We start from the raw sequence: 56,061 nt of genomic DNA on the forward strand, positions 1-56,061 counted from the left end.
TTTGTTGTTGTTGTTGTTTGCTTGCCTGCTTGCTTGTTTTCGGGTGTATGTGTGATCGTGTGTTCGGACGCAGGGAACCGGGGTAGGTGGTGGAGGGGGTAGAAGCGAGGGGACGCGGGGACAAGTTGCAATCGAGGTATCTCGGCTCCGGCTTCCTCTTTTGCCCCGCGACCCCCTCCCCCCACGGGAGGAGCCGAGAGGGGAGGGGAAAGCAGGATTTTAACCAAATTAGCATTCACATTCCTCAGAGGATGCAGCCCTCGCCTGGACCCCGGTGATAGAAGCTTTTCTCTCTGTTTTTATTTTTGGGGAGGAGCGCCTTGTAATTGTCTTGAACACATGCTTCTCTTCCCCCCCACCTCCCTTCTTCCTCCAGCCACCCGCAGAAGAGAGAGTCCCCCCTTTTTTGCATTTATCTTTTCCTTCCCCTTTCTTTATTAAAGGGCCGGGAGTGGCGGCGGCCAATCAGCGCGCGGCTTCCATTTTGTGAGTGCAACTCCGAGGCTCCCGGGCTTGGCGAGGGCGCCTTTGCAGCCCCCTCGGCTTCTCCTCTCGGGCGTCCGAGGCGCCGGAGCCGCCCGGCTGGGGCGTCGTGGTGCTGTATTTCATATTGGGGCTCTTTTCGGGGTTTGTAATTTGGCCGTGGGTAGGTAATTGGCTGGAGTAGGGCGGCAGGGCGCGACAGCCAATCAGCGCGCGGCTTCTATGGGGCTTGAGTTATTAGACGCTGATCTCAAAACATCCTTCATCAGACACCAAGGAGAGGCCAACAGATGAGGGGAGCCATTTTTCTGCAATGGAATTAAATGGCCAAGTGGGTTTTTCCTTTATTGCAAATGGGGAATGTTTTTCCTTTGACTCCACCATCCAGTTCAGGACGTCTCAGTGTGTTTAGCATTTGTCAACAGGCTAAAGGATTCAAAATTGGAAGAATGAAGAAGACTTTTTAAAAAGAGCTGGATTTTTCCTTATGACTTGGAATCCATCTTTGTCTTGTATAACTAGGTCATAGCACACCATTAATGTCAGCAGTTAACAATTTTGAATTCCAAAAAACCTAAGTAAACGACATATTTAATTCTTTTTTCCTTTTTTTTTCTTGGGAGGGGGTGGGAGGGAGCTTGGAGCTGTCTTAATCTGTATTCTCTTGACTGAACAATAAATTTTTAAATATAGTTTCCTCTATTAAACACTTAAACCTGGCCATCTTATTAACTCCTTCTGCTCTTTTTTAACAAGGTAATGTTTTAAATGTATAGTTCTAGGATTAGCTAAATGGCAGCAACAAAAGATTGTAAGCATTTGTTACTCTTTCTTAAGTCGTTAAAAACCTTTTACATTGTAAGTACCCAAGCCAGTCTGTCCTTAGGAGTGCAAGTTTTCATGTTAATGTTGCTGCGCTGTCCTTAATTTTTCGAACCTTCCTCTGCATGCATGTCTTTGTCTCTTGTCTGATAGCAGCCAGTTAAAATGCTCTTAGACGATTTTGCTTTTATAAAGCTAAGGGTTCTTTTTTTTTGCTTTTTGCCTTAAGCTTTGTAAAATGTTTTTAGCAGTAAGTGCTAGCCAGCCTTCTTCCCAGTAACGTACACTTTCTTTGAAAATCGATCTATTTGAAGAGAAACAGCTCTGTCTTTCTCATGGTGGGGTGGGGGTGGGGAGAGAACCTTCTCTCTCTTTGTGTAGAGAGACTAGAGCCGTCACAGAAAACTAGATTAAAACTGGGGAACAAGTCCGAGCTGGCTCGAGCCAAGCACGACGTTTGCTCGGGTGTTTCTATGGCGGTTGGGATGGCCGGTGCGTCTTTTGCCTTTGTTTGATCTTGACTCTGTTTTCGCCTTTTGTCTCTTAATGACGGTCACACCATTGCTATATCCAGAACAGTAAACAGTCCTCAGCGAAGCCGCCTCTTGCCAACCCAACCCTGGAAAGTTTGCCGAAGTGGAAGGAGCAGAAATTGCCATGAGAGTGTAACTTACAAAAAAGGTAACAGCAACAAAAGACACCACCATTCGCCCCCAAGTATTCCCACCTAAACAATCCCCCCTCAAAGAGGTTCTGCTTGGTTTTTTGTTTTTTTGGGGGGGGGTTTTACAAAAACACTTCCAAAACCTCCGCCCAGCTTGATCCTCCGGACTCCAATGGCTCCGGGCTGAGCGGGTAAGTAAATCGTATCGATAATAAGAGTAAAGCGAAGCGCCTTTTGGCCCCTTCGAGGAAATCCGCAGGCCCAGGGCCGCGAAGGTCGGGGAGCCGCGGGAAGGCGGCGGTTTCTGGAGCTTTTCACTTTGGGCAGCCGGGTGGGGTCGGGGGTCGCGGTGGGCGCCGGGGCCCCTCTGCGCGGGAGGCGAGCGGGGGTCCCCCGCGCCCCCGCGGTCCTGCGCGCCGCCCGCGCCCTGCCCTGTCGCCCTCCCGGGTGCGCGCCTGCTGGGGGGTGGGGGGCGTGGAAGGGCTCGGGGTGGGCGCGGGGCTCGGGAGCTGGGGCAGGTCAGGGGCTGCGCCCGGCCGGCCCGGGACCCGTTTCCCCGTCGGTTTCGTGGGCGCCCCTCGGCTCTCCGGGGCTCCGCGGCCGCCGGCGCTCGCCGCGCCCCAGGACAAAGGCCGGCGTCCATGTTGGCAGCATGACGCAGCAGCCCGGCCGCCGGCCCCGCCGGGCCTCCCTCCCGCGCCCGTTGATCCTCGGGTTCAGAGTCGCGTTTCCCGCCCCGGGCCTCGTTGGCGGCCCCGGGGCGGGGGGGCGGGGGGCGGCGGACGGACGGACTGACTGACTGCCTGACTGACTGACTGACTGACTGCCTGACGAGGCTGCCTGACGAGGCTGCCTGACTGACTGCCTGCCTGCCTGACGAGGCTGCCTGACGAGGCTGCCTGCCTGACTGACTGACGAGACTGACTGCCTGCCTGCCTGACGAGGCTGCCTGACTTACTTGGGCGGCCGGACTGGCACACGGAGGCGGCCCGGCTGCCTGACATGGCGGCCCGGCTGACCGGCTGACCGAACCGGCTGCCCGGCCGCGGCGGCCCGGCTCGCTGACTGACTGACGGGCGAGGCGGCCTGACGGGCGCCATTTCGCGCGGCGTCCGCGGCTGGGGCGGCGGCGGGGAGAGGAGAGCCGGCGGGAGCCCCAGCCCCGGGCCCCAACCCCGGGTCGGCCTCGGCCCCCCCGCCGGGAGCCCCTTTGGCCCCCCCCGCGGAGGCCGCCAACGCCCGGGCGCCCCGCGGGTGGGGGGAGGGGCGGCCCGTCCGGTCTGTCCCGTCGGTGACCCCCGGCGCCGCGGGCCGGCCTGGCCGCTGTCCCCCGCCAAGGTAGGTGCCGGCCCGAGGAGACGGGGGGCGGGGGCCGAACCCGCCGGGCCGGTTCCGCGGCCCCGCCCCCGCGCCGCGTGCCAGCTGTGCCCGCCGTGGGGCCGGGCGCGGGCCGGCCGAGCCCCCCAGGCCGAGTCACGCGCGGCCGACGGGCGACACGGCGCGCTTTGTCCGCAGGCGCCGCCCCTCGGGGCGCCCGGGAAGCCTCCCCCCCAGGCGGTGACCTTTGGCCCCTGACCCCCGCCGCGGCTTCCAGAACCCCGCGGGGGCGCCGCCCGCCCTCCCCCCCTCCCCCCCGTTGGCGGCTTCGGAGCCTCCGGGAAGGCGGGTGACCTTGGGCGGGTCCCCGCGAGGCCCCGGGAGGGCGGCAGGGCGGGGCGTGGCCAGGGGCGGCCGCGGGCGTGGCCGCGGGCGATGGCCGGCTCCTCCCGGGCCCTCCCGAGCACGTGGCCGCCGCGGGTCCCCCGGCCCTGCGTGACGCGGCCGGCTCCCGCGTCGGTTTTCTGTTCTCCGGAGCTTTGAGTCTGGAGGCAGGACCTGCCCGGCGGCCTGTTTGGGGCCAGGGGTGCCGGGTGGGGCCGTGGTTTGGGGGTCACCCGTCCTCGGCCCCGAAAGCGACTCAGCCAAGGTCACAAGGCCCCGGCCCCCAGGACGGGATTCCAGGTGTCTTGCCTGCAGCCCGGCCGTGGCACCCGGCGGCCCAGCTGTCTGGGCTATTTTGGGCTCCCTCCCGTGCCAGCTGTCTGCTGGCCGCAGCGGGCAGCGCTCCCGGCCGGCTGGACTTGCCACATGACCCTGGGCGCAGAGGGGCTCCAGTCCCGCCTCGCTGGGTGGGTTCATCTTGGCCCTGGTGGGGGGGGCACCCTGATCCACCTCCCGGAGGTAAGGGAGTGGGGGGATGTAGCTGAGGTGTCGCTGTTTCCCTCCCCTGGGACCCTCTGCCCCCAAGGGCCCCCTGTCCCCCTGGGTGAGTCTCTCCCCGGAGGCCCCGGCCGAGGTGGTTAATTGATTCGAGCCTCCCCTCCCTGCCCCAGCCCAGCCCGTTCCTCCACTCCTGCCCCAGCCAATTAGGGAGCAATTAGGCGCTAAAGTGTGGTCTGGGCGTGATTCTTGGAAGGCCCAGAGGAGAGGTGACCTGGAAAGATCTGGAAGGATGGTGTCCCTTCCCTGCTTCCTTTCCTCACTTGCCTCCCTCTGCTGGCTTTGTCACCGGGCCGGGACAGGAGGGGCGTGGCCGCTGCCCCTCCGCCAGAGGAGCCCTGGGCCGGCTCCTGCTGTGCTGGCGCCAGGCCCTGGCCAGCCTGGAGAGGGCCACGCCAGCGGAAGGGCAGCTGGGCCGCTCCACTACTGGGTGCCCAGCGCCCCGCCCCCTCCCTCCCGCCCGCCTGCGTGTGACCTTTTGGACCCTCTGTTGGAGAGGCCCCCAGGCATGTTTGCAGCCAGTGACCTTGGCACTTGGCCACGCTGGGCTGGGCTGGGCTGGGTCTCCTCTCCTGTGGCCCCAGAGGAAGACGGGGCGTAGCCAGCGGGGCAGGAGTGGAGAGGGTGGGCAGTGTGGGGCCTCCCTGCACCCCAACCACCTGATGGCTGAGAGCCTTGGGCACGCCCACAGATGCCCCCCCGCCGGCTGTCCCGACAGCTGTGACAAGAACCAGCCTGCAGTCCTGGTCCTCCCCACTCTCCAGGAATCCCTGGTGTCAGGAGGACAGAGCCTGGCTTCCGGCGCGGCTGGCTTGCAGGTAAGAGCAGGCTCGGGGCAGTCCTCCAGGAGGTGCAGGGCAACTGGCCTGGCTCCCGGGTATTTTTAGCCACAAATCCAGCCCCCGCATCAGCCCTGGAGCCCGGTCCAGCTCTGACACTGCCCGGCTGCCACAGCTGTTCCCCCAGGCTGGGTGCGGGGGCTCCCGCCCCCCCCTCGCCGCCGCCGCTCATCCCAAGTTCAGCCCCATTTCTCCGATGGAGAAAGTGGGACTGAGGCCTGAGGATTTTGAGGCAAGTTGGAAGCCGGGGGCTGGCTGTGCAAAGGTGAGTGGGCCTCTCCTCCCTGTGTCCCCTGTGGGCCTTGTGCCCGGGAGAGCCTTGCTCGGGCGACTCCGAGACCCAGCCCACGGGAGCCGCAGGCTGTCCCAGAAGAGGCCACAGAGAAGACCTGGGCTGCTCCTGGACTGGAGCCGCCCGCCAGGCCCTTTGTGCTCGAGCCCCGTTCCCCGCCACCTGGTGGCCCTGACCCCCGGGGCTGGCCGTGGGCATCTGCCCAGCGTGGGTGTGCCCCGGCCCCTCCCGCGCGCGCCCCTCCCCAGACCTTGTAGACTGCAGCTGGCTCTGAATAAACCCGTGTTGCCGAAAAGGAATGAATGAGTCCGCGTAACTTTGTCTGGGCCCCACCCAGCCCGGGCCAGCCCTTCCGCTCCCCGTAGCCCCCACGGCGGCCGCTGCTGCCCCCTGGTGGTCACACCCTGCCCTGCCACGGGCGAACCTGGCCAGGGAGCACTGCCAGGCTGGCCGTGGCATCTCGTCCCCCAGGAACTCCCCGATCTTCGCAGAGAGCGTGGGCGTGGGGATGGGGCGGGGACGCTGCCAGCCTCTCGGCCGGCCAGGGCCGCCTGGTTCCCTCCCCAGCCCTGGCCACTGCCTTGAGTGAGAGCACAGGAGCAAGGGGCTCGGGGGGCCAGTGGTACCTGCCCCTAGCAACTGCTCGGGTTTGGGGCGGGGGTGGAACCCCGCCTTGCGTGGTCCCCACACCAGGTGCCCTCAGGACCGCGACTGGTGCTGGGGGTCCCCACTGGCCCCCCGGAGTCACCCCTGAGCACGGCGAGGGTTCCTGCTCCTCCCGCGCGGGGCTCTCCCCCGGGGACGGCTCCCAACGCTCGCGGGCGGCCCAGCAGGGGGCGCGAGGCGTCCACCCTGCAGCCCCGAGCAGGTGGGGGCGCGGGGCCAGGGCCGCGCCGTGCCGGCCGGGCCGCTCCCCCACGCGGGCGCCGAAGCGCCTGGAACCCGGGGGCGTGGGGGCCGCCAATCCAAAGAGCCCCCGACCGGCGGGGGCGGCCGAGCCGGCCAATCAGAGGTCCCTGCTGGAGCCGAGCTGCCAATCAGGGGCACCTGCTCCGGACGGGGGAAGCCGGAGCCCTGGACGCGTGGGGCCGGACGGAAGCGCGCGTCCCCCGGCGGCGGCGGCAGTGTCTGGGACCCGGACCGGGCGCGGAGGTGGCCCGGGCGGCTGCCTGGCGGAGGCGGCGCCGGCGGGCGGGGCGGGGCGGCCGCGACCCCGCCCCCGGCGCGGGCACCCCGCTCGCAGTGCCCCGCGCCCTGTCGCTGCGAGCCAGAGCAGCGGGCTCGGGGCCATGGACGCCCCCGCCGGCCCGGGCCCGGGCCCGGCCCGCAAGGAGCTCAAGATCGTGATCGTGGGCGACGGCGGCTGCGGCAAGACGTCCCTGCTCATGGTCTACTGCCAGGGCTCCTTCCCCGAGGTGAGGCCCGCGGGCGGGGGGGGGGGCGCGAGGGTTCCTGCCCCTCCCGGTGGACCCCAGCCTCACCGCCCCCTCCCGCCCCGGCAGCACTACGCGCCCTCCGTGTTCGAGAAGTACACGGCCAGCGTGATGGTGGGCAACCAGGAGGTGACCCTCAACCTGTACGACACGGCGGGTGAGTCTCCAGGGCTCGCTCTGGCCAGCGCCTCCCCCCGTGTGCCTAGCAGGGTTCGGGTGCGAGGAGACCCCAGCCTCAGCCGGGCCTCCGCTCCCCACTGCTAGGGTTCCCCCCTCCCCGCGTGCTGTGGATGCCCTGGAGCCCTGCGCTGGGCCCAGACCGCGTTTCTGGGGGCTCCCTCAGGCTCCGGGCCTACGCTGGGTTGTGTGGGGTGGGGTGGGGTGCATGGCTGTGGCTCTGGGGGGTCTTGGGCTTGGCTTAGCCTTCCCGATTTCCTGGGGAGAGCCTCGGCTCTGCCACCTGCAGCTAGGGCGCCCCCGGGTGCAGCTACTTTGAAGTCTATCCCACCAGGGAGCAGAGGGCAGAGTCCCCACCTCTCTGAGTCACTGTTTAGTGACCTGTGTGGAGCCTTGTCATCGGCTGGCTTCCCCTCCCTTCCCCTACCCAAGACGTTCCCACCCCCCCACCCCCGTCTCCCCCTCCCCCCACCTCCTGGAGAACCAGCCTGCCCCCTCCTGCCCCCTTTCTGCTCTGACTTGGCCCACCTGTGTCCCCTGGGTGTGTCTGCCTCTTGCCTGGGGAGGGGCCTGCAGGCTGCCCTGGAATCGGGTCACGGCCAGACCTTGCTGGGGAGTCCCCGGCGTCCCTGGGCGAGGCTGCTGTGGCCACTTTTAGTTTCTGTCTGCTGACCCCACCCGGGCGCAGGTTCACGGGGCAGGGGCTGCCTCTCTAACCACCCCCCGCCCCACGCGTCCGGCGGAGACCCCTCTGGGGCCTGCTTGCTGCAGGCAGGGGCAGACTGAGAGGGCAACGCTGCAGACGGACAGATGGACACCACTGCAGCATAGACTGACATCACTGCCAGACAGACGGACACCACTGCGGGACAGATGCCACTGCTGGCAGGGCCATCCCTGCCGGCCTCCCTCCACAGCAGCCTTGCTCGGAACGCTGAAAGACATTAGGAATCTTATCTGGTTTGGGGGATCGCTCCTGACTCATTGTTGGGCGGAAAGTATGCAGGATCAGGGGTCAACCCCGGCCCTAGCGTGCAGTCGTGCTCAGCCTGGTGGGCTGCGGGGAGTGAGGTGTTAGAGGGCAGGGTGTGGGATGGGGGGTTAGCGGGAGACCTGCGGCTGGGGCTGGTGGCTGCGGGGCGGGGCGGGGGAGGTGTGACCCTGTGGACCCTATGGCAGCGGCCTGCCTTCGTGTCAGACCTGAGCTTTGCTCTCACGGAGGGGGCTGCTGCCTCACATTCCTCCTCTGGAATCCGGACCCCAGAGGGCCTGTGGCGGCCTGGACGGCTCAAGGAGGGGGAAGAGGCGGTTCCCCACTGCGGTGCCGCTCGCAGGGACCCGAGATGGCTAACAGGTCTACCCACGTGCTCGCAGCGGATGCTTTGGGGACAGAGCAGGAAGGGACCGCGAGTGAGCGGCTAGAGTGAGATTGAGGCTGAATGGGGCCAACCTGTGGTAGAAGGTTTTGGGACCTGAGGGCTAGCGCCATGGTGAGAAACGAGGGCGTTTTTCCAACTCCACGTGGTTCCCCAGAGTAGGGGGTGCCTTGGGCTGATTCGGGGTCTGTCTGCGCCCCACCCCCGGCCCCGGCCCGGGCAGCTGCTCGAAGGTGAGGGGTGGGGCTGTGGGTACCCCAACAGACAGGAGGGCAGGAAGCTGTGGTGAGGAGGAGTTTCCTGAGCAGGGGGGCAGGGCAGGATGGGCGGCCAGGCTTGGGGCGCACAGGAGGGTGTGGGGTTCTGGTGGTGGGGACGTCGCATCCCTTCCCAGTCGGAGTGGAGTTTCGGGGTAGGGGGTCATGAGGGCTGCCGTCCCGCTGGCACCGGGGCCCTGCCTGACCTGCGGCCTGGTCTTCACGGTCTGGCAGATTTGGGGACCTGGGGACCGCTGTGGCCCCATGACCATGTGGCCTCAAGGCAGCTCAGGCCTTAGGGACCCCACCCCCTGGAAAGCTGATGGCCACAGCCAATCTGTGCACAAAGCACAGGCCTCGTGGGCACCCCAGCTGGCAATACAGGGTGATGGGACACTTGTCCCCTGCCCTGTCCCTCCCTGACTTCCCTGCTGGTCCGTGGGCCCTGGGTGCGAGCCTGGTACTTCTGTGGGCAGAGCAGAGGGGTTCTGACACTCAGGCCCTCAGAACACATGGGCCTGGGGCTGGAAGGAACTTTCCCAGGCCCTTGGGAGTTTCTGTGGCCACTGTCCAGCGTGACTCAGCCTTATCACCCCCTTTACCAGATAAGAAAACTGAGACCTAGAGAGGCCCCATTCCAAGGTAGAGAAAGGGGTGTCTGCGAGGAGCCTGTTGTCCACCCCACTCCTGAGGTCAGCAGTGTTGAGAAGTCCATCTCCTGCAGCCAGGGCCCCACACTGTATCCTTAAGGGAAACTGACGTAGCACAGTTAAGTCTGGAAGGCGGCCTGGAGGAGGCACCAGGGTCTGACTGGATTGTATATCTCTTTCCAGGGCCTCTTAATTACTTTTTGGTTTGGGGGTAAACCCTGCAGTGCTCAGGGGCCTCTCCGGCTTTATACTTGGGTCAGGGGCCACTCCAGCTGGGGCTTGGGCACCCGAGTGTTACGAGAGCTCAGACCCAGAGCTCCTGGGCTGGAGGGATAGGACTGAGGGGAGGACGCTTGCTGGGCACACAGTCACCCCAGGCTTGATCCCTGGTACTGCACATGGTCCCCTGAGCACCAGCAGGAGTGAGCCCCGAGCCAGGAGTAAGCCCTGCACAGTACCGGATTTGGCTCTGAAGTCAACAACCAACCAAACACAACAGGCCTTGTTCACACCAAGTGTGTGCCTAGCCTGTGCCCACCCCATGCCCACCCCTCCAGCTCTCGCTCTGCAGCCCCTTTTCCTGAGATGTCTGTGTCGGTGGCCTATTTCCCGTCTGGTCAGAGTCGGAGCATGCAGGGAGCACAGCATGTGGAGGGCCCCCTCTCCCCTGAACTCTCTCCAGCCCCACAGGGCCTGGGACAAGGGTGCTAGTACAGTGGGCCCCGCCACACTGCAGCCAACCCAAGGTATAGTGGAGTGGTAGGGGACCTACCTTGCACGTGACCAGTCTGGGCTCGACCCCATACGGTCCCCGAGCCCCCCAGGAGTGGTCCTTGAGCAGAGGCAGGAATCAGCTCTCTGAGCACCACTGGGTGCGGCCCCAAAATACACACAAAAATCTATGTATAATAATTTGACATGAAGGAAAATACGTTCAAAAGCAGTTATCCTGTCTTTCCAACTGAAAATATTAAATGTTTGTTGCTGATTCTCTTGCATCTCTTAACTTCTGAGTCCAGTCGCTGTCACTGCTAAACTCTAGTTCCCTGTCTCTGTCACTGCAGACTCCAAAGCCTCATAGCCACATTTGCTAGAGATGAGTATAAAATAATGTCTTTTCAGTGAAAGCCCAGATCATTTATTTACCCACAAAATCATAAAAATTATAGTGTTTAAAATCAATGGGCTGGGGCCCGAGCGATAGTACAGCGGGGAGGACATTTGCCTTGCACGTGGCAGGCAACCCAGGTTCCATCCCATAGGATCCCCCGAGCACTGCCAGGAGTAATTCCAGAGTGCAGAGCCAGAGTAACCAAGAGCATTGTAGGTGTGACCCAGAAACAAAGAAAAACAAAAACCAGCCCATTGGTTTGTTTTGGCTTTTTGGGTCACACCTGGCTGTGCTGCTCAGGGTTCACTCCTGGCTCTGACTCAGGGATCACTCCTGGTGGGGCTCAGGGGACTATATGGGGTGCCAGGGATCGAACCCAGGTCAGTCACATGCAAGGTAGGCGCCCCGCCACTCTGCTATACCATGACCCCGAGTTTCCCTCCCTCTTAGAAGGGTCCCTCCCCCCTTCCCCAATACTGGGGGGCTGATGCAGGTTAGTGTGACAGACCAGCTCTGCTGGGCCTGGGTTGGAGGGGGCAGGGATGTCATCAGTGGAGGCCATTGTCCCAAGGGCCCGTCGGCGGGAACGAGGGCAGGCGGGTGCTGCCGGCACCCACACGGCTGGCACCGGGGCCTCTGTGCTCTGTGCAAGTGACCTTGCTTTCTGCAGAGGTGACGGGCGGGAGGTGGGGGAGTTTGCAGAACTGGCGGCCAGATAACAGCAGCGCCCGCGGCACGCTAAGCTGGGTCACTGGCTGCCTGGCCGCCATGTTGCTTTCCCTGCAGATACTTGTCCCCTAGAAGGGGACAGGGTATTCATGTCCTTAGGGAGCGGAGAACAGTGGAGTCACGGTGCAGGAGGCTTCAAGTTCTCCACTGTCGCCTGTTTTGCTCTAGAACTGTGCCCGGTGTGGTGCTGGGGAGTCCACAGATACCGGGTGTGTGTGTGTGGGGGGGTGTCCAGGGCTTCCCCTGCAAGCCGGCACTTTGCAGTTGGCACCCAGCACTGTTTGCCCGAAACTCCCAAGGAAGTGCTGCCAGCCGCGGGACACAGCCTTTCCCCAGCGGCTATGCGGAGGATGAGCCCTCTCCCCCACCAGATGGCCACTGTGTCCCTGTGGGCCCGGACCCGCCCTGCCCCGAGGGGGGCTCGGGGGACAGCCGCTGAGCTCCTGTGCGGGGTCACTGGGAAGCTGGGCCCCCCTGAGCCCCTGCCGCTCTGACCACAGGGCAGGAGGACTATGACCGCCTGCGGCCCCTGTCCTACCAGAACACGCAGCTGGTGCTCATCTGCTACGATGTCATGAACCCCACCAGCTACGACAACGTGCTCATCAAGGTGAGGCCCCCACCCCGCACAGCCCCCACCGCCTAACGCGCCCTGTCCAGCCCCGTCCAACTCTGTCCATCCCCCTCTGTCCACAGTGGTTCCCTGAGGTCACGCATTTCTGCCGGGGAACCCCCATGGTGCTCATCGGGTGCAAGACTGACCTGCGGAAGGACAAGGAGATGCTGCGGCGGCTGCGGGCGGCACAGCTGGAGCCCATCACCTACATGCAGGTGAGGCCGGGCCAGGAGGGGTGGGGGGAGTGTCCCAGGGCCCATCACCTACACGCAGGCGAGGCCTTGAGGCCCGAGGGGCTGGTGCTCAAAGGGAAGGAGCGCCAGCTTTGCATGCCGGGCCCGGCTTGGACCTCTGTGGTCTGGGCCCCCCGCCATCTCCAAGAAAAACAGAATCATGTTGGGGCCAGAGATGGCTGATCCAGGTGTGACCCCTAGCGCCCCAAAAGGTCCCCGGCGAGCCAGGAGTATGCCCTGAGCAATGCCGGGTGTGGCCCCAACCCCTCCCCCCTCCAAGAAAGGGGCAAAAATAACCAGTTTACGTGTTCCTGTGGAAAGCCTATCTGAGCCCCTCCGGAGTCAGCACAGTGACTCCTCAGCTCTGCCGCGGGGACTAGGGGAAACGGGGTCCCAGAGGCGAAGTGCTGGCCGGGCAGAGTGGGTGTGCCAGCCCCTCCCCCCACAGCATGGCCCAGCCCAGGGCTCGCCGGGACTTTCTGGGTGAGGCAAAGGAGAAGGAAGAATAAAAGGAACCAAAAGGGAAACTAGTAACATTTAATAAAGAGAAATAAGCATAAATAAAGGTGAATTTGCTTTAGAAACAAAGATAGCCCAGGACCTGCGAGACAGTACTGCAGAGCCAGGATTAACCCCTGAGCATCGTGGGGTGGCCCAGGGGTACCTCAGCCTCGCCTCAGGGCAGTGCAGGGCTGCAGAGACCCCAGAGGAGGCCCCAGCCCCGGGCCAAGGCCCTGACAGTCCCTCTCACCAGGGCAAGACCGCCTGCGAGCAGATCCGGGCCGCCCGCTACCTGGAGTGCTCGGCCAAGCTCCGTGAGAACGTGGAGAGCATCTTCCGGGAGGCGGCCAAGGTGGGCCTCAGCGCGCTGAAGAAGGCAAAGCGGAAGCAGCACCAGCGGTGCCTCCTGCTCTGACCCCGGCTGCACCCCAACAAACTGCCCTGACCCCGACTTCCCGACAGCACCCGGCCATGTGTGGCGTTTGTGTGTGTGGAGGTGTGGCTCGACCCGTGGAACATTCTGGAACTCTCTTCCGGGCAGGGACTAAGACCACAGACTGACACTGAAGGTGCTGACCCCTCTGTGCCCGGACCAGCGCTGCCCCCAGCGGGATACCCTCTGAGCTGTGCCTGGAGGCGGCCTTGGGTCACGGTCACTGTGGACTGGCACTGTGCCACCTGCCTCCCTGGGCTGCTGAGATAGGCACCCAGAGCCCCCCGCTTCTGGCTTCCTTCCCCCGCGAACTCGGGGCCATCACGAGCCAGGGCTATCAGGAGGACGCAGGCCCCCGCCCCGGACACGGGGCCCCTTGGGCCTCGGCTCAGACTCTGGCCATTTTCCCAGAGCTGGGCAGATGCCAAGGAGGAGAAAGTGTCCCCGAGAAGCGTGCCCAGACCCCCCACCCGATCCCTGCCTCCGCCTCTGCTCCATGGCCGGAAACTAGAGATGACGAGACGTCAGGTGTCCCCACCCGCCGACACCCAGCCACAGCCCTCGACAGGGAGGAATGTTCAGGAGCCGGAGCACCCCCCTGACAGAACCCGCTGCCCCCGCTGGGGGCTCGGGCCCAGATTTGGATATGAATGTACGAAGGGGACCCACCTCAACAAGGCTCCCCGGGGAATGCCACAGGGCTGGGTGAAGGCTGGGGGTGACGGAGCTGCTGCTGTAAATAAAGGCCCTGGCCCCCGCCTGTGCGCCATCTCTCTGTGGGTGGGTACTGCTTCCCAACTGGGGCGAACCACACTGGCTGAGGGGCCAGAAACAGTAGAGTTGGGTGGGAACAGCACCCCCACCGCCCTGCCTGGGGAGGCAAGTTTATGCATCTTTACATGAAATCTCAGGCCAGGTTCTCACTGATTTTTTTTTTAAAGTCACACTGGGCAGTGCTCAGGGGTTGCTCCCAGTTCTGTGCTCAAGGGTCACTCCCAGTGCCCTTAGAGGGTCCTGGGGAGACGGAAGTGTGACTCACTGGGCTGGAACGAGGATGCAATGGGGAAGGCGCGTGCCCTGCAGCTGGCCAGCTCGGTTGCGGTCCCCAGCACACCCCCAGAAGTGACCCTTGAGCACAGCCAGGTGTGGCCTGCAGACCAAAAACAACAGCAGCAAAAGGAACTCATTGCTCAGAGAGAAGGCGCCTCCCCTTAGTGGGCAGGACCGGGGCCACAGGGGGGAGAGCCAGGCAGGAAGGGCAGCTGCCCCTCACTCGCCCCTACAGCCCACCAGCAGGACAGCTCACCCCACCCCCAGCCCGGGCCCCTGACTTCCAGGTGGCCCTGGCCCCGGGGTGCTCAGGCTGAGAATCAGGGAAGCTGGCAGGGGCACTCAGAGGCTGTGTGGGCGCAGCGCCCCCTGGTGGTGGCCACAGCAGCGCCCGCCCAGTCCGGATGGGCGTGCAAAGCAGGCGCTCGCTCAGGCAGCGTCAGTGGTTCTCTGAGAACTTAAACAACCCCGTGGATGGGGGGCGCAGGAGCACGGGCTAGGCCAGGCCGGCCCCCCTCGCGCCCACCCGCACCCGAGGGCTCGCGGGCAGGAGCAGGGCACGGGGTGGGGGGCTCCCTGAGGCTTCCGGCCTCTCCCCCAGGAAGACGGCCCGGCCCCAGCTGAGGCCGAGAGGGGCGGGGGAGGCCGCGGGGCAGAGGCAGGGGGTAGGGATGGGGGGGCATCATAAATAGAGGGGCTGGGGTCCACGCAGCCACAGTCCTGAGGAAGCCCGCGGCCCCAGGGCCGGCTCAGGGCTTCTTGGCTTTGCTTTTGTTCTTCTGGAGCTTGGCATGCACCACTCTGAGCGTGGTGAGGAAGTTTCCGAGGAAGAGGACGAGGAAGGTGAGCGCCAGCATGAACACCTGTGGCCAGAGGGGCAGAGAAGGGACAGGGGGCGACAAGGGCTGAGCAGGGGACCCCACAGGGCAGGGCTTAGGGTCAGACAGGCCTTTGGGGGCTCCTCCCTCAGCTTCCTGTACAAGCTCAGCGCCCTGTGGGGGGGGTCCCTGTTCCCACAAATACCCTCCCACCATCTCCCAGGCTCTAGGAGCAAACTCTAGTTTTCCCCCTGGATCTTCAACACATTACACTCATCTCACTACACGCGCATCACGTACAAATTCATCACCTATCAATCACACACTTACATATCACACTACATATGTGAATACATCTCTCCCATACCACTCATCTAAGATACACATCACAACACATTCGCGCCTACCTGCCACTCTTTGCATTCCTCATGGCTGGAAAGTTCAAACAATGTGACGGCATTGTAGAGCTGCCAAAACTGAGGGGGAGAGAGGCTCGGTCACCCTGTTCCCCTGGCACCCCGCGGGAAAGCCCAGGGACCCAGCCCAGTCAGCTGGCTGCTGGGACGAACCACCCTTAGACACTGATACCCCCAGACCCCCGGTGGCCCGGCCTGAACATGCAGGTGTGGGGTCAGGCGCTCGGCCTGCAGGGGACTCACATGGCCGCAGAAGAGGAACGGGAGGAGGAAGGTGAGGCCTCGCCACATCCACGACTGGAACCCCTCTGTGCGGAGGAAGGGGGCAAAGGGCTGTGTGAGGGGTCCGGCTGCACCCACCAGCCCCCCAAGCAGGATGGAGGGGCGGCTCCCAACCCACAAACAGCCAGAGCAGCAGAATCCAGAGGGCGCACGGCCCCCCCAGCCACTGCGGCAGCCGCCCCTCAACAAGCCCTTTGTTTCCGTAGTTGTTTGGGGCCACACCCTGCGGTGCTCAGGGCTTACTCCTGACTCTGTGCTCCGAGATCACTCCTGGTGCTCCTTGGGGGCCAGATGGGGTTTTGGGGATCAGACCTGGGTCGGCTGTGTGCAAGGGAAGTGCCCTACCCCCTGTTCTATCTCTCTGACTCTTTTCTTTTTTGGGCTTCAGGCCGGAAGACAGGTGCTCTACCATGAACTCACTCCTGGCCCTTGAGAGACAGATGTGAGCTGGAGAGATAGCAGAGATTAATTATATTTTTTCTTTTTTGGGTCACACATGGAGATGATCAGGGGTTAGTCCTGGCTCTGCACTTGGGAGTCACTCCTGGTGGTGCTCAGAGGACCATATGGGTTGCCGGGAATTAAACCCTGGTAGGCCGCATGCAAGGCAAATGCCCTACCCGTTGTGCTATCGCTCCAGCCGGAGATTCATTTTTAAACTACTGAAATAGTACAGGGATTCATGCACTTGACTAGCAGGCAGATGCTTTAGCCAACCCTGGTTCAAATCCCCAGCACAGCCCCCCCGAGCATGGCCAGGGATCACTCCCGAGCACTGTTAGGTGTGGCCCAAATAGCCCGCCCATCTCAAGAAAGATACAGATGTTTAGAGGTAAAGTCTGTGGAGATGACATGACCCAGACGACCCTGATTCTGGGCCTGGGGGGCGGCTCCATGGCAGAGAATTTGCCCCACACGGATGAGGCCCTGGGCACTGCAAAACAAAACAAAAAAACTTTTCTGATTTTTCCTGATTCGAAAAGTTTAATGGAGCTGGAGAGATAGTCCAGGGGGAGGGAGCCAACCCGGGCTCAATCCCTGATCACCACCAGGAGCGACCCCTGACCCAGAGCCACTAGTTCTGAGCACTGTGGCCAAAACACAAAACCAAAGGTCTAAGACACAGACATAAGCCACGTATGTGCCGCCAACTCCGGGCTGGCTGCGAGCCGTGAGATCACACACAGGGGAAAGAGGCTCAGCTCGGGGCTGCGCCACGGGCTAACACGCGGCCGGTTCTCGCTCGTCAGCGGAAACAGAATCCACGATGAATTCTGAAAAGCCACTGGGTGAAGGCCAGCTGTCCGGGCCGGCACAAGGCAGGTCCTTCGCGGTCCTCACCGGCATACGCCGCTGCATGGGGAGTCCAGGGGAAGAGTGGGATGGACGGTCCGGCTTACCCCTGCCCGGGTACTTACCCACCGTGAGGTCCAGGTGGTTCCTCTCCCCCAACGCCCGCAGCCGGTAGAGACAGCCCCGCTGGTAATAGTACTGCAGGAACTGGACGCAGCCTGCAGGGGGCGACACAGCTCAGGGCCCAGAGCACAGACCACAGCAGGCAGGGCCCATCTCCCGCCCTGGGATTGAGCTTGGGGACCCCCACGAGCAAAGCATGCGCCCCCTCACCCTTTGGGCCATCTCCCACCCCTCCTAGCTCCCTTTTGAAAAAACCAAGTGCCCCTGGGTCCACTCAGTTCTACATCAGTGCTGGGATCTGGGGGGGCCCGAGGGAGTGAGGGGTGGGAACTCCTGGCTCCTGGGGCGGGGTTGAGCTGGAATGGATGGGGGTGGGGGACATCTCATTTCTACCCAGAGTGGCCTGGAGGCCATGGGAACCCCAGGCCCTCCCCCATGGGGCAGAAGACACTCACTCTGAAAAATGGAAAAAGCTAGAAACTGGTTGCGAAATTTCTGATAAATGAGTCCGTTGGGCCTGCAGAAACGGGGGAGAGCAAAGGTGAGGTGTTGAATGGCTCCAGCGATGGGGAGGAAAACTGGACCCCCTCGTGGGGACGCCCCCCCCCACCCCCAGCGCACCGGGCCCAGGGCACTCACCAAGTCAGCATGACGCCAGACAGGAACGTGGACACGTAGTGGTGAGACACCCACCAGCCTTTAATCCTCGGGGACGAGACAGGAGAAGGGGGAGCTCAGCGGGGAAGATCCAGAGGGTCCCCGCACGACGGCTGGGCACCAGGCAGGCAGGAACCCGCATGGCAGACCCTCGCAGTAACGGGTCACCAGTGGCCTCCTGACACCCCGCCCCGCCCTACACTGCCTCCCTAGCACAGGCTTCCTTTTTCTGAGCCCCCTCAACATCAACGACACTTTGGGGTCTCTGCGGGTTGAACTGTGCCCCCTCCCCGCCCAATGGCTAAGAGTTCAAATCTTCCAGACCATGACTTAGATTTGTTGTGAGTTTGTGTTGGCAGGATGGAACGGGACCTTGCACGGGAAGGCATGGACTCATCCCCTGGGGGTCACTGAGGTGCGCGCCCTGGGGCTGTACCCGCAGAGCACCCCTGGGCAGCGTCTAAGGCTGACCAAGAACAGGGCCCTGAGCCAACAGGTCAAGGTCCTATAGGAAGAGGAAGCGCAGGGGCCAGAGGTGACAGCACAGCAGGGAGGGAGCTGGCCTTGCATGCAGCTGATAGAGGTCAAGGCCCCGAGGCCAGTCAGTCTCAGCTCCCTGAGTGCAGAGCCAGGAGTCAGCCCTGAGCACCAGCGTGGCCCACAAACAAACAAACAAACACAACATTATCCTCCAGGGTGCTTCCTCCTCCTGCTTCTCAGATCAGCCGCCACAGGTCTGTCCTGCTTCCTTTTGTGTGTGTGGCTTGGGAGTGACTCCAGCTCCATGCTGGGGCAGGGGGTTGCTCCCAGCAGCGCCATAGGGACCCAGCAAGGTTGGGGGGGACTGAGCCTGGGTCTCCTGCACGCACCGTGTGGACCCAGCCCACCGAACCATAGAGCTTCTAAAAAGTCACAGGGTGTGGCCCTGTCACAGTCACTGAGTTACACTGTGACTGTCACTAACATCCTCACTGTATCCATGACAACCTTGTGAATGCAAGGACACTCCTTCTGCACTGTGAACACACTCAGTGGGGCGCTGGGTCGGAGGGGGGCAGCAAGGCTATTTTTCCAATCAGCCTCCAGCCAACCTGGGTTGGATCCCCAGCACCCCTAGGGTTCCCAGGGCCCTGCCAGGAGTGATCTCTGAGCACGGAGCCAGTAGGAACTCCTGAATATCACCAGGTGTGGTTCACGAGGGGAGCATGGGGGTCGGGGGGAGGTTATGGTGAGGAGCTGGAGAGAGCGTAGAGGGAGGTTGACCCCAGTTCAATCCCTGACACCACCTGGTCTCCGAGCACTGGCGGGAGGCATCAGGTAAACAGGAGGCACTCAATAAGCGTTGCAGTGAACGCAGTCCAGGGGAAGCTGGTGAAGGCAGCGGCTGGTCTGGGTGCCACCGGACAGTGATGATGCCAGACCTCCTAAAGGGAGGCCCCTTTGGCTGGTCCCCACGCCCCAGGGACTCTGCTCCTAGCATGCTCTGACCTAAGCATGTGTGGCCCCCCACTGGGAGTCCCCCGCCCCCGCAGCCCCGGAAATCTGGCAAGCCCAGACTCCCTTATTCCTCAAAGCTCCCCGCAAACGCCCACTGCCCACCCCCTGCCCGGGCTGCCCCCATAAAGCACAGCGCTGCGAAGGGAAAGGCCCCTGCGACCCCACGGATGCCAGCCTGGTGCCAGTTTCACGGCAAGGGCTCAGACGCGGCACAATCGGCCCAGAAGCACGCGAGCGGGCTCCGGGTGGCCGCGACTGGGGACAGCTCTGTCTCCCCGCAGCGAGCCGTGGGCGTGAGCGGCCTCCCCTGCCGCTGGCGCGGGGCCCTGGGGCTTGCACGGAGCAGGGACAGCACGGCCGGGGGCTGCGGAGGGCCTTCAGCTCCGGGGCTGCCTCCACGCCGGCCAAAGACCCCTAAGAGCCGGCGGCGGCGAGGGGGGGGAGGCGGGCCGCTCCCCAGGAAAGCCAGCCGGACCCCCGCTCCATCTCCCCCGGCCCGAACGCACGGCAGGGCCATCTGCTGTTGTGCCTGTCTCCGCCGCCAGCCCCAGCAGCGCCGCCTCCACGCCCCGCCCTTCGGGGAACGACCTCCCCGCGACGCGGCCTCGGAGGGGCGCGCAGGCGAGGCTGGAGGGCGTTCACGTGACCCAGAACCAGCCAACCCGAACAGGGCGTCCCCGGGGGCACGGCTATTGGCTCGGGGGCGAGCATGTGACCTGCGCCTCGCCAATCAGAAGCGCCCCAAGATGGCGGGCCGGCGGGCGGGGAAGTGCCGCTGTGGCGGGCGCGGCCGCTTTTCCGGGCTGCGGGCTGGGCCGCGCTCGTCGCCCTGCGGCTCCTCGAGCCCCCGAGCCGCGTCCGTGCATCCCCGCCTCGTCGGCACGGCCTGCCGGGGAAACTGACTCGGGAGCTCCGTCTCTTTGGCCCGGGCCACACCCCCGACTCGTGTCGCAGGTGCATCCGGGATGCCAGCGAGCCCGGGCTGTGGGCAGGCAGCTCCTGCGCAGGAGGACTCCTGCTCCCGTGCTCCGTGTGCGTGCGCGTGCGCGCACGGCGGGTGCGGGTGGGGGACTCGCAGCTCTTCCTGGCGGGGATTGCGCCACCCACACCCGCCAGAGCAGCGTCTTCCTGGCCCGTCTCCCGGAGGGGGCCGTGGGCGGGAGCTGCGGGCGGGGGGCGAGGCTACCGCGCCGGCAGATGTGCCGCGTGAGTCACGAGTGTTAGTCACGCAGACTCGGCCCACCTGCGTTCCCCGCGACCTCCCCGGACTGCAAGCAACTGCTCGATCCTCCCAGAAGGGCGGCCCCCGCGGCGCCCCACCCCGTTCCAGATTCCGGCTCGCCCGCCACCTGCCAGCCACCTGCCGGAGGCGGGGCCAGGCCGCAGGGGGGCTGCCGCCACCACTGCGGAGTCCTGAACCACGTTTGGGCTTTTTCCTTGGCCCTTTGGGGTCACACCTGGCAATGCCCAGGGGTTCTGCACTCGGGAATTACTCCTGGCGACGCTCGGGGGACCCTGTGGGGTGCCGGGGAACGAGCCCGGGTCGGCCGCGTGCAGGGCAAACGCCCTCCTCGCTGTACTGTCGCCCTGGCCCCGGATGGGTCTTCAAAGCTGCGTGTTGGTGCCGGAGGGACAGTGCAGTGGGCAGGGCACTTGCCTGGCAAGCGGCTGACCCTGGCGCTATCCCCGGGTCGCCGGAGCCTGCCAGGAGTGAGTCCTGAGCACGGCCTAGTGTGGCCTCCTACGCCCCCCAAGAAACTGTGCGTTGTCCAAAGTCAGGGGCTGGGGCCTTCTGAAGGGCTGGCTCTGTGGCTGGCGGCCGCACTGCGCAGCGATGAGTCAACAGCTGGTCTCGGCAGAAAAGGGCCTGCTGAGGTCTCAGGCAAGCCGGGCTCGGCCTGGAGCCCCCCTTGCCCCTCGGAAGCCCCCTCCCCATTTTCACAGTGAGTCCCACCTCGCTCCTTTCTCTCCCCGAACCCGGAGCTGATCACTGCTCCAGGCTGTTAGAGCACAGCCTGTGAACACTCATTTTGGCCACCCCTGATGGTGCTCAGAGGCCGCTTCCAGCTGTGCACCCGAGATGTGGCTGGTGCATGAGCTGGTGGTCTCCTCTCCCTACCCTTAACATGCTACAGAGGCCATCAGAAGGGGGTGTGGGTGACAGTGGGCACGGGGGGTTGAAACTGGGGGGTTGAAGCGAGTAAACCCCTTCACTGCCTGACTTTGTGGTCCCAGGGACAGCGACTGCCTCCCTCCAGCTGTCCGCAAAGCAGAAAGACGGAAATCGAGGGCTGTTACTGGGCGCTTTCCGCATCTCTCCCTCCCGAGGCATGAGGACAGGGGACACAGCAAGTTTCCAGGGCCGAGAATGGCCGTGGCTGACACAGAGCTCAGAGCAAGCAGTTCTCTCTCCATTCTTCTGATGGGGGAGACGCTGCTTCTCACCCTCGTGGGTGGGCTGCAATCCCTCTGACACACACCCGCAGGGAAGCAGCCCAGAGCCCTCGGGAGTGAGAGGGATCGACTTCAAGAAATCAGACAATGAAAAGAGCTTTTACACGACTTCCTCTTTCCTGCATTGATGTTAGTTTTCCATGTATGGTGGTGAAATACAGTTTCCTTTTCAAATAAATGTTTATTTAAGTTGAGAAAAAAAGAAAAAAAAAGAAAAGGAGAGGGTTGATTTAAAAATGTCAGGAGATTTTCACCCAGATGGCCCACAGACACGGCAAACGGGGCCAGACCCGAGAGCGTTCGGCTTGCAAAACATTCAACTTTGCGCAAGTTCTACGGGCTACAGTGTCGGTGCCTCAGACTCGCCCCCAGGTCCTTACTTCTCAACACTACTACGTTCAGGAGCAAGAAAGTAAGAAGGTGGAAAATTATCCGAGGGCTTGGATGATACCCGTTTGGTTTTCTGGTTTTGAGGGCCACTCCTAGTGGTGCTTAGGGGTTAGTCCTGGCTCAGTGCTCAGGGGTCACTCCTGGCTGTGTTCAAGGAGCCCTATGGGGTGCCGGGGATTGAACCCGGGTCAGTCAATCATGTGCAAGGCCAACGCCCTCCCGCCTTACTACTGCTCTAGCCCTGATCTTGTCCAAGCTCCAGACCTGTCCTGACTAGCCCTGGAGGAAGGGAGGGCACGGGACCCGGGAAGTTGTGACTTTTTGTTTTAGGAAAGACCAGGAACCAGTGGTGCAGAGGTACAAGCGGGCATATGGGGCTAACAGGCGCCCACTCTCTCCACTCTCATGGGAGAGGCGGAAAGGACCAAGTGAAGATGGGGAGGCACTTCAGAATGGGGAATGAGGGGGCCCCCAACCGTGCCTGACCACTGGGCAACACGGGGGCACGGAGTCAGCCCTCAGAGGGGGATGAGCCCAGCCCAGCTGAGCTGCTCGGACAGTGCTGGCTGGTCCCCTCTGCCCAGCCTGGCCGTGTGAGGGCTCCTCACCCCTCCTGCCCCCGCCTCCCTATGAGGATGGGCCTGTATTGCTACTGTGTCCCAGTCACCCAGAGCTAACGTCTAGCTACTTGGCAGAATCTTCCCCCTCTGCCACCATTTCTACACTCCAGCGACGGAGCCGGGAGGGGCATGAGGCCCACGCCTGGTCAGTCGCCTCGGAGCACTCTGACTGCCCAGTGACTGGCTCAGGGCTAGTGGCCAGCAGGGCCCAGTGAGATCCCTGCAAGAGAGGAAATCTGTCTGGTTGCACTGGGAATGCTTGAAAGAGGTGAGCTTGGGGCTTCCAGGTGCTCGGCCTGGCACTGAGGAGACAGCCGCACAGAGAGAGAGATGAAGAGAAATCCCACGACCTGAACAGCGAGGCCAAGCCGCTGCCAGCAGCACTATCGCTGGACATGAGAAAGCCAGTGTTGTGCTATGTGAACCCGCTGGGCCAGGGCTTCTCGCCTAAAGCCGGCCGTGGGAACGGTGCTGTGGTGAAGCTACCCACGCAACTGTCCTTGTCCCTGGGTGAGCTGTCACAGGACGCCCGGGAGGAAGGCCACTGGAGCCAGGGTGCCGCCACCTGCTGCGTTCCGTGTGGGTTTCCCCTCCGGGTCCCCCTAGGGCCCCGCCCGCCCCCAGCTAGCCCCATTACCTTGAGCCGTTGCTGATGAGAATGCTCTCCCGGATGGTCAGGGTGCAGTAATACCACACCAGCAGGAAGTTAAAGACTTCATCCGTCACCCTGGGGGGGAGGGGAGCAGGCATGAGAAGCGGGGTGCTGTCCCCACCCGAACACCCATTCCCTCCTCACCTTCCTACCTGGATCCTTCCTGCTCTTCCCCCCCAGCCCCCCACTTTTTGGGTCACACCCAGCGATGCTCAGGGCTTCCGCCTGGCTCTGCACTCAGGAATCACTCCTGGCAGTACTCGGGGGACCCTATGGGATGCCGGGGATGGAACCCCAGTTGGCTGCATACAAGGCAAACAACCTCCCTGCTGTGCTAATGCTCTGGCTCCCCTCCCTGCTGGCCACCCACCCTTGCCCCAGGAAGCTGTCTGGCCCGAGGCTGCGGCTGGCAGGGACAGAGGAGCCGAAGTAGGGAACCACCAGGCAGCCTCTGCCCCAGCAGCAGCGAGATGCAGCGGCCCTCGGCCCTGAGCCATCTGTGAAGGTCGCCCCGAACTGTCTATCGACCTCAACACCATGGTCAGACTCACGAGGAAGCCCGGGCCCTGGCGCCGGGTCTGCACAGGACAGAGCTCACTGCATCCCAGGCTGCACTCACCCCAGCGGCGAGGCCGGTGGCCTCAGCGAAGGGGGAGACTGCCCGCCTCCACACGCATTCCCGAGGGGACCTAACCCGAGGAGCCACTCGGAGCTCTGACACAGGCCTCTGCGTCCTTCCCAGCCCCGGTCACAGAGGTGCTGGACGGGGCAGGAGTGACCTGGCCCCTGAGGAGAGGATGGTTTGGGGCCACACCCAGTGATGCTCAGGGGCTATTCCTGGCTCTGAGCTCTGGAGTGACCCTGGCAGTGCTTGGGGACATCTTCAGCGCTGGGACGGAACCAGGGCCGTTCCCCCTGCACCGTCTCTTACCTCCCCTGCTGACCTCATGGTCGGGGAGGCCAGGGGACACGCACACCCGAGAATGCCCCTTCGAGTCATGCCAAGGGCTGGGCGGCCCTGGAGGAGGGAAGGAGCCGCTTCCTGTCCTTCCAGGAGCAACCGAGCGTGCCAGGCCTGAGACTGAGGAAATCACTGGCCTCCTGGCATCGACCCCCCAGGACCCTCATGTAGCTGCCACACTAGGCCCAGCTCGCTGCTGGGCGCTGGAGGGACCCCAAACTACCACAGGATGGCAACTTCCTACTTTACAGCAAAGGAAACTGAGGCTTGGGGAAGGTGGGGTGGGGCACAACATCTCCTGGCCAGTAAGTCCGAGTCCACAAACCCCTAGCTCATCCCCCGCCCAGCCCTTCCCAGGGACACGGCTTTGGGCCTGCAGGTGGTCCCGGGGATGGGGGAGTGGATGCAGGGGGGTTCAAGGGCTCCATGCAAGGCAGCCAGCCCAAGGGGCAGTGCTGGACACGCAGCCCCAGCTCTGAAGTTGTGGCCATGCCTGACGGGCGGTGCCCAGGAGCCAAGCTGGGGCAAGACTGCGCGAGGCGTTCACAGGTCATGTGGTCCCCACAAGATGACAGTGGCCCGGAACACTCAGCACTGTGTGCCAGACCCCTCAAACACCAGGGGGGCTGGCGGTGCCCTCCGCGTCCCCATTAAGAGAAGACGGACTGGATGGGGTATTGGGCCAATGCGCACCAGCTGGACTCGGTTTATTTTTTTTTCTTTTTGGGTCACACCTGGCCATGCACAGGGGTTACTTCTGGCACATGCTCTCAGGAATCACTCCTGGCGGTGCTCGGGGGACCATATGGGATGCTGGGAATTGAACCCAGGTCAGCCGCGTGCAAGGCAAACGCCCTCCCCACTGTGCTATTGCTCCAGCCCCTGGACTCAGTTTAGACCCTGACCATACACCTGGGCTTTGCGCTCGGGGCCCCTCGAGGGCCCCACCAGGAATCTGGTCACTCCACAGAACCTCCCCAACGAGTGCGGCCCTGAACAGGCATCAGTGCTATGGCCGCCGCTGGCCTCCAGGAAACGGGCCAGGCCGCAGGCTGCCGGCGCCAGGCGGGCACAGGCCCCAGGCCCCAGATGGGCACAGACCCAAGGCCTAAAAGACCCATTTGTTTGGGCATTAAAGCCAGGCCAGACCAACAACTGACCTCCCCATCAAGCGTCAGGCAGGAAATAAACCCTTGACATGTGGGCCCAACGCCCAAGGCGTGCTTGGCAGCAGCCTGGGGAAGCAGCCAACCGGGGCACTGCCCGCCGCCTGCGCCCCGGCCTCCCGCTAGCCCGGCTCCAGCTGCTGCTCTCACGGCAGGGCTGCGGGCCAGGCTGCGCGCCCCGGAGTGCACCCCAAATCCACACCACGAGCCGGCAGGCGAGGGCTTCCCCACTCCCTCTCCTTCCTTCCTCTTCTTCCCGAGTTCCCGCCACACAGAGTCCAGTCCATGGAGTCCACGACTTGGTGTCTTTGGCACAGTTGCTGGCAGGCGCCCAGCAAGCACTTCTTTCATTCCAGAACCTTCCGCCACCACTAACTCCAGAACACCCCACAGTCGACCTCCATCAGCAGTCTCTCCCCGTGTCCCCCACTGCCCTGCCCAGCCCCTGGCCACCCTCCGTGGATCTGCTCTGGAGGTTCCGAGCGGGACCCTGGGCCACGTGGGCTTCGTGATGGGTTTCTCTCTGCACTTCGTGGAACACTGTCTACATTCGCCTGGAAGCCACAATCCTTCTACTCCTTCCCGGACACCACTTTGCATTCTGCAGCCTCTGAGTACTTACTCGTGGAGGGGTGTGTGTGGGTTTGGGGGGCCAAAGGCCCTTCTCCACTGACACAATTGAGGGCACTGAGCCTTCTGGAGGTGAGACAGGCCCCGCCCACCCACCCCACCCCCTCACCTGTAGTGAAGGACAAAGCGACAGGCCACGGCCCCCAGCAGCAGGATGATGGTCAGGTAGAGCTTGAACTTCTCATACTCGTCCTTGTAGGCAAACCTGCAGCGAGACGCGCCCCCACGAAGGCCGCAGGGCGAGCGGTCAGGAGCAGCGGCCACAGCCACACGGGCCCTCTGCCATACTGCCACCCACAGCCCCGGGACCCTCCGGTGTCACTGAGGAGGGACTGGAATAGACAGTGAGGGTCTCCGGAGGAGGGAAGTAGCCCAGCTCCCTCAGGAAATGGAGAGGGTCGGGGAGGGCTGAGACCTGCTTCCCAAGCGTGGAAGGCAGCAAAAGGGGCCATTTCCCCAGAAACTAATATCCCGAGCCCCAGAACACTGAGAACATTAGGGACCCCCCACCCCAGGAGGCTCCCCCACAAGGAGCACGTCCGAGGCCAGCGCCACAGCCGGAGCCTCCACGGTTAATGGCCGGTTTTTGGTCACACCTGGCGGTGCTCAGGGCTGACTCCTGGCTCTGCACTCAGGGATCACTTCTGGTGGGGCTCAGGGGGCCATCTGGGGTGCCGGGGATGGAACTCAGAAAGGCTGTGTGCCAGGCAGGTGCCCAGTATTCTGCCTCTGCCCGTGAACTTTCCAATTCCGAGAAAGCCCCAGCTGACGCCTGGCGCCTGGGTGCCGAGGGGCCAGTGCGGACAGAGGTACTCACTTGGCCTGGTTGCTCAGGAGAGTCACGTTCACGTTGCCAAGGACGAGGTTCAGGTAGAGCCTGGAAGGAAAGGCCCGCGTGGGTCCTGAGCCACCGCAACCCCGGACAGTCCCACAGGCTGGACACTCACCAACTGCCGCTTTAGACGACAGCATGTCAGGCTGCACGGTCAACTCACAGTGGGAGAGAACAGCGATTAACGAGAGAGTGGCAACTGTGACCCGTGACCCATTTCCCCTTAGCTGGCCGAGAGACCTTATTTCCCAGACTCCCTTGCAGCTCTCAGCGCCAGCCAATGAACTGACAGCGTGGATACAAGCTCTGTTAACTCAAGAAGGGTCTTACGGGTCAGGGAGACAGTACAGCGAGTAGGGCGCTTGCCTTGCACGCAGCTGACCCAGGTTCGGTTCTGGGAATCCCATACGGTTTCCTGGCCTGCCAGGAGTAATCCCTGAGCACAGAGTCAGGAGTAAGCCCTGAGCGAAACTGAAAGGGCTCATTGGCTGGAGAGAGCCCAGGGTCCTGAAACGACATTGTATGTGGGAGGATGACGTTATCCCGAGAGCCACATGATGGTCCCTGAGCGGAGTTGGAATTAACTCTGACCATGCTGGGCGTGATCCTTCAAAAAAAGAAACTCTTTTTACTTTTTGGGGGGATGGGTTTGGGCCGTATCAGGCTGTTGCCCGGGGAATCACTCCTGCTGGGGCTCGAGGGATCACATGTGGTGCCGGGGATAGAACTGGGGTTGGCCACGAGCGAGGGAGGCGCCCTGGCCCCTGCACGATCAGTGCAGCCCAAAGGGCTTTTTAAAACCAAGGCACAACTTCCTTAAGTGCACAAGATGTCAGTGTGCGACATGAAGCTTTTTTTTTTTTTAAGCAACCTCCACATCCGTGAAACTGACCCTCAGAACGAATAAAACACCTGGAGGGCCGGAGTGTACAGAGGTCATAGTCTCTGCACAGTTACAGTCCCTCCCGCTGGACCCTGCCCTGGCCCACATGTTGGTCTTTACGCCGACAAGCAGAACGCAGCCCCCAACTGTCCCTGGCACTATCTTTGCCCTGGTTATTCCCAGTGGCGGGGGAGGGGCATGATGCCAGGCTCTGGGACTTGGAGCACAGCGTGTCACGTGCGGTGACACCTGCCAGCAGCGCCCGGGGGTCACCCAGATGCGTTTCTCAGCTCCAGGGCCCCTGCACGGGATCCCTCTGTCCTGTGTCCACGGCAGCTGACCACCATCTACGGCCACAGCACAGGCACTGTGTCAGGCTGGCGAGCACGTGCCTGTCTCAGCGTCTGGCTGTCATGAAGGAAGCTGCCGTGTGCACCGGTTTGCTCTTCCAAACTGACCGAGGAGGGTGAGCACAGGCTCTGCAGCGGGAGGCCCGGGCCCCAGCCCCAGACCGCCGGAAGTGGACTCCAGAACTACTGAGGCTTGAAAGCAAGCTTTTTTGTTGTTGTTATTTTGATTTGAGGTTCATTCCCAGCAGTGCTCAGGGAGGCATACGTGGCGCTGGGGTGGAGCCAGGGTTACTGCATGTAAGGCAAGGACCCCAACTCCTCTCCTCCTTTTTTTTTAAACATATAACTCACATGCCATACCAGTCTTCTGTTTCAGTTATTTTTAGTCTTCTGAGGCACGGGGATCAAATCCAAGGCCTCACAAGACGCGAGGCGGGCGATCCACCTTTGTCTCCTCCCCCAGCCCGCCCTCTTCTGCCCTTTCTCGAAGTACCAGCTCTGCGGGCATTCACCATGTTATGCACCCACCACCACTACCCGATTCTAGGATGCGTTCATTACCCCTCCCACAAGGACACACCCAGTTCCCATCCACAGCCCCCCATAACTCTGCCCCAGGCCCCCATCAACTGTCTCTAGTGGCCTTGTCTGCTCCCTGGGGACACACAGCAGTCAGAAAGCCAGGCCCATGGCTTCTGGACATGAACGCGGGACACACTCACGCTGGGTGTGAGGCTTGAGTGTGATTCAGGGTAGGTGTGTGTCTGGCATCGCTGGGAAAATACAAATATTCCACCATCCTGCCCCGGTTCTTGCTGAGAAGGTGACGGCGAACCAGCCTTGGCCATGCAGGGGAGGGGGTGAAGCAGACAGCTAGGAGGGGCCACCAGACCCTCACTGACCCAGGAAGCTCCCCCCGTGCCCACGCACCTCTACACTGCATAGTGGGAGAGAAATCAAAGTGAAGGGTTACTGATCTGCAGCTGACCCCCCCAAGAGGGGGTTTGGGACATTTCATGCAGGCAGTGACATCTAACTGGCTCCAAAGGGGAAGAGTTTGTGAGAGAGAAAGGGCTTCGGGGGGCTGGAGCGGTAGCACAGCAGGGAGGGCGTTTGCCTTGCACGCAGCCGACCCGGGTTGGATCCCCAGCATCCCATATGGTCCCCTGAGCACTGCCAGGAGGAATTCCTGAGCGCAGAACCAGGAGGAACCCCTGTGCATCACCGGGTGGAACCCAAAAGGAGAAAAAAAAAGAGAGAGAAAGGGCTTTGGATCCTTTTTAGCAGCAAGTGGATTCTAGGGCCACTACCCATGGTTCACACTGCGGGGCCAGAGCAACAGTACAGCGATGGGGCATTTGTCTTTCAGGCGAGCTGACCTGGTTTGATCCCCGCATCCCATAGGGTTCCCCAAGCCTGCCAAGAGAGATCCCCGAGCAAAGCCAGGATTTAGCCCTGGGCACCGCCGGGGGTGTCCCCAAAACAGAAAAAAAAAGCAAGAAGTTATACGAACCCAGCTATGACAACAACCACCTAGCTGGGGTCGGAGTAGGGAGGGCATCTGCCTTGCATGCAGCTGACCCGGGTTCGATTCCCAGCATCCCATCGGGTTCCCCGAGCACCGCCTGGAGTAATTCCTGAGTGCAGAGCCAGGAGTCACCCCAAGCATCAATCGCAGCATGTGACCCAAAAAGAAAAGGAAGGGGGAAAAAAAAAGCAAGTGCCCCACAAGGCACGGTTCCCAGAGGCTCCAGGGCAGGTTCTGATTGGGGCACAGCCGGTCACGTGACATGATCTGGCCCAATGAGGACCAGCCCTGGGATCCCCCCCCACCCACCTGCCCTAACCTTAACCTAGAGATGGGGCACCTGGGCAGGGAGGCCGGAGAGACTGACAATGTCCTGTGCTGGCCTCCCGGGCCCAGCCACCTGGCCGCGATGCCCGCTCTGCCTCGGGACCGTGCTCCGGCTCACGCGCTGAGGAGCAGGCAACTGCAGGCAAGTGGGCAGCTGGGCATACGGCAGGCGCTCAGGAAGTGCCTGTGCCCTAGGGGCGAGCTGCTCAGGGGCTGTGATGCCCCCACCCCCGGCCCGACCGACCCCGTGCCTACCCGTTCTTCTTGGGCAGGTAGGCCTCCATGTCGAAGAAGGCGTCCTGCCGCTCCTTGATGTTGGTGCCCATCTGCTGGGCCAGCTCGGCCTCCTCCCGGCTGCCATGGCGCTTGTACCTGTGGTGGGTGCGGGCACAGAAGCAGGGAGTGCAGCTCAGGCCCGGGAGGAATGTGGGAGCACGGAGCAGGCTCACGGCTGCTCCCCAACCCCACCTCTGTCTGTGTCGGATACTGTCGCCCTGGGGTGGGGGGCACACTGGCCCCTTATTCCCAGGGGTATGAAGAAAACGGAGGTAACAGGCTGACCTCGCCAGGTGTACTAGGGGCATAACTGCAGGGTGGGCAGAGACGGGGTCACCAGCACTTGGCCCTGCCCGTGGCAGCCTCTGACCCTCTTTTCATCCCTGACCTTGCATGTGATGTGCTGGGTTGTCACCCACCCCCAGGGGTCACTCCAAAGCATGAAGCCAGAAATAGCCCTGAGCACTGCTGGGTGAGGACCAACCCCCCACCCCCAAAGGAGTAACTGGACTGGATGGCACCCACCACATCCCGGCAGACAGAGGGGCGTGCCTGGTGCCACTCTGTAGACAGACGGAACCGGGCAGAGCCACGGTTCCCACACCCCCCTCCGTCCTCTCAGCCACGTCTTTCTCAAGTCCTGATAGACCCAACTACTCTCCGGCCCCGACATGGTCACCCAGGGCTGGTGGGTGCTAGGGGGAGCCTTCCCCACCAAAGCTGGGGAAGGGAAGCATGAAACCATTAAAACCTTTTCACTGAAATACATTTTTTACAGTACCAGGGATTGAACTCGAGGCCTCACGCATGCAAGGCAATATTCGATCACTGAGCCACATGCCTGGCCCGGGAAAGGGAAGAACTGAGGTGGGAACTGAAGGCCACGAAGAGACCTGGGCCAAGCCCCTCAGAGCCTCAGTTTCCCCTGGCAAGGGAAACAGAGCAGCCCTCGAGTCCTCCCCTTCCATGAAGCCCTGAGGAATGGGCACTAATCCTGGCACCTGGTCTCACCGGCCAGCAGCACCCCTTCCAGACAGCCCCTCTGTCCCAGGCCCACCCGCCACTCCCCAGGTCTGCCCAATGTACCGTGACCCATTCCAGCCAACGGAGCTCACGGCGGCTCTGTGGGCGGGTGCCCATGTCCATGACCACAAGGGGACAGTATGCCCAGCGCCACATCAAAAGCCATTGCAAGACACAGCCTGGCGGGGAAAACCAGACTCCTAAAAGCCCCTGGATCTAGGGGCGCCCGAAACTACTCCTGGGTGATTTTCCCGAGAACATTTCCATTCTCTGCTCAAGACAGTTTTGGTTTTGTTGTCTGTTCGGATTTGGGTTTGGGCCCACGCTGGGCAGTGCTCAGAGGCCACTCCCGGGACCAGGGTGTCGCGGCTCAGACCCTGCCCTGGGCATCCAGACAGAGCCCCGCAGGGTTCTGCAGCTGCCCCCTACCTCTGGAGCGAGCGCTTCAAATCCTTCAGCCGCAACTTCTGCTTGTAGATGGAGCCGCTGCACAGCGTCTGCAGGGCCGTCAGCTCCTCCAGCTTCTGCTTGTAGATCCGGTGCGTTTCCTGGGGGGTGAGCAGCCCGGCAGGGCGCAGGCGTCATGGTCCGCATCGGATTGTGTCAGCTGATGCGAGGACCCAGGTCACAGTCTGACAGCCAAGAGCAACTACGACCATTTAGAACGGGGGCAGGGGCCGGAGACAGCACAGCGGGGAGGGCGTCTGCCTGGCACGTGGCTGACCAGGGTTCGATCCCCAGCATCCCGTAGGGTCCCCTGAGCACCACCAGGAGTGATTCCTGAGCACAGAGCCAGGAGTCAGCCCTGAGTACTGCCAGGTAAAGAACTGGAAAATGCAGCCTGGCCCCTGTCCTGTGCGCTCAGCAACCGCCAGGCTCCTTCTACCTAGAGTCCATCCCTCTGCCGGGAACAAATACGGCACCGACCGCCTCCTCTTGTCACTTCTGCGTCCAGGATTTCTGAGGAGGGCTGACAGCTCCCCCGCCCAAATGGTCACGTGATTCACGGCTGGCCAATGTCCCAGGGCCCGACAGCTTCAGATGAGGGCATGAAGCTCACGTTGGGGCCATAAGCGTCCTGGGTCATAGGCTGGGAGTCGTTCGGCCACACCTCCCCTCCCCCAGCTTGCAGACAAGAGCAGCAATGGTGCCCCCCAAGCACGGCCGCTGAGGGGGTCCAAAAAGAAAACTGAGTGGCACCTTGGCGAGACGAATTCTCACTGCCACCGAATCAGATCTAGCCCTAGCTTCTGACCCTGCAGGTGGCGCCCCAATGGCTGCTGTGGCCGCAAGTGGGGCAGAAACACAGCGACAGGAGACAGCGGCAGATGCTCCTGACTGTCAAAGTCAAGCCTGGAGCCTTCTGAATGCACAGCCACCGAATAACCCGAACTCCACCCCATCACAACCTACAAGCATCATGACCGTGTTCATCCGTGTTGCGTTTCTCGGGTGCAAAGGGGGCTGCAAAAGGCCGGAGCAATAGCACAGCGGGGAGGGCGTTGGCCTTGCACGTGGCCGACCCGGGTTCAATTCCCAGCATCCCATATGGTCCCTCGAGCACCGTCAGGAGTAATTCCTGAGCGCAGAGCCAGGAGGAACCCTTGTGCATCACCAGGTGTGACCCAAGAAGAAAGAAAAGGAGGGCGGGGTGCAAGTGGGAACACCTCTGCAGTTCTCCTGCAGGCAGTGCTCGGCGTTTAGTCAGTCCCACCGCACCGCAGGCGTCCAAGCATACGAGAAAGGCTCAGTGGCTCACTGCGCCTGCATCACAAGCCAACGCCGAGTCTGCGAGCCCCGGTGTCGCTGCACGGACCTCTCCAGACGGCCGCGGTTCTACGGTCTGCACACATGACAGGGCGGGAAGTTCCCTCTGGGCTGCGGCCAGTGTGCTGAGCACAGTGGCGAGGAGCACAGCCCCAGGCGAGCACCACAGCCAGCCCACAACCTGGCGCGCAGACACGGCTAGCTGGGGTGCAGGGGGCTCGCCCATGGCATGGGGCACAGCATGACCACTTTCTTTTTGTTGTTGTTTGTTTATTTTATTTTTTGTTTTGGTCACACCTGGCAATGCACAGGGGCTACTCCTGGCTCATGCACTCAGGAATTACTCTTGGCGATGCTCGGGGGACGATATGGGATGCTGGGAATCGAACCCAGGTCGGCCACGTACAAGGCAAACGCCCTCCCCGCTGTGCTATGGCTCCAGCCCCACAGCCACTTTCTTCATGGCCCGTCTGAGTTTGTTTCTCTTTTGGTATCTGGCTGACACCCAGGTTATTATTCTGGGCTCTATGCTCAGGGGTCACTTCTTGCCACTGGACTACCTCTCCAGCACTAGAAATTGTTTTTCCATGACAGAAAAACACACGAGGGGCCGGAGTGATAGTACAGCGGAAAAGGTATTTGCCTTGCATGCGGCCAACCTGGATTCGATTCCCAGCATCCCATTTGGTCCCTCAAGCAATGCCAGGAGTGATTCCTGAGTGCAGAGCCAGGAGTAACCCCTGAGCATCGCTGGGTGTGACCCCCCACACACACACCAAGAAAAAGCCAAAAAAAAACCCCATGAGACTCTTCTACCCGGAGGCACCTCGCAAGGGCCATGTCCCTGGCACAGCAGTGCCGGCTGGGGCTTCCGGGGCACCCGCCACAGACACTGGGTCCTTGACCCTCCTCTCCAAATGCGCCTGCCTGCCCCTGCCCTGGCCTCTGGGGACTGCTGCTCAGAGCTGGGCGGGGTGCCAGGACCCAGGGCCAAAGCTCGGCCTCTGCAGGCCCCACACCTGGGCTCAGAGCCAACTCTCTGCACATGTCTCCATAGCCGCCTTTTGGGGGGCTTTTTGGCTTCTGGGGTCACACCTGGCAATGCTCAGGGCTTATTCCTGGTTCACTGCACTTCAGGAATTACTCCTAGTGGTGCTCAAGGGACCATATGGGAATCCTGGGATCGAACCCGGGTTGCCCGCACGCAAGGCAGGCACGCTATCCACTGTACTGTCTACTGCTCCGGCCCCTAGAGCTGCCTTTATTCTAGAAAGATCCTCAACTTGGGTCATTCCTAACAAGGACGTGTCTAAAGCGTCCGGGCCAGCTGCCTGAGGGGCGCCCCTCCACCTGGACTCCAGCGGCATCTCTGGGGTAGACTTGCGGGGGAATGAGATGCTTGCTCATGGTGGGCGGGCGGCGGTGGCACTGACTGTGGCTGTGGGAAGGGTCCGGTCCCAGAGCAGCTGTGTGGTCATCACTGTGACAGTCCATACAGAGGGGCCCCCGCCTGCTGGCAGGGTGCTGGTCAGTCCTGGGACACACAAGCCCACCACAGCCAGATGCCAAGTGCTTGGCAGGTTCCCATAGCTGTAAATTAATATTTAATCTCATAAGGAAAACATGCAGACATTTTCCTTGTTAAAAATTAATGGGGGGGGCCTGGAGCAATAGCACAGCGGGTAGGGCATTTGCCTTGCACGCGGCTGATCCGGGTTCAATTCCCAGCATCCCATATGGTCCCCTGAGTACCGCCAGGGGTGATTCCTGAGTGCAGAGCCAGGAGTAACCCCTGTGCATCGCCAGGTGTGACCCAAAAAGCAATAAAAAAAAAAAAGACTACTCGGCCCTCCTTCCCTTTCCACAGCGGAATGTACAGCGACAGGTCCACGGTCCGTGGGCCTTGAAGCGGGAAGTAGAATCATGTGGCCCCAACCAACCGCCAAGCCTGCTGACCCATTCCCAGCCACGCCACGCTGGGTCCCTGGAGACCTCACCACCCCGTTTCCAAACGGACAGCCCAGCTGACCGCTCGCTCCTCCTCGAGACGCCCTGCCCCAGGCTGTCCGATCTCCGCAGGCTGAGGTTCGACCAACAAAAATGCACTGCGACACCAGGGGCTGGGCATCTGCCGTGCCGACGGCCAGCGTGGCTTAATCCTCGCCACCCCCTCAGGTCCCCTCTGCCCTGCCAGGAGTGAGCTAAGAGGAAGCTCTAGTACAGCCAGGTGTGCCCCCCACACACACACACAAACACACACACACACACAGCAGTGTGTTTAAGTCTAAGAAAAACCCACAGAAGGTCATGTGCTCCACCTCACCGGCCGAGACACTTGGAGCTAAAGGTTCACCTCTCCAGGGTCACTGCTGAGAGCGGGCGCCATCCCGAGGTCGCCGGGAGGGGCACGAGTCAAAAGAGACGGCAAGGACAGTGAAGAGCAGCCAGGTGGCACCTGCCCGCCACTGTCGCCAGCCGAGGCCGACCAGCTGGCGGCTGGCACAGGCCCCTGAGGGGTGCAGAGCATGTCCAGCAGATGGGCCCTCGAGCACACTCTCCGTGGTTGTTTTTGTAGGGGGAGCCCATGCCCAGCTGTGCTCAGGCTCTGCGCTCAGGGTTAAGTCCTGGGGGAGCATGGGGACCCACGTCCGGTGCTGAGTGTCAAATCTAGGTCGGCTTCTGGCCCCACCGTACTATCACTCCAACCTCCCCCCCATGTTTTATTTATTTATTTATTGAGACTTGTTACTGTGTTTCCATACATCGTGGGTAGTATGCCAGGCTTTGCTGCGCGGGTGAGATACTCTCGGTAGCTTGCCGGGCACTCCTAGAGAGGAGGAGGAATTGAACCCGGCTCGGCCAGCTGGCTGCACGCAAGGCAAACGCCCTACCGCTGTGCTATTATTTTTTGCATTTTGGGTCACACCTGGCGATGCACAGGGGTTACTCCTGGCTCTGCACTCAGGAATTACCCCTGGCGGTGCTCAAGGGACCATATGGGATGCTGGGAATTGAACCTGGTTCGGCCACGTGCAAGGCAAACGCCCTACCTGCTGTGCTATCGCTCCTGCCCCTACAGGGGTTTCTCCCAGCTCTGCACTCAGGAATTACTCTCAGTGGTGCTTGGGGGATCATATGGGATGCTGGGAATCGAACCCGGGTCAGCCGCGTGCAAGGTAAACGCCCTCCCCGCTGTGCTATCGCTCCTGCCCCACGCTCCATTCTTTTCTGTGCTGTTTCAGGCTGCAGATGGGCCGTGCTGTAGCAGGCCATCCCCCTCCTGCTGGACACCCCGGGTGTCTCCAGATGCCAACCGAGACGAGCAAGTCAGCATTGAGTAAGATCCTCGCCTGCCTCTGGGGGCCGGGATGGGGGTGACTGGGCCAGAGGGGACAGGCTTATTTTTAGTTCTCCTGGGGGGGGGGGGGGAGCCTGCGATGGCTGTACTCAGGGATCACTCACTCCTGGAGGTGCTGGGGACCGATGCAGTGCCTGGGATGGAGTGTGGGTCGCTACATGCAAATGAGAGCCTCCCTGCTCTACCTGCGGACCCTTGTTGCCAGCTTTAGTGGACTGGGGGCAGGGGGGCCTCAGTGCCACTCTTCCACCTCCCTGAAGGCTGAGCTCTCCGCTCTGTATCTTGCTTTGTTGTTTGTTTCTGGTTTGTGGGGCTCAGGGCCGACTCCTGGTGGTGCTCGGGGACCATATGGGGTGCTGGGAAATGAACCGGGACTGCCATGTGCCCTACCCACTGTACTGCGGCTCTGGCCACAATATTTCACCTTCATGGGTCCTTTCCATCATTGTGATTCCCTGTTATCTGAGTCTGCCCTTCTCCCAGAGGGTGGACACCAAGTCCCTGCTGTCCCAGGACCCTTCGGAGTCTGTCAGCACGTGGCAAACAATGGGGTCGGGGGGGCTAACACGGACCCCTGGCGTGCTCTGCTCCCCATCGGGGCATCTCCCAGCCACATCCAGTCTCTGCCAGCCCACCTCATGCCAGGAAAGTGACGGATCTCTCTTAGGAACCCTTGTCTTGAGGCTGGAGTGATAGCACAGTGGGCAGGGCGTTTGCCTTGCATGCTACTGACCAGGTTCGATTCCCAGCATCCCATATGATCCCCTGAGCACCGCCAAGGGTAATTCCTGAGTGCAGACCCAGGAGTAACCCCTGTGCATCGCAGGAGGTGACCCAAAAAGCAAAAAATAGAAAGGAGTCCTTGTCTTTCCTAGACTGTCTCACTCCGCAACTCTCTTTGAATTGTAGTAGAAACACAACATAACAAACACATAACAAATCCATCATCTCAATCATTTAAATCTGACAAAGTCTCCACTTGTAATAAAACTTTTCTAGCTTTTACTTTGTTACCCACGTACAGGATACAATTCAGAGCCAGGGAGCACCGGCCCTGGGGGCCATGTCTGTCCAGAGAACTTCATCATTCCAAATTGAGACTGTTGTTTCTTCCCTCCTAGTTTTGGGGTCCATCAGCAGTGTTCAGGGGCTATTCCGGGAGGTACTCAGGGGAGCACATGCAGCACTAGAGGCCAGGCCTGGCATCCCGGCCACACAGCCCGTGCTCTGCCCGTCGAGCTGTCTCTCCGGCCCCCAAACTGCAAACTGAACCCAGAGAAGACCAAGTTTCCTCCCCGCCCCAGTCCTGGCAAGCTCAGCTCGAGTCTGTGCCCTGGGACCTCAGGGGCCCCGAGTCTCAGCAGTGTGGGCAGCTGGACGGGCCCCCTGTGTTTCTCCCGCAGACCGAGTTCTCTCCCGCTTCACACACGCGGATGGTGACACTCTGGGCCTCTCCTCCTGGCCCCCTGTGAAGAATGTCTGCCACAGACACTGAGAGAACGACGTCCAGGGCACGGAGCGTGGCCCAGGGTCCAGTGCGTGCCCTGCACCTGACTGAGCCACGGATGCCGGGGACTGGCCTGAGCAGAGTCTGGGTCCCCAAACTGACCAATAAACGCATCCCAGCCCCTGCTCCCAACCCCCCAGGCTGACAGCGAGTGTCACAGGGCAGGTCTGAGGCCACCTCCCTCCTCCTCGCAGTGACTGTCACCGCATGGTCACAGCCGTGCGTCCGAGAGTGCAACCAGCCACACAGGGGACCCGTCTCTTCTTTGCTAATCGGTCTTGGTGGGTGGCCTGGGGCAGCCATCGGCACAGGAGACCTTCTACGGGGTCTAGTCCCATCGGGCTGACACCCACATGGATTCTTCAGACAACCATTATTTTGCTTGTCTGGGGGGGGTGCACTCTTACTTTGGACAACCTGGCAGGCTACCGAATGTAACCTGCCCACACGGCAGAGTCTGGCAAACTCCCGTGGCGTACCCAATATGCCAAATACCAGTAACAATGATGGGTCTCATTCTCCTAACCCTGAAAGAGCCTTGACTATGGGACTTTTTAAAATCTCGGGGCTAGGACGAAGGAGATGTTCTGGTGCCTGCTCGAAGCAATCAACAAACAACAGGATGATCGTGATCATGATCGTGGGAGGCCACACCCAGCAGTGCTCAAAGGCTACTCCTGGCTCAGTGCTCAGAGGTGGCTCCCTGGGGCTTCTGCATGCAAAGCTCACACATAAGCCTGTTGTGCCATCTCTCTAGACCCCAGGCTGTTCCTTTTCCTTCTTTCTCTCTTGCTTTCTTGCTTTTTTATTGGGGTGGGTCAACTCAGCGATGCTCAGGGGTTATTCCTGGCTCATACGCTCAGGAATTACTCCTGGTGGTGCTCGGGAGACCTTATGGGATGCCGGGGATTGAAGCCGGGTTGGCCGCGTGCAAGGCAAATGCCCTCCCAACTGTGCTATTGCTCCGCCCCCAGTGCTCCTTTTCTTTCTGACCGTGTCCGCAGTGGATCGGAAGCTCCAGATGTCACAGGAGACCCGGCGTCGCCCGCCCTGCGCAGCGCGGGGAGCACCACCACATGCGTGGCCGCCTCCCACATCCAGTCACTGATGCTAAAAATAGCCTCATGCTGGGGGCTGAGCGGGCAGCTGGGAAGAAGGGCTCCATTCTGCTGCGCAAGCAGGCCCAGGCCCAGCTGCCACGCTCCAGACCCGCGACGTGCCCGGGGGACACCGCAGCCCGGGCAGAGCGGGGGCGGGACAGGGACGAGGAAGGCAAACCCAAGTGACCAGCACCCAGAGCCGCCTGTGTGGACGAGCTCGGGGGCGCCGACGGAGAGCAGGACAGGACCGGGCCCATCAGGCAGCAGACACTGCCGGCCACACCCCTGCGGACAAAGCTGGCTGTGTTTGTGTCCGACTACTCTTGCAGGAGGCTTGGCCAGCAGTGCCCGGACGCCAACTGGGCTACAGTGCCTGAGGCCCTGAGGAGCAGTTAGAACCCAGGTCCCCGCAAGCCATGCGCTGAGTCTCCATTCCTCGGGCACACACACACACACACACACACACACACACACGAACTGTCATTCACAGAAAATGAGTGACATGCACCCCCTAGCCTCACTCCAAGAAACAAGTCACGGTCACGGTCCTCCCGTTGTTCATCGATTTGCTCGAGCGGGCCCAGTAACGTCTCCATCATGAGACTTGTTGTTACTGTGTTTGGCATATTGAATACGTCACGGGTGGCTTGCCAGGCTCTGCCGTGCGGGCGAGATCCTCTCGGTAGCTTGCCGGGCTCTCCGAGAGGGGCGGAGGAATCGAACTCGGGTCAGCCATGTTGGCCGCTTGTAAGGCAAACGCCCTACAGCTGTGCTATCGCTCCAGCCCTAAATGTCTTTTTTCTTTCTTTCTTTCTTTCTTTCTTTTTTTTTTTTTTTTTTTGGCTTTTTGGGTCACACCCGGCGATGCTCAGGGGTTCTTCCTGGCTCTGCACTCAGGAATTACTCCTGGCAGTGCTCGGGGGAGACCATATGGGATGCTGGGAATCAAACTCGGGTCAGCCACGTGCAAGGCAAATGCCCAACCTACTGTGCTATGGCTCCAGCCCCGCTGAATGTCTTTTCGAGGTGGAATTCCTCACTCTGCCCGCATAGGGGTGCACCCACAAGATCTCCCCAATCTCTGCTGTCCAGAACGGGCCCCTTTCTGTCTCTGGCGCGCCCCACCGAGCGTCCCCCACATCCCGCTGCTCAGGACTCAGTCCTGCTGTGCTGGGGGGACCATGTTAGCTGCAGGGACAGGACCTGGGTCAGAGGCTGCACGACACGGGGCGTAGCCCTGTGCTCTCAGCTCCACGATGAAGGGGGAGTTTTGGTTTTTGTTTCTTGGATCATACTGGGCCATACTCAGGGGTCACTCCTGGCGGTGCACAGGAACCTCATGGGCTGCAGAGGTCACACCCTACACCCCGTCCCCCCACGAGTGCTCTGGCCCCCACACTGGATTTTAAAGAGCTCGAGAGAGGAGCAGAATCCCAGCACAGCAGGGAGGGCACTTGCCTTGCATGCGGCCGCCCTGGGTCGAACCCCCAACACAGCACAAGGCCCCCGAGCCCAACCAGGACTGATCCCTGAGCTCACAGGAAAGACGTGAACAAGCGACTTCCGGTCCAAGGCCCGGGCTCTGCTGCTTCTCTCCGTCCTCCAGGGCCCTGTTGCCCCAGGGGAGAGGCAGCTAATGAGTCAGGCCTGCGCTGGGAACAGTGGAGCGGCTGAGCGGGAGAGCGCTGAGACACACGCTGCAGGCAGGCCGGGCCTCCAGGTGGGGCCTGTCTCGGGATGCGCTTTCACGGGATCGCCGCATGCAGAGTTCTTTCCAAGGAGCCGAAGTTAAGGGTGTGGGTGATGCGGCGGAGAGACAGCACAGCAGCCGAGGCCTTGTGTGCAGCAGAGCCCGGTTCGAGCCCAGCACCCCTAGGCTTCCCTGAACACTGCCAGGAGCGACTCCAGAGCATCACCGAGCGTGGCCCCGAAACAAACACAAGAGAGTGGCAGGTGCTGGGGCACCTGACCAGAACGCAGCATGAGGGAAACCCGAGCCTGGCAGGCGACTTGGCCGAACCTTATGGCCCTGACCGGGCTGAGGGGGAGCCCCTGTCGGGGCAGGATATGGGTTAGTCACCTGCAGGATCGCCATGTGTATCGGGCACTTCGGAGAGAGATGGCACAACAGTTACGAGATGACACACTGAGAGCAGGCGCGCACGTGCTGTGCCAGGGGCCCCTGGGATCCCGAGCACCCATGGCCCCACCAGGTATGGTACCCGGAGGAGGCCCCCAAACACTGCCAGGCGTGGCCCCCAAGCCAACAACCAGCACATGGGAACACGCAAACAAAAAGAGCTTTGGCAGTGAAAGAAACTCTCGTCACTACTAAATGGAAGAACGTAATCGCTCACCAGACATCTATGGGCCAGTAAGAGACAGCTAAGAACTCAAACTCAACACCCACGGAAAACAAAACAGCATGTCGAAAATGGGGAGAAGGGCTACTTACTCTCTTAGTGCAGGAAGTGAGGCGTCTGCCTCGCACACAGCCAACCCAGGCTCAATCCCTGGAATCACCGAGGTATCACCCCTGACCACCTCCAAGAGTGAGCCCTGAGCACAGAGCCAGCAGTGAGCACTGCCAGAGTGTCCCAAAGAAACAAAACAAGCTGGAAAAGCTGAGTGGCCACTTCACCCAAGAAGATACTTCAGCCCAGGAATGACTTGGTGGCAAATGTGCCTACCTTGCAAACATGAGGCCCTGAGTTCGATCCCCGACACTGCCCACATGAACTGTGCCCGGCCCAGAGGCAAACAGGCAAGGGAACAAACCAGTCCAGGGAAAGCGAACCTTAAGCCCTTCAACTCTGAACACAGAACTGAGGCCACCAGGGGCAGCGAGGCAGTGGGCTGGAAAATCCGATGATTATACCCCGAGATCCCAGGTACATTTATTCCTATTCCTCCATAAAGATATTAAGCAAAATGCTAATCAGCAGATTACACCCAATCTGTAAATTATCAGCTGGTTTATATAAGCCCTTGGTATGGGGCAATGTTTATATTTACATCAGCTTTGTGGGGGGATCATTTACATATCAATTCACCAGTTTTCAGGGGTACAGTTCAGTGGGTTTTGGCAAATACCAACTGCTGTGTAACCACCCCCAGCCAGAAACAAAGGTGCCCTGTTTATGGACTCACCAAGTTCTTCATTTTTCAGTACGTTTTGGATCAATATCTGAAAGGGCTGGGGCTAGGATTTTTTTTTTCTTTTTGGGTCACACCAAGCGATGCTCAGGGGTTATTCCTGGCTCTGCACTCAGGAAATACTCCTGGCGGTGCTTGGGGGACCATATGGGATGCCGGGGATCGAACCCAGGTTAGCCGCGTGCAAGTCAAACGCCCTACCCGCTGGGCTATTGCTCCGGCCCTGGGGCTAGGATTTGGCTCGGTGGAAAAACTCAAGGTTTGATCCCCAATTCAGTAAGAAAAAAAAAAAACGGGGAAAAAAATACAAGTTATAACCCAACAATTCAGTAGCTTTTGGGGAGGAAACACTCAGAAACGGACAAAATGTTTTCGCTTCATTCTAAGCGAAACGCAGTTATTTCCTAGCGGGGTGTGTGCCTGCCTTCAGATCAGACTGGCACAGCCACTCGACCCTGGTCACCCCCACCTCACCCTGGTTTCCTTGCCCGTGGGGTGCAGTCACACCTGGCAGTGCTCAGGGGAGATTCTGGGCGTTCTGCTCAGGAGTGACCCCTGGCGGTATTCTGAGGAACCACAAGTGGTGCTGGGGGTGGAACCAGGTGATTTGCAAGCTGCCTGCAAGGCAAATGCCTCCCTATCCCTTCGGCCCCTGCTTGTACTCAGACGGCTGGAAAACGACTTCACAAAGACACATCACCTCACGGAAAAGGGGCGACGGGGGCTACAGAGTCCCTGTCTGTCCCCTTGGGAGGTCCCTACAGTTGGGGAACCCCAATAAACATTTTCTATACACCCAGCCTAGCTTCCCCCCCTTTTTTTTACTGCCAGTGTTTTATTCTGGGGGCTTTCTTCTCAGGGGTGGGTCGCACCAAGTGGTGCCCTGGGCTTCCTCCTAGCTCTGTCCTCAGGTGTCACTCCTGGTGGTGCTCAGGGGGCCACATGTGGCATGGGGACTGACCCAGGTGCTGTGCCCAAGGCAAGCGCCTTAAGCTGGTCCTGCCAGCATTAGATCCTCTTCCTGGAGTCCTCCTGGCCCCTGCTCTTAGTCCCTGAGGCAGAGGTGGCACACAACCCCGTCCCAGCCTCCAGGGTGGACACGCAGACATGGCCATCAGTGTCCTGATAACAGGTTACGCAATGGATGAGTACAGGAGCACATGAGGCAATGCGAACCAGCCCTAACCGTTGGCTGATGGGGGCTCAAGGAAAGAGGCTCTGGCGCCAGGCTGACACGGTGGGCCGAGCTCAGTGTGGGGCTTCCAAGAACCGCCAGGATGGACCCCTGAGCGCAGAGTCGGGATAAGCCCTGAGCAGAGCTGGGTGGACCCAAACAGAAGGAAGGAAGGAAGGGAGGGAGGGAGGGAGGGAAAGGAGGAGGGGAGAAAGGAGGGAGAGGGAGGAAGCAGGGGAGGGGAAGGGAGTAAGTAAAGGGAGAGGAGGGGAGGGGAGGGAAGGGAGAGGAGGGGAAAGGAGGAGGGGAGGGGAGAGGAGGCCCCTTGGCAGCACACAGGGCCCCTCTGCTCCTCAGGAAGGGCAGCCCAGGGCATCCAGGCGCTCTCCCCGCTGTTTGCAGGCCGCCTTTGGTTTGCAGATCAAGAAACAAGCTCAGGTGAGGCCAAAACAGACTGGTCCGAGCCTGGGCCTGACCCAGGCGTCTTGACACCCCCCACCCCACCAGTCCAGGGCCTCCCAAAACCCTGATCTAAAGAAATGTCCCAGGCAAGGCAAGAGCAAGGCGGAGCAGAGGCCAACCTCAGAGCTGCCTGGGAGGGGACTCTGGCGGGTGACACGGCTCCAATCCCCAGCCTTACCTTGCTCCCTGAGCACAGAGTCAAGAACAGCCCCTGAGCACCTTTGGGTGGGGCCCAAAAACGCCAAAGCCAAGACCAAACACCCAGCACACCAAGACATGCCTGGGTGGTGCAGGAGCCCGGCCTGGCATCACGGCCTAGTCTGAGTCCTTGGCCAGCACTTACTGCCCTGGGGTTTGGGGTCAGGGTCGGCTTCAGGGACATTTCAGCGGGGGGTGGGAAGTGACTGGTGGCTGACTGGCAGGGGTTGGCTGGTGGGTCAAGCAGGCACCCAGGGTCCAACCCCTGGGCCACAGAGTGTGTCCCGCCACCTGAGCGTTTCTGGCCGCTAACAAGCTGTGCCGAAACTACGTTCTTCCCAACCATTCTCTGCCAGCAGCACAGAGGCCTCAGGACGGATCGCAAAAGCCCAAATCACTCAAGGCATTACAGGCCACCGGGCACCCACAGCTGCCCCAGGCTGCCCCTGGCCCGTCACCCCCAGGAGGGCACCCTGCGAGGTGACACGCTGCCTAAGTCACCTGCCCCAGCGGATGCGACAGCCTGCCTGAACAGAGCCCCAAAGGTCCTAACCTTAGTCTCAGCGGCCACTCGACCTTGCCCCAGCATTGGGGTCGACCCTGGCACAGATGACCGCAGTCGAAGGGAAACAACCCTTTCCTCTAGAAAGTCCCAGAGATTCTGACTTTTGGGGCTGGAGTGATAGCACAGCGGGTAGGGCGTTTGCCTTGCATGCGGCCCGACCCAGGTTCGATTCCCAGCATCCCATATGGTCCCCTGAGCTTGGCCAGGAGTAATTCCTGAGTGCATGAAGCAGGAGTAACCCCTGTGCATTGCTGGGTGTGACCCAAAAAGCAAAATAAATAAATTAAAAAAAAAATAAACCAGAGATTCTGACTTTTGAGTCATTTTGGGAGAAATGGCCTTTCAAACCCACGAGAGCCTGAAGTTTCGGTTTCCTCTTTACCTCCATGGGAAACCCAGGTGAGGCGGGCATGTGCCTCGCCTGCCTCAGCCTTGAATTCGACCTGGGGCTGCAGAAATAAGCAAACATGGAAATAAGAAAATAAAAAGGAGGCGCCGAGGGCCGGGCACAGCTGTGCTGTGAGTGAGGGATCACACCACTCCTAGGAAAATAACTGCAGTGCTGGGAGGAGACCCGGGGACTGGAGGACGGCTGTGCACGTGTGAGCCCCAAGTTCAATCCCCAGCACGGCACAGCTCCCTGAGCACTGCCAGGAACAGTGCTGGAGCCCACCGGGTATGACCCGAAAACAAAACAGAGGTGAGGGGCTGGAGCGGTAGCACAGCGGGGAGGGCGTTTGCCTTGCATGCGGCTGACCCGGGTTCGATCCCTGCCATCCCAAATAGTCCCCCAAGCCAGGAGTAATTCCTGAGTGCAGAGCCAGGAGGGACCCCTGAACACAGCTGGGTGTGACCCAAAAACAAACAAACAAAAAAATTTAAAATAAAGAGAGGTGAAACATAAAGACTGGGCCCGGAGAGCTAATACAACACGGATTTGATCCCTGGCACCCCAGTGAACCCCACCAGGAGTGACCCCTGAGCACACAGCCAGGAGTGATTCCTGAGCACCATCAGGTGGGGCCCAAAAACAAATAAATGAAGAGAGGTAAATATGATCACCCTTCAGTTCCTGTAATGGAAAAAATAAGGCCCCAAGCGGGGAGGGGGAGAGGGAGGGAAAGAGGAAGGGGGGGAGAAAAGTGACTGCCATAGGGGGTGGCAGGGAAATTGGGGACATTGGTGGACATTGTGTACACTGTTGCAGGGACACTGCATGACAGAGACCCAACAGTGAACAACTTTGTAACTGTGATTCTCACAGTGATTCAATAAAAAAGAGAGAGAGAGAGAAAACACAAAGACACTATATATCACCCCCAAAAAGACAGCATCAGAGAGATCTGAAATGAAGCCCCAAGACCCAGGTTCAGAGACCAGAGAACCCCGGTGAAGAGAACATTTTCCCGGGAAGAGGCTCGGCCCACCCACAGCCGGCCTGAGCGCCCCGGGCTGGCCCACGCACTCCCGGGGGCCCAATGCGCACCCACACTTTCCCAGACACTTTCCCAGCCCAGACACTTTCTCCCGTGATAAGACGGAGGTGCCCGAGCAAGGCCAGCGCTGTGGGAAGCTTCAGGGCAGGAAGTGGGGCCAACGCACCATGAATCTGTGTGGCCACAGTATCCGGCAGTCGGGCTTCAGCTGCCCCTCGAGCTCAGACGGACACAAATTTGGACCCCCTACCCCCGTCCCTCCGGACCACGAAGCTTCCCACCCCACACCTGCCTCCGAGAGACCAGCTGGTCCCCAAAGCAAGCCCGGTCACTGCAGGGGCCCGGGGTCTCCTGCTCGGCCCTGATCCATCCTTGTTGGGCACCAGGGGACAAAAATCCAGGACTCGCGACCCCACTTCCTCTGTCCCTCACACACCTGACCCGCAGAGACACCGAGAAAGAACAACCCAAAAGGCTCCTCTGCACAGCCGCCTGCCAAGACTTGCCATCCAACAGCTATTAATTGTATTAATTGCATGGCTCTGCAGCGCTGCTCCTCCACCTCCTCTTCCTCCTCCTCCTCCTCCTCCTCCTCCTCCTCCTCCTCCTTGTCTGAGCCAGAGCAGGGAAAGGAAACCAGAGCTCAACACCGCAAACCTCCCGTGGGCTCGGAGCCCTAGTGCTGCGGCCGGCAGGCCCAGTAGGACAAAGTGTTGGGAGGTGACGGAGTGGTCTCCGTGCCAGAAGGGTCCCCTGGGGCCTGCATGGGTCCCAAGTCCTCCAGCTCAGGTCCTGGGCACCTTCGCCTGTGCCCGTCCTGCCTGGCTGCCCCAAGCCCCTCACTCCTCCGTGGGTCCTACCACCTGGTACCCGGCAAGACCACAGAGGGCAACTTTCGCTCCCTCTTGCCACCTTGGTGGGAGGTGGACCAACCACAGCCAAGAGCCCGGTGGGCAGGGAACATGCTCAGTTGAGGTGGGCAACCAGGAAGTGATTTGGGACAAACGGAGCCCAAGTGTCTCCACCAAGTGAACCCAGAAGGGACAGTGGCTTCTGCAACAGTGGCCGGCGGCCCCTCGGACCCCTCAGCCCTCCCCCTCCGCGAGGCTTGCCAGCTCTGGGTCTCCAGGATAAGGAGTTGGTGTCGCTGACCTCCCTGGGTTCCGGCGACAATGCCATCGGCTGGGGGGCGGGGGGCTCGGTTCCAGCGCCCTCCGGGCCCACGCCTGGCTCGGGCAGGGCCAGGGCCGGCGGGAGCAGCCTCCGTGCGGTGCAGGACTGCGCCCCGCGTCCACCCGCCAAACTCAGCCCGCAGTCGCGGGGGACAGGCGCGCAGAGACCCGCACGCCCGCCCCGAGCGGGTTCCCGGCCCGCAGGGACCCGGAGCAGAGGGCTGCGGGCGGGCGGGGGGTGCGGCCACACGGCGCGGCGGGGCGCCCCGAGATGCGGGACCGGCAGAGCCCGGAGTCCCCGGCCGCGGGGCTGCGCCCTCGGGCCTCCCTCCCACACACGGACTTCCCTGGAACTTTCCTCCCCGCAGCCCGCGGACCAACTTTCCGCAGCGCCGGCGGAGCGCGAGGCCGGGAGGCGACGCGCGGGCGGGGACGGGGATCCCGCCGCGCGCCCCGAGTGGGGGAAGCCCCGGCAGGGGCGGGGGGCGCGCCGCCGGGGGCCGGCCCCGGGCCCCTTACCTGCAGCTCCTGGAACGCGCCCTCCAGCTCGTGCCACTCGCGCTCGCAGCGCTCCAGCTGTCCCGACATGGTGCCGCGGCGCGGGCGGCGGCGCGGCCGGCCAGCAGCTCCCCACGCCCGCGCGCCCGCCGCCCGCGGCCCCTGCGCAGCCCGGCCACGCGCGCGGTGACGTCACGGCCGCCCGCCCCGCCCCGCGCACGCGCACGCGGCCCCGCGGGGCGCAGGGGCGGGGCGGGAGGGGCCCAGGGCGCGGGCCCGGCCGCGCGGGGCGGCGCACAGGCGGCGCTGTCCCCCACACGCCGTGTGGGTCTGTTTTTCTCCCGGCCACGGACCCGTCCCAGGCGCCTGCCCTGCAAGGCTTTCGGCGACGCTCCCTTTGACAGCTGCCGCTGACACGAGGTGACGCCCCCGCCCCCAGCGAATCGAGCCCGGAGCCCCGCCCCCGGGCGTGTCCCTGCCAGGCCCCGCCCCGCCCCGCTGCACCCCGCTGCACCCCGCTGCAGCCCGGTGCGGCCGCTCTGTTACCTGCCGGCCCTTGCGGAGAACGTTCTTCGCTCTGCCGTCGTCTCGTGCTCTTCTTTTTATCAAGTTGTGGGGGGCTGGGTGGGGGTGGCTTTCGAGCTCTGGTTGGGGGCCGAGAGGCTACTCCTGGTGACACTCGGTCCGAAGACCCAGGGAGATGAGGCAAACGCCGAGCACACGTTTTCCGTGCCAAACACCCAGAGAACCCCAGGTCCGGCAGGAGCAATTCCCCAGCGCAGATCCTGGGGAGCACCCCCAAATAAACTCCTGCTGCAGTCAAGTAATGCTTACAACTGGTGGTGCTAGATGCTAGCCAGGGTCCTGCATTGTGGGGGTTTTGAACTTGGGCCCTGGCATATGTGCCCCTGGTCTCTGAGCTTTCTCCTTAGCCTCTTCATTTTTGTTTCAAATAAGGGCTGCGGGGGCCGGAGGGATAGTGCATCAGGGGAGGCGTTTGCCTTGCGTGCAGCCAACCTAGGATCCATTCCCAGCACCCCATAGGGTACCCCTCAGGAGTCCACCCTGAACACTAAGCTAGGAGTCCTTCCTGAGCACCACAGGGTGTGACCAAAAAAAAAAATGGTCCTGGTGTGGCTTGACTTGCATCTGTTGCTCTGCCTCAGGTCACAGGGTCCTTCCTGTGCTGTGGCCTCAGCTCTGCCCTATTCCAGCCTGACCTCACTGTAATTGAACTAATGACCTCTGCTAAGCATTTTTTGGGTGCGGGGTGGGGGGAGAGGGGACAACTTCCAAGCTGGTGACTCTCAGCCAAGCAGGATGGCAGTTCTGTGCAAGGGCTCACAGATGAGGTGCTGGGGAAACCCAGGTCACCCTGGCAGGTGGCCCTGGGAGCCTCCAGAGCCACACTTGGAAGTACTCAGGGAACCTCCAGGGATGCACGGGTGATATTGGGGGCCATGCAGTGCCAGGAATCAAACCTGACACGTACATGCCAGGCACGCACTGGACCATCCCACTATCCCCCAACCCTGCAAAGACCTTATTTTAAAATTTGGTCACGTCCTGAGGTTCGCAGGTATGAAAACTTCAAACAGTGACCTTCCTGAAAAAGACCTCAGGGACTCCAGAACTGCCCGCCCCCTTCCTAAAAGTGATGCACCACTTTCTCGTCCACAAGGCACCACTGGACAGAACAGTCTAGAATTGTTGAGAACTGTCTGTGTCCCTCTTGGTTGGATGTGCCCCTCCACTGGACAAACAACCATCTGTCTGGGTGTCACTGGGTCCCGGAGCTCGGAACACAGCAGACACTCAGTATTAAAGATGTTCTTTGAGCCAAAATTCTTGACCTTGGGGATTCCGAGATACCCCCAAAACTGAATGGGGACCATGCTTTTAAACACCCAGAGACCGAATTACAACTCTAGGGGCAGGCTGAAAAGGCCAGAGAATCACCCGTCAGGAACTGCAGGCTCCTCTCTGTGGGGGAGGACCCCAGCCAACACGGCCCAGTCCCCAGCAGCACCTTGGAAAGACCCCTGCGTTCCCAAGTTCCCGAGGTTAAGTATGTGCTTCCTTCCCTCCCCGTCCTCCTCCTCTTCCTCCTTCATCTACTCCCTCCCCTCCCTGCCTCATTTTTATTTTAGCATGGCTAAAATTATTTCTGAGATTTGTACTGGGTGCAGTTTGGTTTACTGCAAACAATTTGATGCTTTGGAATATTTTTCTTGAAGAGGGCGGGGAAGGTTTGATCCGCCCCTGCAATGCTCAGGGACCATGCAGTGCCAGGCATGGAAGGGACTGGCAGCCTGCTCAGCACTGGGCCCCAACCCCTACACTATCTATCTAGCCACGGATCTTGTTTTGTTTTTTCCCCCTCTGGGATCACGCACACCCATGTCTAAATGTGTGTGGGACATGCATGGCCAGGGATGGACCCTGGTGCTCCTGTACACTGGCCTGTGCTCCAGCCCCGAGTGTCCCCAGCCCTGTTTAATCTTCATCTTTCAGCAGTTGAGGAATCTTTCAGTTGCTTCTAATTTGAGCCAATTATAAACAAGACTGCTATAAACATTTATATAAGGCTTTTCTTTTTATTTATTTCTATGTCTCCCTTCCTTCCTCTGCTATTTGTGGTGTTGGCTGTTTTCACTGCGGTGGCCAGGGGTCACACATTTGGTGGCGGTCCCCAGTGTTCACACACCCCGTTGTGGCATTAGGGATTCCCAAAGGCAGTGCCACCACTGGGGTCTGGCCGGACCCATGGGTGGAGCCAGGGATTCACCCGATTCTGGTGGATTATTTGCATTTTGGGCGCCCCACCCCACTCCACACGCCGAGAGCTGCCCAGCTGCTCTTCCCACCAGGCCAGCAAGAAGCGAGCATCACAGCTGGGTAGGACGGTGCGCAACCCAGCAAACACCAGAGCTGAAGGGAAGCCCTGGTCAAGCCAAGGCAACAACGGGAAAAGACTTTCGCATATTTAGCAGAAACAAGATAACCAAAACAGGGAAAGAACAATACAGTAGAACATTAATATCCATGGCCGGGGAAAACGGGCTAGGAGGACTGGTCAATGGTTGGAATCAATCACAAGTGTGGGGGGGGTGCAGAGGGCACGTAAGACAGAGGGGCTGGAGCGATAGCACAGCGGGTAGGGCGTTTGCCTTGCACGCGGCCGACCCGGGTTCGATTCCCAGCATCCCATATGGTCCCTTGAGCACCGCCAGGGGTAATTCCTGAGTGCAGAGCCAGGAGTAACCCCTGTGCATCGCTGGGTGTGACCCAAAATGCAAAAAAAAAAAAAGATAGAGAAGAGACCAGGATGACATTAATAGCTGGAAATGATCATGCAGGGCAAGAGCTGAATGTTAAAAGTAGGTAAAAGGATATTCCTGATAACCTTTCAGTATTTGTACTGCGAACCACTAAAAGGAGAGGGAGAGAAGGAGAGAGGGAGAGAGAGGAAGAGAGGGAGAGAGAAGAAAAGCTTCTACCATATAGGCAGGCTGGGGAGTGGGGCTGGGGGTGATGGGAGGGGAGCTGGGGACACTGGTGCCGGGAAATGTGCACCGATGGAGGGACGGGTGTTGGAGTACTGTGACTGGCTGGAACCTGGTCATGAACAGCTTTGTCAGGGTCTATCTCACTATGACTCAATTTAAAAAAGGGGGGAACAGGGCCCAGGAGGTAACTCAAAGGACTGGCACATGTTTGCATGCCGGGGTCATTCCCAACCCCACATAGTCCCCCCTCGCCAGCACCGCTGGGAGGAGCCCTGACACCACCAGGTATGGCTCAAAATTTAAAAAGAAAATAGGAAATGATACGTGAAAATCCATACTCTTCCTTTCCCTTGCAAATCTGAGGCCAGAGGGAGCGTCTAGGGGTTCAGGAACTAGCCTTACCTGGAACCAAGCCCAGTCCTGATCCCTGACACCACATGACCCTGACACATCACCAGGACCAACCCCAGAGTGTCCCTACCCCCAGCCCCCAAAAAAGAATAAATAAAGGAAATGGGAAGACCTGGTTAGACGCAGCCCTGAGGCCGCCTCTCTGTGTCACCTGCTGGGTGCAGGGGCAGAGCCCAGGGTCCCTGCAAAATCCAGGAGACTAAGAAGTTAAAGTTAACTCAAGGGGCGGGACACGAAAAACAGCGCCTTGGGGGTTAAGGGTGGCACCAAGCACAGGCTAGAGGGTGGACCTCCCACTGGCCCTTCCGCTCCCAGCAGCTCCAGGGGCTCCAGGCCACCTCCTCCCCATTCCTGTTGCCCTTTTTAAGCGCTTTACTCGGGAAATGCCAGTCGGAATTTGCCCAAGCAACCAGGGAGAATGGCGAGGGGCCAAGCACCAGCCCTGGGGTGCCCGGCACCCTCTGAACACTTCCCGCCCTGCACTTCCTCTCCTGGCCCCTCCCACAGGGGCCTCGGCGCTGCAGCTCCTTGGGGGGGGCAGATACCACCGAGCCAAACTTCACATGTACATCTTTGGAACGCGGGAGGAAATCAGAGCTCCAAGCTACCCAGACAGTGGCTGGAAAGATAGTACAGAGGGTAGAGCTTTACCCTGGCTCCATGATGCTCCCCCAAACCCCATCAGGAGTGATCCCAGACAGCAGAGCTAGAAATAAGCCCTGAGCACCTCTGGGTGTGCCCCCCCAAAATAAAAAGACAGACACAGCACCCACCACCCCAATACACTGGGTTTTGGTTTTTTGTTTGGATGTTATACCCTGTCTATATATACAGAGTCTCCTACCCTGTGCCTGACTATCCTCGCCAGGGCCCAACAGCTGAAGACCTCCAGGCCCCAACCAAGGCCTTACTCGGGCCACTCTTCACACACTTGGATAAGCCTCAGGCATAACAGAACTGGCAGAGGAACCCAGGTGTGTGGGACCCGGGGCTGAGATCTCCAAGCCTGCCCGGTTTGGGACTGGACCTGTCAGTAGCTAGACAGTTACACCCTCCAACTGCCGTGTAACCCCAACAACGGCCAGGATCCAGAGATTATCATAACAAGCTCCTGGGAGCACGCGGCTGCATTTGCGGCTGCACGACTATTTATTTACTTTTCTCTAAGTTTTCAGGGTACCTTTAAATATCCCACCCACACGGCAGAGCCTGGCAAGCTATCTGTGCTCTATGCCAAATAGACCAAATTGATATGCCAAATTCAGTAATAAATGGATCTCATTTCCCTAACCCTGAATATGCAGAGCCGAGAAGGATATAGGAGAGGCTGATAAAACACCAAGGCAGACATAGGCTGCCAAAACGCAGAAAAACAAAAATGATTGTCTGTACTTTTAATGCTCGTACGCTGGCATCTGCTGCATCCATTGAAGACCTTATGGTACAAGCGCGAAAGATCAAGTACGACATCATTGGTCTGACCGAAACGAGAAGACACCAATCCCATCATGCTGTTTTCGACACTGGAGAAGAACTGTTCCTCGGAACATGTGATAAAAGAGGCGTCGGTGGTGTCGGTATCCTTGTCAACACAAATTTAGCCACGAGCATTGATTCATTCGAATGCCTAACAACCCGAATCAGACAATTACACTTGAATAGATGTGGCTCACTACCGGCAGTTTCTATCTTTGTTGTCTACGCACCAACATCCAGTTATGGTGAAAGAGAAACTGAGAAGTTCTACATGGAGCTGGAGAAGTTCTATAAAGAAGATCACACCTTCTACAAGATCATTGTTGGTGATTTTAATGCCAAGATAGGACCAAGAAGATCAGTCGATGAACTCCACATCGGGACCCATGGCCTAGAATGGAACGAACAGGGTGACAGACTGTCTGAGTTCATCATGTCAACCAAAACCTTCCATGGTAACTCACAGTTCAAAAAGGCTGAATCTAAACGTTGGACATGGGAGTCTCCCGATGGACGGTTCCACAATGAAATAGACCACATCATATTCAATCGGTGGTTTTGCCTAACCGATGTTGCTGTTGTCCCAAAATTCCAAACGGGATCAGACCACCGTCTTCTTCGTGCAAAATTCTACCTCACAGAACGAGGAGAAAAGAATGCAAGGTTTAAGAAGAGGACTCCCAGAACGACCACCAACTGGGAGCTCTTTGGCTCTGTTGCGGCAACATGGGAAGATGCCGTCATTGATAACATTGATGAGGAATACGATCGAATGATTCAGCACCTCCATGATTGTGCAAGGAATGCCAAGAGAGAGATAACCACAAAAATCCGCCTTTCTTCGAACACTCTTGAACTTATTCGCCAATGTGGCTTGGCACATGCCTCAGGCAACCACAAGCGAACATCCGAACTGGCAAAACAGTACAGAGAAGCCATCAAGGATGACCTCAAAAACAGGAGAGCAGCAGTACTGGTAGATGTGGCAGAAGCTGGGAAAAGCATTCGTAATGCCCGCCTGTCCTTTACCAACTACAAAACCGAGATGACTGCCCTCCGACATCATGATGGATCTATCACATCTTCCAGAAGGGCAATGGAGAAGATTATTCATGACTTCTACTCAGATCTCTTTAATAGCCACGTCCACTTGCCCACATACCACATACCACATGATGGATATGTCGTTCCCAATGTTCTCCCTTCCGAAATCCAACATGCCATCTCGTCGGTAAAGAAACAAAGAGCACCTGGCCCAGACAAGATCAGACCTGAACACCTGAAGAACTTACCATCAGTACTCATCAATACATTGGCTCGACTCTTCACACGCTACCTGTCTGAATGCAAGGTTCCATCCCAATGGAAAACCAGCAGGACTGTACTACTATACAAGAAGGGAGACATCCACGACATTGGCAACTATCGCCCAATCTGCCTATTGTCTGTCGTCTACAAACTGTTCACTCGAGTCATCCTGAATAGGATTAGCAGAACACTAGATGAAGGACAACCATGTGAACAAGCCGGATTCCGAAAAGGATTCAGTACCATCGACCATATCCACACGATTACTAAGCTCATTGAGATTTCTTGGGAGTTCAAGATGCCGCTCTGCTTAACGTTCATTGATTTAAAGAAGGCCTTTGATTCTGTTGAGACGGAAGCGGTCATGGAAGCCCTAGCCAATCAAGGCGTACAAACTCAATACATCAGGATCCTTCGTGAGCTCTATTGCGAATTCACTACCAAGATCTCACCGTTCAGAAGTAATCATCCATATCAAGAGAGGGGTTCAGCAGGGTGATACCATTTCACCAAAACTCTTCAGTGCCACCCTCGAGAACATCATGCGACGACTGGAATGGGAAAGCATGGGAGTGAAGATAGATGGTCGGCAACTACACCACCTCCGCTTTGCTGATGACATCATTCTAATAACACCAAACATCAGCCAAGCGGCACAAATGCCGAACGACTTTGACCGTGAATGTGGAAAGGTCGGACTACAGCTGAATCTTACAAAGACAATGTTTATGAGAAACAGCCTTGTTCCTGACGCTCCATTCGCTCTCAACAGAACCACCATCTCCGAATGCAACAGTTATATATACCTGGGTCGAGAAATCAACATGATGAATGACCTGGCACCTGAGTTGCGCAGGAGGAAGAGAGCGGCTTGGAACGCCTTCAAGAACGTTGAAGAAATAACTAAAAGGACAAAGAACCTCCAGCTACGAGCACATCTCTTCGATTCCACTGTTCTTCCTGCACTAACATATGCCTCAGAGATCTGGACCCTACGGAAACAGGATGAGAACGCTATTCAGGTCTCTCAAAGAGGAATCGAAAGAACTATGCTTGGAATATCACGATTCACTCAAATGAGAGATAGAATCCGGAGTTCTGATCTTCGTCAATGCTCAATAATCAAGGACGCTGTCTCATTTGCCAAGACATCAAAAATCAGATGGGCTGGACACATAATGAGGTTTACAGACAACCGCTGGACTAGAGCCATTACTGATTGGATTCCACGGGACATCAAACGATCACGTGGAAGCCCACCTACAAGATGGTCAGACTTCTTCGTCAAGACCCTGAATGATCGGTTTGAGGCTCTGCATGTTCCTAGAACGAACAGATACCATTGGGCTATGCTAGCACGCAACCGGGATGAATGGAGACGTTACTGGCACCCGCTCAAGTAAATCAATGAATAACGGGGATTAAGTGATTAAGTGATTAAGTGATGTTATACCCAGCAGTGCTCAGGGGTTCCTCCTGGCTCTGCACTCAGGAATTACTCTTGGCGGTGCTCAGGGGACCATATGGGATGCTGAGAATCGAACCCAGGTGGGCCACGTGCAAGGCAAACACCCTCCTTGTTGTGCTATGGCTCCAGCCTTCAACACAGTTTCTGTCCTGGCAATGCTGAGTGGACGCTGTCATTCTCAGGCCTGCTGCACGCGGTCAAAGACAGCGTCCTCGGGACAACTCAGGCGCTTCGTCACCCAGACTGACAGGGGACGCCGGGAAGGTGCCGTCTGAATGTGCCCAGGAACCATCTGGTGCTCAGCCTGTTCTTAGAATTCATCTTTGCTGAAACACTGCCCCAGTGCTTGGTAGAAATTTCCAGACCAGATTTTTAAATACAGATTCTCACTCA

General features: G+C 60.1%; 2 protein-coding genes across 2 annotated transcripts; one reads left to right on the top strand and one right to left on the bottom strand.

Annotated features, from left to right (window-relative positions):
• Positions 1 to 6,599: 6,599 nt before the first annotated feature.
• Positions 6,600 to 12,870, top strand: RHOF (ras homolog family member F, filopodia associated). The gene is made up of 5 exons (XM_056107223.1): positions 6,600 to 6,774; positions 6,862 to 6,949; positions 11,593 to 11,702; positions 11,789 to 11,923; positions 12,696 to 12,870. Exons 1-5 carry the CDS (start codon positions 6,649 to 6,651, stop codon positions 12,855 to 12,857), a joined length of 621 nt encoding a protein of 206 aa, XP_055963198.1. The 5' UTR covers positions 6,600 to 6,648; the 3' UTR covers positions 12,858 to 12,870.
• A 1,772-nt stretch (positions 12,871 to 14,642) lies between these two features.
• TMEM120B (transmembrane protein 120B) lies at positions 14,643 to 47,688 on the bottom strand. The gene is made up of 12 exons (XM_056107131.1): positions 47,518 to 47,688; positions 31,533 to 31,651; positions 30,060 to 30,176; positions 26,702 to 26,761; positions 25,994 to 26,089; positions 23,113 to 23,202; positions 17,497 to 17,562; positions 17,313 to 17,374; positions 16,860 to 16,952; positions 15,403 to 15,467; positions 15,151 to 15,219; positions 14,643 to 14,788 (listed from the first exon to the last, which is right to left on the bottom strand). The coding sequence occupies exons 1-12, from the start codon at positions 47,584 to 47,586 to the stop codon at positions 14,675 to 14,677; spliced, it is 1,020 nt and encodes a 339-aa protein (XP_055963106.1). The 5' UTR covers positions 47,587 to 47,688; the 3' UTR covers positions 14,643 to 14,674.
• Positions 47,689 to 56,061: the final 8,373 nt, after the last annotated feature.

Source organism: Sorex fumeus, unplaced genomic scaffold (assembly GCF_029834395.1).
Source record: "Sorex fumeus unplaced genomic scaffold, SorFum_2.1 ptg000155l, whole genome shotgun sequence".
Lineage (NCBI taxonomy): Eukaryota > Metazoa > Chordata > Mammalia > Eulipotyphla > Soricidae > Sorex > Sorex fumeus.

Coding starts and splice junctions, on each gene's coding strand:
- RHOF (XM_056107223.1), top strand. CDS start 6,649: ATGGACGCCCCCGCCGGCCCGGGCCCGGGCCCGGCCCGCAAGGAGCTC. Junction 6,950..11,592: donor CAACCTGTACGACACGGCGG/GTGAGTCTCCAG, acceptor CTCTGACCACAG/GGCAGGAGGACTATGACCGC. Junction 11,924..12,695: donor AGCCCATCACCTACATGCAG/GTGAGGCCGGGC, acceptor CCCTCTCACCAG/GGCAAGACCGCCTGCGAGCA.
- TMEM120B (XM_056107131.1), bottom strand. CDS start 47,586: ATGTCGGGACAGCTGGAGCGCTGCGAGCGCGAGTGGCACGAGCTGGAG. Junction 26,762..30,059: donor TACCTGCCCAAGAAGAACGG/GTAGGCACGGGG, acceptor CTTTCCTTCCAG/GCTCTACCTGAACCTCGTCC. Junction 23,203..25,993: donor CGCTTTGTCCTTCACTACAG/GTGAGGGGGTGG, acceptor CCTCCCCCCCAG/GGTGACGGATGAAGTCTTTA.